Source organism: Uloborus diversus, chromosome 7 (assembly GCF_026930045.1).
Source record: "Uloborus diversus isolate 005 chromosome 7, Udiv.v.3.1, whole genome shotgun sequence".
Taxonomy (NCBI): Eukaryota; Metazoa; Arthropoda; class Arachnida; order Araneae; family Uloboridae; genus Uloborus; species Uloborus diversus.
In genome coordinates this window covers 169,503,659-169,575,747 of record NC_072737.1, presented here as the reverse complement: position 1 = coordinate 169,575,747, position 72,089 = coordinate 169,503,659, and the positions used below count along the sequence as shown (strand labels likewise).

Here is a 72,089-nt window from a genome sequence, read left to right as displayed (position 1 = left end):
ACAGCATGAAGCCATACATTTTAACCGCTATAAATCACTGAATTTGCAACGAGCGCGGATTGATCTGTACCATATGGACATTACAGATCATGCTTTGAGCAGCATATTTTAATTTTTTTCTCTGAAGTCATGAACTTGCAGTAAACAACCTAACGCAGCAAATTCCAAATACGCGTGGGCAATCTAATCGGATTTAGAAGTACGTTAGAGAATCGCTTATCCGAATTAGTTGGGAAATGGTACATGTTCAGAGTATACAAAAAAATTCGGTTACCCAAAATTCCAAGGAAAATAGATGTGTGCTAAAAAATGTAAGATAAAAACTAATTTATCTTGTCTTGAACATCTGCCTCCAGCTCGGTTATTGACCGTTCTAGACTGATGAGTCCATAACAAGGACGAAACTGTAGTCCCTTGGATGTCATAAACATGTACTTAATTTCTAACGAAGTAAGTGCATGAGCCCTGTTGTCAATATCCTAAATTTCATTTGAAAAGTTAACATTCTCATAAAATTGAAATGAGTGCGGGAGCTCAGGTTCCTTGAGCTCCCTTGCAAATTAAGCTTTTGAGGTGGGTCATGCGCATAAAATTCAGACACAAATAGTTGTTCTTCAACTTTTCCCAGCTCATTTCTGGAAATTGAAATCCCCAAAATACAGTTTTAGGCTATCTTTGGAAAAGTTAAGATCAGCCCTTAGATACGCATTTGGGTAAGTTGGACATAAAAAATTACTTTCTCAACTTTTTTCGATCCACCAAGACATAATTAGGTGAATGGATATGTTACAAAAATGGCGACATGGAAGTATTTTCGAAGAATCAATACCAAGCGCAATATCGAGACCGAAACCATTCTCGACTCCGCAAACTGAAAACAAAACAAGTAGAGCTCCAGTAGTTCCCGATCTGTGTGTCCTCGCCAATGGGAAACCATTTTAACAACAATCGCGTGTGAAAATACACGGCGAAACATTCTGGTAGAGGTACTATCGTTCAACCGGAAAGAATTATAGGCATAAAGCGATTCTCTTCAATAGCCTCTTTCCATTCTTGAAAAAAACAATTCTAGTAGAAACGACTGCAACGGGCGTTGCCTATGAAAATGATTCTCAAAACATAAGCGTACTGCAACGCATTGGACATATGTTTGATATGGCGCACCTTTGTATTTTATTATTTATTCATAGACATACATACATACATGTAGCACATCCTAAAACTCCATCACAAACGATAAACCACGCTGGGTGTTTTTTTTTTTCTTCCTTTTTTGGAAAGTCGATTAATACTGTCCTGCTCTTATTTATGATCCCCAAACTTTTTTTCAGGGTTTTTAAGCATTTCAAAATACATTTCACTGATTTAATAGGAAAATAATTTTATAATGGTTCTACGAAACATTTTTAATTTCGATTGCCAAACTATTTTATTCCCGACGCAAACATTTATTCCTCAAATGAAAGGAACAAGAATAGTGAAGACATCGGCTACACTTAACATTCAAGAATCAAACTGTGTTAGAATAACATCCTTTCCATTCATAAAATACGTTATGACCTATTTGTTTGTTTCGCTTTCAAAATTGGTAGGTACGTAAATTCACACTTTCATTTTACATAAATAACTCTTATTTGTATCAGAGCAAAAAGCAAACTAATCGTGTTAACACACTGAATGCGATTAATTGTTACTATTTTCAATTTACATATAATGGCGATACAATATAATCGTTTTCTTTCCAGGAATCGTTTGCAAAAGTTGCCGATTTAAAACTACGCAAATGTAAGTACTAAAAAAAATATAAACTATTTCCGCAATATGGATGTAACAAAACCCTATTGCCTTAGCAGAGAGACATATGATAAAGCTCTAGAAAGTTTACATGGAGGATTCGACACTACACTGATGAACAGGACAGAATTTTAGAAACAATGTAATTGTGCATTTTTGTATGTATGTTATTGATTTTTCCTTTTCAATGCATCGAATACAAACCCTTTGCTTTCCCTTTTCAATGCATTGGATACAAACCCTTTGCCCCCAATCCATCCACTGGCTATTTTTGAAATGACGAGCATGCCGCCGAAACTACGAAGCGAAGTACACAAGATACTACCCAAGTAACAGGACTACACCCAAACTTACTACAAATTCAAATGAATTTTGCAATACTTTCTTCGTTTTTGAGCTTGAATATTTTTTGTACTGCAAAAACATTTTCATCACATCCTGAACCACTAGCTTTTAGAAAATTACTTCTTTTACAAGCCCAGCTATTGCATTCAATCATAAGTATTTCTCATAAGCGGTAAAGGGGCAACAGGGAAGATAATAATAGGGCAGCCAAGTATAATTTAAATTTCTAACAAATAACGAAAAAGACGTCACTATAGAGAACATTTTATAGTTTCAGTGCTATAAAATAATGTTTTCTAGTATCGAACTAGTTCACTACTAGTTCACTTCTGGCTTCCTGGCTAAAAATTAAAATAATAATAATAATAAATAAATAAATAAAGAAAAATAAAGAAAAAAACACATCAATGAGATGAAAACTGCTTTAATCTTTGCCTTTTCGATTGCTAACTATTGATCAAACACTATTATGAAAAAAACAACAACATCCTGGTGATTTATTTATATATTACTTAATGGTCTAATAAATTGATGTATTCACTAGTCATCCAGGTAACTATACGTAAACATTTAATGACTTCCCCTTTAGACATAGAAAACTAGCATAATTAATCGAATAACTAATCCATTATTGTTGATCGAGGAAGAAAGTTAAATAAATTGAAAGTGTCATTTGTGTAACAGGCGTGAATTTTAGCTCAGAAATAAACTCATCGACTGCTGATCCATGAAACCACAAACAAATCGATTGCTTATTTCTTTTTTAGGTGTTTTAAAATACCTTTGTTGACGATAAATCAGCGGACAAAACTCAAGGAAGACAATCGATAATTTAAAGCTAAATTAAACAAAAAAATGAGTACTTTTGGTTTTAATCAAGCGTCTTTTGGGGGGGGGGGGGGGTAAATAGGCGGAATTTCTCGAAAATCAACACATCCGATGCATCGCTACTCTTGTGAGACAAATAAAAATAAATCGTATTAAGGAAGCGTAGTATGGTATTCTCGCGCTCATACGATTATTTGGCATTCCGCAAACTAAAAAAAAAAAAAAAACAATTATTTTATCAACACGTTTGCGTGCAAAATTGTAAACAAACATGATTCAGCAAGAAACCTTATTTTTCGACAACACTTTTTAGAAATCCTGATTTATCTTGTTATTTATTGATTTTAAAGAAAATTCTACTGAAGACCAATTGCAACAATCGTGAGGTGGACTATAACAGTAACAGTGTAAGTAAGAGGTTCAAAATTAGAAACTAACAATCCCAAAATAAATTTAAAAAATCCTACGATACTTTGTTTTATTACTGTGCAAAGTATAAACACGCATGAAACACTAGAATAAAATTTGTGTTTCAAATTACTTTGATATAATGTTGCACATAAGCTTTGGGGTTTAGTACACGCGTTACTGATGAAACCATGAAATTATTATGACAGTAATTTATAAACAAGCTTAATGTCTATCGACAAAAAATGGTAATTTTCTCGATAATCAAAAACGAGAGAGCTAACTATTCAAAAGATGTAAGAAATAAAGCGATGTTTCTAAAAAATACAGCAGATGAAAAAATACAATCGACAAGTTGTTCAAGTGCACAGTGAAAAGTTGTCCCAAAACATTAACATATCAAACTAGGGGGGTGATCGGATTCCACACCTTCAGGCAGCAAATTCCCAAATTCCTTTAAAGTCATACCTCCCCCCGTTCTCCCTCAAAAGGAGAGTTATCTCTTTCATCTAAGCACAAAATAGATAGGTGCGTTTCCGAGAAAAAGAGAAAACTTGTTTTGCTGTAGAAAGTAAAGCAAGACTCAGCAAGACTAGTCGAGGGCTGGGGAATCCAGTCTTCTTTGGTTTTTCGTTACCTTGCTAGTAATTTACAATTTACTTAGATGTGCCGGTCTATTAGTGTCATTATTAGATTTTGCGTAACTTATAACAATATTAACAGTCGACTTTTGAGTATTTATTAAAAAATTATGCAATAATTACACAACAATTATCCTTAAGATTCTGATGACAACTGTCAAATTTAATGTGGACTATCGATGCTAATTAAGTGTCTTTTTTCGAAAAACTAATATTCAAAAGCCAATACGAGAATCTAATTTATCTTTCTTACCATCCCTCAATTTCAAACAAATGAAGCGCGGGAGATTTAAGGCCAGCAGAACTGTTTTTCACACGGAAATAACCTGAATTTCGTCTAATATGTGATTAGTACTGTCAGATCCCATCGAAATTGAATCTTGTTTATTACCATAAACACCTACATCAGGTGTCTTCAGCGCCGATTAGGAAATCTCTACCGAGGTGATTTCCAAAAATTCCAAGATCTACGCAATATATGTAGCTCAGGGTTCGCAAATATACATATTGTGTGTACACACACACACTATATATATATATATATATATATATATATATATATATATATATATATATATAAAATATCGTGATATTCAGACATTTTAAATATTTAATTTTCGAACCATGATATTTGGAAATATAAAATTTTATGTTTAAATTATATTAATGTTATTAATAATAACATTAATATAATTTAACCAACAACCAAAAAAGTTATATCCTATATTTATATGAAATAATATTAAAACTATCATGCAAAATCTAAAGCTCCTTTTCATTTTATATTCACGAAATTATTTGTAATGTTGCAACTTTAACATAGATTTAAAATGGTTAGTTTAAAATTAAAAGTTGGTCAGAAAAAAAAAGAAAAATTTCTTACGGCTGTACACTGGCTAATGCATCTTTTTTATCTCAGAATTATATAAAAGTAGCTAACAAGAGAATAATGAGTAAAGCAGCTAATGCTTAAGTAGTTCAATTGAAATTAAAGTAAATATAATATAAATATTAAAGTTATCAATTAATAAAATTTTACAGAGCACATGTATATAATAGTAAATATTCAATATAACAGCCAGTATCAGTATACAATATATTATTTCCAAAACTTTAAATCAAAAAATTTCGCAAATAATTGTAAATATCATAGATATATAATACTATGTTAAGTACATACATTTGTACATATATATGTAAATAATGAAAGAAACGTTAATTTTAAGTCTATTAGTTATAACAGTATTGTAAGAAAACTAGGGATGTGTTGTTTATGAACGAACGAGTCAAAAAGAACGAATCCTTAAAATGAACGGATCCGTTCGTTCACCTAAAAAATGAACGATCGTTCTTTTGAACGGTGAGCCGTTTGGAACCTTGCATTGATGCACTTGTGATAAAATCGCATTTTCTTTCTTTCTTTCTTTTTTACTTCCTTTTACAAAAAAGGAAGTATTGTATTCGCGAAAAAATTTTCACTCAAAAATCGCCCTTAATTTCCATTTTGCTCACCCCCAAATGAATGTTGAGTTTTTTTTTCGATTCGACCACATGCGGAAAAGTGCCTAAGAATGTATAGACACGCGAAATATCCATTTTGACCATCACCGAGGTAATTACAACGACTTTTCTCGTGACGTCTGTATGTATGTGCGTATGTGTGTATGTGCGTATGTATCTCGCATAACTCAAAAATGGTATGTCCTAGAAAGTTGAAATTTGGTACATAGACTCGTAGTGGGGTCTAGTTGTGCACCTCCCCTTTTGGTTGCTTTCGGATGTTCCTAAGGGGGTCTTTTGCACCTTTTTGGGGGGAAATCATTGTTAATTTCGATGTAAACTCAAGTGGCGTTATAATTTGTCGGACACTTGGCGATATATCGCCAGTCTTTTGGTCGCCAAGTTTTGTCGCCAACTTGGCGACAAATTTGGCGGAGTTTTTTTTTTTTTTTTTTGGTTTCAATTTGGCCATTGTTGGTGATATTTAGAGAATAAATATTGAATCACATTAAAATAGCGAATAATGGGGAAATGACATTAAATTGGAGTAAAAGGAAGTCATGTGATGCACACATCAGCTCGTTTTTAACCGACTTCAAAAAGGAGGCGGTTATCAGTTCATACCGTATGTATGTTTTTTTTTTTTTTGTTTGTTTGTCCACTCATAGCGTCTCACCTAGTGAACCGATTTTGATGATTCTTTTTTTAATGGATAGAGGATGGCTCAACTTAGGTCCCATTACTTTGTTTGACCATATTTGTTCTTTAGAAAAAAGTTATGGGCAAAAAACAGTAAATTTCCCTATTAAATGATTAAAATGATATTGTAGCGAAGTTCGCACTTTTCATCCGTGGATAACGGTGGCTCAGTGGTAGAATTCTCGTCTCCCACACGAGCAACCCGGGTTCAATTCCCGACTAGGACAAAGTGAATTTTACTAAAATTTCGTTTCTACTGTTTCCCGTATTTTCTCGAATGTTCTATTAATTTCTGTATTTTTTCAAGTCTGGAAAGTTCCAGCAATTTTTCAAGTTGTATATAAGGAGATGTAACGTTCATTCGTGGTTCTGGGTAAAGATCTCGAGTTGAGACTAACGAGTATTCGCTTCATTTGGCTTTCACATTGTCTTCGCTATCTTCATCTACGCGACAATATGAAACTCATTGTTATAAAAGTTAGGTGCCATATAACTGTAACATTAATAGTAATTGTAATGATAATTTTGAATAAAGGCTTTTTCTAAAGCAATACAGTAATATAGAGCCGCACTTCTTACTAGGTAACTTCTTACTTTTACTGAAATATCTACATTTACACTAAAAAGAATGAAATAAAAAAAATTTTGAAAAAAAAATTGAACCGACTTCAAAATTGCTCTAAAAAGTGAAAAATAATTTTATTCTTTAAACACCATCGATAATACTTTTAAACATAATTTTTGAAGTTGGCGCAAAAACAAAAAGTAAAATCCATTGTAACCATGCTTCGTTCATATTTTTATCAAAAAATCATCCAAACTTAGGAACGAAACATTTATATCGTTACTCAAATATGCTGTCATCAATGCGTAATGCATGTGGTAGTGAAGAAACTGGACGTGGTTAAATTTATACTTGTAGTTGAGTTATGATGGCTGAGAATGATTTTATCGATCGTTTTTGCGCCAACTTCAAAAATTATGTTTAAAAGTATTATCGATGGTGTTTAAAGAATAAAATTATTTTTCACTTTTTAGAGCAATTTTGAAGTCGGTTCAATTTTTTTTTCAAAATTTTTTTTTTGAAATACATTCATCTTCAAATTTTTAACTCATTAATCAATCTCAAATCTCCCTTTTCTCAGTGCAGCACAATATATTCAGTTCGAACCTTTTTAATTTCTGCTTTATTCATCATTTTTCTTTAACCGTTGGAGTTCTTTAGTTGCAATTTTCCCATGTATCCATTAGTAATGTTTTGTGTAACTTGTTTGGTCCTTCTCACACTTTCTGTCGCCAAAATTATTTTCAAATGTACCTTTTATCACTCTTCTGCTGATCCTTTTGTCTTCTATAACATCCCTCCTAATCAACTACCACCTATATTGATTTGACTGAATTTTTAACTTGCTTGGCGCCAAGTCGCTTAATTTTACATTCCATTTTCACTATTCAGAGGTTTTAAATAAGGATTTTAACTGTCTAATTTTTCCCTCATTTAAAAAATTGTTGTGTGTGTGTGTGTGTGTGTTTTTTTTTTTTTTTTTTTCTGTTCTCATAGGTACTGTGGAAAAATTTTGAAGCTTCCTAATATTTAAGTGAGCTTTTTTTAAATTAAAGTATCCGGTACTCCGGCAGTGTTGTTACTTTTTTCGTTATACCTATTGGAGATCGCTTGTAACTTTTTAAATGAACGAAGTCTTTCAAATGAACGAGTTAAATGAACGGATCAAAAAAATGAACAGGCCTCTAATGAACGGATCATTAAAGAGAACGACATTGCCCACCTCTAAAAGAAAACAAACACTGATTTGAGGATGCAGTTACTACTTAGAAATTTAAGTTTTGGGCAAATTGAAAGTATCGGATACATATCTAAATATCCGATTGATATCAAAATATCGGATATTTTCGATTCTTTGGAAAATATATTTTCGAACACTGATGTAGCTAAACTGTTCATCCGCGTGCGGATTATCCGGTTATCGAATTACCCACGCAGTTAAAAATCACCAGCTTATTTGGTTTAAGCATGATTTCTGAGAATCAAAAACACTTATTAAAACAACCGAAGCATTATTCGTGCAATGCCAAGATAAAAATGGAAACTTATCTGTTGCGATCAATTGGTAGACAAAAAACGAGAGAAATTAAAAGTGTTTGGAGCACTGAGTATCGTGGCAATGCATTCGTTCCTCCGATTTGAGGAGGGGGGGGGGGGGGGGTAGGAAAGAGAGATATAGGAGCAAATCCTTCGTCCTGTCCAGGAAATGAACATTTTCAAGGTCAACTTTTTACGTCCGGGAAAACTAGGATTTTTGTTCCTTTTTCATCTTATTTACGGTTTCTAAGACCATTGTTTCGATTACCTGCGGTTTACGATTTTCCGTGAAAATTGCAATATTGATTAGTGGTAATGGATAACCGGAGAGTTGAGGGCACTTGGCTCATGTGCAGTCGAATAGTAAATTGAGTTTTATTTCACATGTTCTGGAAATGTGGACTTCGATCTCTTGCACTAAGCTGAAGTTGGAAAGACCCTATTCATTTTTGCAGGTATTTAGCCATGCATAATTGAGCATTCGTCCAAGCAAACAAGGTTTATCTTCAAAACTGCTTGTTTTATCTGGAATAGCTTATTTGCGATCGAAGGACAAACAGAAAGTTGACTCGTGATAAGATCAAATATCGTATTCACACATTACAGAAAATCTATTTACCGCACATACTTAGCTGTTGTGCAAAAAAAACATAAAATGTCAATATAACTTTGTATCAGATAAATTAAATTTTGTGATTATACCCGAAAACAATCTTCAATTTAAATAACATTTTTATAGTTAAACAGGTGGTTGGATCTGTGCAGTAATTTTTTTCTCGGTAGGATAGGGAGCACTCATGTAAAACTTATTACTAAATAAATAACCTGTATAAGAAGAAAACTGTATACCATGCGATACTATGCCTCATTACAACAACGCGAAATCAATTATACCACGGTTGTCGTCACGTCATCCGATATTTGATCACAGATTTAAAAATCACGTTTTGATTTCTTTCTTTATAGAGATGTAGTTTATTTTTTAATGGACAATATCTCCTCCTGCATTTTAAGCTCTTATGTTCCAGGAACAGGTACAACCTTTCCTCCAGTCTAATTTTCTATAGTAACATATTATAGTTAATATACAGTCGAACCTCCATATATCGAACTTCCACATATCAAAATTTTCTACATATCGAAATCCCAGGTAATTTCTAGGTTCATTACATAGAAAAATTGTTTCTATATATCGAAAAAATCTCTATATATCGAATTTTTCTTCGAGACATTCGTAGATTTTTTTCCACTTTAGACTGTTTGTCTCATGAAAAATAAAGGTTAGGGGAGAACATTATGTTCACTAAAGGTTGCTACGAAACTCATAAGGAATCTGGGGTTGAGGGGGTGTGTAGATAGGTCGTTGTTTCGTTCTGGAGTTCTTAAATTCCCTCAAGTTTATTTCAAATCTTAGTTGTAACCAGTAACATTGTAAAATCAGTTTCAAGTTCTCCCTTCTGTCTATTGATTATCGTTCCTAGTCGTTTTAGCAGCAGTAAAAATCATTCAAGTTAAGTAGATTAATTTTTTACTTTTCTCTCGATTTGTCAAAACGAAAATCCCCTCATGTTGCGGATCAAGTTGAATTGCCGAAGAATGAAGATGTTTGAAGGCGCAAAAATGTAATTTCTGTTATTTTTTTTAATTATTAACTTTTATTTAATACAATGCTCGTATAAATTAGAAATTAGGTTTCATGCACGAAAATTAGCTTTAATTATAATATTTTAGGAGATTTTTAGGATAAAATAAGATCGCTTCTATATATCGAAATTTCCATATATCGAATTTTTTTCCGGCAATTTGCTACTTCGATATATGGAGGTCCGACTGTATTAACTATGGTAACACTTTCTGTAATTCTTACGCGTTACTTACTCGATTGGATTAAAATCTGCATCAAAATCTTTCCAAAAAATGCTTTTCGTCTCTTTTTTTTAATGAAAAAAATTTGAATACTCTTTATTTTCGTTATTACTTTCAATTTTATTTGAAAAACGAATTTTTTATTATTGAAAAGTTGTAGAATTTCCTGCTGTATCTGTAGTAATAATTTCATTTTTTTGCAGTTATTGCGAACATCAGTTCATACAAAACACAGCGTTTTCCTTCAGATTTTGAAAACTGTTTATCTGTACTTAACAATAGCTTATATCTATAATAAAAATATGTTAAAGCATAGGCATCTAAAATATTTTTACATTTGTTAAATATCATTTAGCAAGTTTTAATTAGCATCAAAAAATATATATTAAAAAGTATTACTTCGAATGCGCATTTATGAGTATACGCATCTATTCTTTTGAGTTATGGGAAAGACATCAATTATTTAATAGGTGTGCAAGGAAATTGTGAAATGTGCACACTTTTTTTTCTTCATTAAAAAGATACGTCATCTTCATTTGCTTTAAATAACCGATTGTCACAAAACAATAGTACAATGTATGAATGAAATTCAATCGATGATTTAGATTTGACAAAAAATGTGTTAGAGCATATAAATATTGAGGGCTCGACCAAGTCCAAGCGCCAGATAGTCCGGGCGACTTAACCTTGACGACTAGTACTTTCAGAATAAGAATCTTCCAGAATCTATATTACACTGAATTTTCTATATAAACTGAGATATATTTTAAATTCTTTTACACTTAAAATTTTTCTTTTTCCAATGATAAGCATAATAACTGCACTTTTAATGACTAACTGAGAGACATCACAACTTCTGATTTCTTATCCTAAAAAACTAGATTAAAATAATCTGATAACAACAAAAGATTAGGAAAATTGTACTTTCTTGTTCGTAATCGATAGGACGAAACTTAAAATGACAAAACGAACACGTACAGCGAATGCGCGGTTCCCTTTTATTTCGCTTGGATATTACTATTGGATATTACTATTTAACCCAGATCAAAACATTTTTCACTCGACTAATCTAATGTGCAATGAAAATGTATGAATTATTTTCTAAAATGTGAAATATTTGTTTATTTCATTTAGACGATGATAACGTAACAGTAGATATCTTAATTATACTATTCCAATTACTTTCCAGTAATTAATGATACAAACAAAAAATTTTAAAAAGGGGGGGGGGGAATTCGATAATTTCTAATTAGAAGAATCAATATTGAAACTTTTAAAAAATAAGTTTCTTTCTACACAGAAAAAAAAATCTCTTCCACGCTTCTTGCATTTTTACAAAAGTCGGAACGGTACATATGGATTAAGGGGAAAGAAAGGGGGGGGGGGGGGGTTCTGATCCCTATGATGATACAGTTTAGGCATATGAACAACTAGCGACAAACAAACGGATCATTTCAATTAGAATTTTGGGCCTATTCCTTATCAGGAGCAAAAGGTAGTTCAGAGGAGTTATTGGTCACCTGCAGGTAGTAATGTAAGCGGGTACTATCGAAAAAACCTTACTCCCCCAGCAATAAACCAAATCAGTGAATTTTTACGTGCGATTAGGCATTCCCCTTAAATTCACATCTTGTTCTAAATGACACGTGTGTGAAATCAAACTACGGAGGTTAATTCAGCAAGAATAACAAGTATCAATGATTAAGGAGAAAAAACAACGTAAATAAAGCACAAATATTGGAGAAAATGCAGCATATAGCTATTTCAAGGCTACAATGGATAATTTTTCATTTAACAAGTATCTACACGAGTAAAGTGTTCATGTGCAAAGGAAATTGGGAACGCTTGTGAATATTGGGGCAAGATGGGGGGGGGGGGGAGCTGAGCTCGGAATTCACCAGGCAGTTTTTCGAAACGGAAGTTCCGAAAGCGCAAATTTTCGACGATCTTCCATGATGCCTAGAGAAAGAATTCAAATCCTTTCCGCAGAAATTCTTTGGAACTGTGGCTCTAAAAATCTAAAAATGCAACTATAGACGAACTTTCGAGATGTTCGGTGAAGGAGTCTCGAAACCCTTCTCGCGAAATTTTTCAAAATATAAGTTGCAAAAATATCATCGCTCGCAGGCCATTTCTGGTATCGATAGGAGAACGAGGAAACTCTCCCCGCACGTTTTCGAGAAACTGAACCCCCAAACGTGCAATTTGAGACTCTTTGTCGTTGTTAGGAAGTATTTCGAAATTGAACTCTTAAAAATGCGATTGGTTAACCTTAGAGAATGGGATAATTTTCCGGGCTCGCTCCAGCATTTTTTCTAAATCAAAGTTCCAAAAACGCGATTTTAGACAATGTTAAGGGAGGAAGAGATCGGGTTTCCCTACGATATTTTTTTGAAATTAAAGCCCTGAAAACACAATTTCAGGTTATTATTGATGACACTGGAGAAAGGGATGAGGTTTGAGACACTCCCCTGAAAAAATTTCGAAAATGAAGTTAATCGCAATTTCAGGCTACTTTTGTTAAGGACAGGATTACATCGGGGACCCTCTGCCTCCCTGTTCTTTGTCTCCCTTCCTATCTTTCTTTATCTATTTTAAATAAAAAATTTGTGGGAAGTCCCACAGCCAGTTTTTCTTTTCCAAAAACATTTCACTGTTTTGGTTTTCCGTAAGGAAATTATATTTTTCTACCCTTATATTTTTATTGTTTGAAATACAAACGCTTCCGAGAACAATAATAATAATAATAAAAACTTTTAACATTTTGGACTGAGGTGGTATTTTGCAATTATACATTAGACGACTTTGTTTTATAAAAGTTTCATGCCTTAATATTTGTCTTTCATTCGTTTTTTTAAACATCTAGAACAACTGCAGTGACTTTTCATTACAATATTTTAATTCTTTCCTTCTGTTATATTTTTCTTTTATCTGAAATATTCTCGGCAGTTCATTCATTTTTCTCCACTTAGCCGTGATTTACATGACTACATTTTGATTTAAACCAAGACTAATACGTCCGTGGTCTATAAAGTTCTCGTGTTTCTTTATCTATTACTTTCTATTAACTGAGGCTTTCCATTATTTTCTATGATATACAGTTTTTTTTTTTTTTTTTTGTCAAAAAAATGGTTGAAACGTAAAGTTTGGAGGACATGCAAGTTAATCTTAATTTTTTTAATTAAAAGATATTCCTAAATAATAAGATGTTTTTTTCTTTTTTTTTTCGTGGTTTTTACAGAAAAGAAATACTTCTTATCACTTTTTATTATTACTATTTTTCTTTTCGTTTCTAACTTTCAACACTTTGATTATATTCTTCTGTAAAACTCACATAACTAAAAATATAAAGTTGTCTACTCATTTTCCGAAAGACTGAAAGAAGGTATGTAGACCCTTCCCTCCCTCCCTTGGCGACTGCCCTGACTGGAAGCGAAATATTGCCTAAATGCAAGACTAAAATAATTTTCTCTCTCTTAATGCCTTTATACATAGATTTTACTTACGAAATGTTTCTCTTAACGTGTTTTCACTAACGGAGAAAAATATATTTTAATATTAACTTTTCAAAACACGTGTTTTTCATACATTAAAAAAAGGTATATTTAGAATGATTGTTGATGGGTTACTGATTTTAACAACAGCCTCCACAGCTACTGGTTATAACAATAATAAAAGCACCCTAATATGGCAGTTTATCAGGGTTGTAAGAGTTTCGGACAGTGGTGGTTTTTACCATAGATAAAACCGGTTTAAACCGGCCGGGATAAAATCAATCCAGTTTTGGCCACTTAGATAATTATCAAATTTTAAATGAAAACCAAACAATGATTTATTAAAAAGAAATGCAAAATAATCCATAATCAATCATCTTTCATAATTTATCTAAATAGTATGTTTTACAGTTTGTAGAAATTACAGCATGTTTAGAAGATAAGGTTTACATGAAAAATATGCATTAACATTAAAAAAATAATAGAGTGGAACATTGTAAGTTGAATAGATAGATTTTCATTCTCACACACAAATGTACAAAGTATTTGAAAGCATTTCAAGTAATTTTAAAATATAAATGAGAGAAAAAAAAACTTCTTTTAGAAACATATATAAGCATTTTTTTTAAAAAAACAAAACTAAAGGTACAGGGGGGGAAGCACTTTTGAAAATTAAAAAGCAACACTTCTGAAAAGTTACTATATTTATGTTACAGGCTGCTTTGTATTGATTACGTCTTTTGTTTTAGTTGTGAACAATTTCAGTTATTAATTTTGAAGAAAGTTGAAATTTGTTCACTACTATTGTTATAATAATGTAAATTACTTCACTAACATTATATTTAATTAACTAAAATTGCTGTGCTTAATTAAAAAACTTCCAACTAACAGATTTACTAGTTGCAAAACACACATCTCTCACATACATACAAATTAGAAGTGTATTTTCATGTTATTTAATTTTGGCCGGTTTTAGCCAGTGGCCTGGATAAAATCAGTTTTATCCGGCCAAAACTACAACCCTGCAGTTTATACTCAGGAAATGACTATAATGACTCCCCCCCCCCCCCCGTCTCCTCCAGAACATAAGTTCTGACTGCGCTAGAGCACGTGACTATTAAAAAAAATCTTTGCCACAAAAACAAAAAAAAAGGAAAAAGAAAGAAAAAAAAAGAAACAAACAAACATACCACAAAAGGAAGAGGCCATGAAGATATTTTTTTAGCAAACATAATTAAGCATAGATAAATAAATAAGTTTCCTCGGACAGTTGCATGTGAAAAAAGTGTGAATCATTTTGTTACTAATAAAATTTTTACTATCTTTCTACTTCGGAGATTTCGGTAGATGTAAAAACAGTCATCTGATAAAACGATCAAAAAAGAAAGAAAAAAAAAAAGGAAAAAAAAACTTATCACATGGTGATAACACTTCAAGTAAAATTATACACATAGAGATCGTTTGAAATGAGAAGAGCAGGGTTTCATATTGCAAAAGGCTTCAGATAAACTTCAATCGATGGGGACATCTGGCAACCGTGGAAAATTTGAAGCAAACAAACTCCAGTTTAAAATTAGCTAAAGTTCAAGATAAAATTCAGTTAATAACGATATCGCTGCCATGAAAAAGTAGATGCAGGGGTAGAAGTGATCGACTTGTCACATATAGGACATTTTCCACAAAAAATATAGGACAAATATAGGACGCATTACACGAATAATTTTGTTATGAAAAAAAAATACATATCCTACATTATTTAGTTATTTTCATCAATGATTTTATTTTTAAAAAAAAAACCCTCAAACAATATGATAACTTACATCTGAAATGACTTTCCTGTCGTTGAAAGAATAATTTTTGAAAAAGCAAAGTGTACTTTATAGACTAAATAACTAAACAAAATTTGAGCAAAGATAATTTTATTCTTTCTTCCTCACTCATGACCCAAGTACTAATTACACTGTTCTTTGATTTTATATCTAAACTGAGCCCTTGTATTAGGAACAAACAGAGCTTGAGAAGGATCCTTCTGACGTTTTTCAGAGTTTTCTTTATGCTTAAATGTTTCAGCATGTTGCCTCCATTGCGAAAATCCACTATTGCTTATGGGCACTCAACAGTTGCAAAAATGGCAAAAAGCAGTAAAATCATCTTTTCCTTTAGTGCACCATGCACCAAAATTTGTACTATTAATGTCCTCCTGGTCCAACCACTCCACACGAAGTTTTGTTAAGCGATGCGATTTCGCCATTATAATTCCACTAATTACAACAAACTACGTTTTAACATCATAAGGAACTAACATTCCACGATCCCGAAATTCCACAAAAAGAAAACATTGCAAAAATAATATTAGAACATTCCAATCAGAAAATGCACTGAACACAAAAATATACCAAGAACAACCATGATTGAAAAAGAAACAAACGGCTGTAGCGCCCCCCCCCCCCCCCCACCCAAACGCAAAATTCTAAAACCAACTTCAGACTTAGTTCTCGAAACTCCACCCACTATAGTGAAGTCACATTGCTGTAGCCAATGAGCGAAGATGCCTGTTGCAGAACTTAAGTCAGTTTCGTTTTTTTTAATTTGAAATTCGTTTGGGGATGTACTTTCAGCTATATTTCAGTGAAAAATCCAATGTCAAAAAGTTTATTTACTGTTTTTTTAAAAGATATATAGGGTAAAAAACTGGAATATAGGAAATATAAAACATTTTCGAAAAATATAGGAAATATACGACGGTTTTGATGCTTTTTTTGAAAATATAGGAAATATAGGATATATAGGACTACTTCGACCCCTGTAGATGTTTATTTCACAAAGCACGAGAAAAATATTTAAAAAAAAAAAGTTATAATGAAGAAAAAAACAAATTGAGCTATGTAATACTAAATGCACATACAAAAGTACATTAAATGACAAAAGCTCATTTTGTGTCCAAAACAAGATCCGATACATCAAGGAATAATTATATTTTTCTAATATTCACTTTATTATTATAGAAACTTTTGATTAACTTCCGTTTTAAGAGGTAGGATTAGAATTTGATGTAAGGAACTTTTATGAGTTTCAAAAAAGAAATCACAACTTTAAAAAAAATGAAATAAGTACAAATAATTTAATCGAAGATCCAATTGTATGTAACTCCAGTAAAACAACTGTTTGCGAAGAGAAGAAGGGACCAATAAGATGAGAAAACATTTCGTGTTTACAGGAAGGAAGAGAAAAAGTAAATATAGATTTGAATCCTAAATCGATCTAATTAAAATCCTTGTTCTAAATAACTTAAGCTGAGAACAAATTTCATCTGTGGAATAAAAATAAAAATAACGGAAGAATGCTCGTCCATTATTAGCTAATTAAAAAGGTGTGGGGGGGGGGTGTAATAAATGAATTGGTTAAAGGCATTTCTTCAAAACTCCAGTTGTTTATCAAAACGGTGAAATTCGATTTCATTTCATCTCATGCAGAAAAATCAACGCTTTCGTTCAACATGCAATATTTTTTTCATTTCCATTGCAAATTAAAAGCCTTTCAGGTACACTGCCGTGTGCAGGTAAACGGCAGTATCTGCAGAAATGAGTTTTCGAGAAATTTGAAGAAATGCGTGTTGGATTCAATGATAACAATAGGAAAATGTTGGAATAAAACGTCTTTTTCGCGCCTTTTTTTCAGCGGAAACCAAATAAGCGATTTTGTACAATAAAGATAACGTACAACAGATGACAAAAAATGCAGAAAAATGAAAAATTTGCTGTTACTGCTCTTTACTTGCACACGGCAGTACACACTAATGAGAACGCCAACAAATTTTGAGCAAATTTCATAGAATTCAACCGATGTTCATGGTCTTGTTGGTCTAAAACGACACGCGGTATACACGCTTTGATCGGCACGTTTTGATACTTTCGCTCATCAGTACTGCCACCTCCCCTTGGTAAGGAGATAATATTTCCACGAGCGAAATTAATCTGCTTTTGCATCTTTTTCTTTTGAAAATCTTCAGCAAAATCCTGCTAATGTGTGTTTTAACATTTTTTTTCTTCTCCCCCAGATCGGCCCGAAATGCTCCGTTACACAGGCAGAAAACAGTTTCAGAAGTAGCTGAATGGCCAAAATACAACACAGCTAGTAATTACAATACCGAAGAGACGTGCTCCACATTTCTCTCGCTTTTCGGAAAGAAACAAAAAGCACACCCCTTTCATTGCTCGTGACGTAACAGCGGAAGTTGTAGATAGGGCCGGGGGAGATGGATGCGGTTGAGCTCCAGCAGAAAAGATGGAAAAAAAAAAAGCTGATGAAAAGAGAAAGCAATCTGTGAGTAATCCACAACGTCGCGCTGGTATCTTGAGTAAGAAGACTGATTCTGTTCGAAGGTTGAAAGCATGAAAGATTTGGAGCGTTGTACAGGCGGAGGGCTTGGAAAATTTACATTCGGATTGATGGGGATACTGAAGACTCGTCATACAGTTGAGCCCGCTTTATAGAATAGTAATTTTGCCACGAAAAGTTATTGTAATAAGTGGTACATTCCAAACTTACTACATAAAGTGAGACATTCTTTTAACAGGTATTCAAAGAAGCCGACTCGACTGTAGTATAACTCACAAATTTTTTGTGTTTTTCTTTTATGAGGGCTTTTTGATTTCCCTAAAGGCGAAACAGTGGGATGCATTTGAAGCCCAAAAGTGAACTTTGTGTCCATCGTATTTTGCTTAAAACAACGATCTGCCTACAGAATGCATATCCATGCCCGACGAGAGGCCAGTCAGCCTAGTCGGAAACTAAGTTTCCGGGCTTTGGGGGGGCAGCAACACTTATGCAAAAAAAAAGAGACAGAGAGAAAAAAAAAAGGGAGGGGGAGGATTCCGAATAAGAGAAAACGTAAAGATTAAGTAAAACTTACTATTTTGGTATTTACTGTTGTGGTACTTAAATTAGAGGTTATTGTTTTCTAGTAAGCAGTTCGACTTTAGAAAACATGTAACTTTTTTTTTGCTTCAGGAATCGAATATTTCATCCAAATTTCGCAGAAATAATCTTTTTAAAAAAATGTTCATTTTCCGTAAAAATCATTCATTGCAAGTTCAGGGTGAAATGCAGAAACATTGAACGAATGTCAACTTGAAGGACCACAACACTGCAGACATAAATCAACCGGATAATCCAAAATATAATAGGACTTGGAAAAATTTAGCAGGGTAGCAGTAAATAGGATGACATCCCATCTAGGAAGCCGTGGTTTTGACATGCAGCGCTATTCATGAGGTGTGGAAAAGGCAGGAATTCGTACGGGAGTCCATTAAGAACTTCAACAGAACCATGTGAGACAAACCTGTTTTCAGTAGACTCCAAGCTCAGAAAGAAGCGAGGCGGAACTGAGATAATGTGATGAAAATAAAGAAAAAAAAAGGGAGGAAGAGAAACCTGTAAGCAAGTAAGGTTGAGCCCCTATGGAATAAGACACCTTTTGCAAAACTGGCCTTGGTGAGAAGCTTTAATGGGGACGTCTTAAAAACGCTACACACATAACTTTCCGGCGTTGTTCCTACAACAATGGCATTAGGAAAGTGCCTGGTTATTGACTTGTTTGAAGTATCGCTTTCTGTCCCAGCAGTTGAAGGTTTCACAAACGCAGAAACTGGTTTCGAGGGTTGCCACATTGAACATTTTATGCGCATACCTGTAACACAACGCGCGTTGGGCACTGGCGCTGTAGACTAGCATTCAACAAGTTTACGAGGAGCTTGGCTGCGATTTCGCCGATTGGGATTTGTATGGAACAATATATTTAAGTACATATATAGTCACTATTCGTTTACGCATCAGATTGAGTACGAAAACTTTTTTACACCAATTTTAGTCACGACCACGACTAATATTTGTCCCCACAAATACATTATTGGATTTCAAATAAAACTAAAATCTTCTACAGGGCGTTTACAAGGAGAGGGTCGTTACCCCCCCCCCCCCCCCAGAAAAAACAACCGAAAAAATTATCCGTACCACATTGTGTTCGAACACTTAATGAATAAAGTACAAACGATTTCAGTAATAATTTCAATGAATACTTGAAAGTAAATATTTGAAATATACTACTTTTTTCATTGTTTAATAAATTAATTAGTAACGTTGGACCTTATTCATGGTTATGAGCCTTATTCATGGTCAATTGGGTGCATTTTTTTGACACCCAAGCCGTTTCAGAAAATTTTAACTCACAAAACCGCAGGTTCGTTCATAGTGGAATGGGTCACTTTTCAGCATGACCGCCTCCCACCCAGACACACACACCTACACTCAAAGCCGATGTGAGCAAATGACAATGTGTTTGTGTTTTCTTCTCCCTCATTTTTCCTCTGTCGATTAATGTCAACGGTTTGTCGAGCAAGAAATTTTTATTTGGATTGATCTTGATTTGCAAAAGAATGCATAACTTTTAAAATGTTTTGTTTGCCTATTTTTCTCCATATTTTTGTAGTCTCAATTACCCCTTATAAGCCCTTCAAATAGATTTTTGTAACTATCTTTCAAAATTTTCCCCCGGACCCCTTGAAATTATGGGTGTTCTGCAAACCACTTAAAGAGACACTCTCCTGTTATACTTACCACTACAAGGTGGGAAAATAGTAAAAAAAAAAAAAAAAAAAAAAGAAATAATAATAATTACAACAGTGGCAATGTGGGAATCCGGGCCCCTCCCGAAAGAAATTTTTGGATACGGCCTGGCTTGCTAATAGCACCCATTTATCAGCAGTATTTGGTAAACAGCCAATTTATTGATTATTTCAAATCAGTCATTTTTTTATCTATTAACACGTGGAAATGTTAATTTTTAGATAAATTACTTAAGTATGCCCAGAACAAAAAAAAAAAAAAAAAAAAAGAAGAAGAATACGTGATTAAGAAAAAATATATAACATTTTTCTGCATCTGAAGATAATAAATGAATAATAAAACAAGAAATTACGAAAGTGTTTTAACAGTTGTGAATTTAAGTAGTGTATTTGCGTTTTCCATTTTCAATATTTATTGAATTAATGCAAGTAAAAAATAAGTAATTATGAGAATGGTTAGTATTGTGAGTGTGTTTCAGTAGACTTTTTCTCTCCTCTCCCACCCCGAAATGTTTATGGAAATTTTCAATTTTGTGTTGCTTTATATTGTTATTGTATTCGTTGCTTATATGTAAACTTTCACTGAATATAAATTACCCCCTACGCCAACCTTCGCTCATACACCATTTAAGGGGGTCCGGGACACAAAAATCCTCAAATTTTGCAATTTTTTTTTATAATTTGAAAAATTGCTCCGTTTTTTTCTGCTTAAGAGGACGTTTGAATCTTGTTTCTGCCTTAAATAGAACGAAAGTTATAGTTATTTTTGTTGCATGCATCTAACGAATATGTACATAACTTTAAAACTTTAAACGCGTTTTTCTCCATGATGCAATTTTTCCCGATTTCTTGCATTCAAACTCTTATAAGTCAGGAACCGATAGAGATAAAGTAATGAAACTTGGAGCATATCTTTTTCAAGCAATTTACTTTAATTTTTATTCGGCGAATTTGAAAAAAACGTTTACTGCAAAAATTATGATTTTTTTAAAAAAAAGTATCTTCGAATTTTTCGAAATTTTTCTTCAAATATTTTTTATTTTTTATTGAATCAATATTTTTAAAATCGCCGAATAAAAATTAAAGCTTAGATATTTGTGCATACTTTTTTGAAAAAAAATTGAAAATTGACCAACAATATTTTGAGTTATAGCAATTTAAAGCAACCCCATTTTTTTGAAAAAAACTAATTAAATTTAAATAAAAAAATAATTTTTTTTCATATTTATGTTATGATTTTGCTTATTAAATAAATGATGAATCAGTTCAGAAAACTTCAAAACTCTAAAGTACATAATAAAAAATTTTTCAAAATGTGTCCCGGACCCCCTTAAACAATATCGGTTGAAGAGGATGAATTGTTTTGTTTTCATACGATATCGCTTAACTGATAGTGAACGTTTTTAAATTTTTAATTTGCTTATCGGTGCACTCCAACTTAGTACTAACATTAAGAGATTTTTTGGTTCACTGAAATGTCATTACGTTCAATGCACATATAATAGCTCCCAAAAGTGTTCGTATACCTTGAAATTTTGTAGTAAAACCAAAAAAACGCAAAAATTCGAATATGAAATCCATTTTTTTTTCCACATCATTCCTATGCCATTCTAAATAAAACCCAGTAGTATTGTCAAAACAATGCCTGATTTTATTTTTAAAATTTATCAAAAAACGAACAGATAGAGAAATAATATGCCACAAAAGTCATCGACACTGCAATATTTTCGAATAAATTCATGGTCAAAAGTATCACATGTCTTTTTTTTTTTTGCATTGTGTTGACTCTGTAAAGTCATTTCGCTTTAATTTTTTGCTTATTTATTCCCTAATATTCTGCTAATTATTTCTAAATTGCTGGTGAAAAAACAATAAACACCATTCGAAATTTTATTTTTCCCCCCTCAAAGTAGCGGTAAATTGGTTTGAAATGTCTCTAAATTAGTTAATCTATATTATTCTACAGTAAAGTACTTGATAAAATGCTTTAAAGAAAAGAATCGGGTCGAAAACAAGGTAAGAAAAGGTCAACTGGCAAAGTTAACAAAGCGTGATCTGAGATTTACAGTAAAAAAAAAAAAAATATATGAAAAATACATTCTAGTGCTGTTAAAGTTTCTGTAGAATTTAATAAAAAATTTTACGTTTAATTTTCACCTAAAATTGTGCACAAAGTTCTCTGATTAGCTGGATTAGATGGGATCTCTTCCCGCAGAAATTTCTTGTTCGTGCGAAAAACAGAAAGCTTACGTTTTCCGTCGCAAAATCAAAGATAAATAAGCTCAAAACGTTTTGGAATAACGTCTTACTTAGAGATGAAAATTAATTCAACATTGTATAAATTGTTGTATAATTGTAAATAGAAGAAAAAATTAGGGGGGAATTTAATCTTAAGAACTTAATTGGATCAGTTAATCAAGACGGTGAAGTGTTCTTGCGTGAGGGTGCATATCAGCATTAGAACTTGGTAGTTTGGAATTTTTTGATGAAATAATAAATTATGCTGTTTATTTAAATATTTTTAAAAACAATTTTAAACTATTAGCCCAAAATTTGGTTCTTTGAATCAACTTCGTTTTTTATCAAGATAACGATAACAAGCAAAGTATTCAACGTTTGCTTCCGGTGCCTCGAAAAGTGTCATCAAGCTTTAGAAAGATACCCTCAGTCGCCAGATTTAAACTTAATGTAACACACAGGAAGAAATCTGGAGGATAGATTACGAAAATACAGCATTGAAACGAAAAGCGAACTAGAAACACATTAAGATTCGAAGTGCGGTTGGACTTACTCAGAAATTGCAGGGAAATAAAAGAAATACAAAACAACGAATTCTATTCCCAGACGTTTAAAATCTGTTGTTGATACTGCATGATACTCCACTAAATAATAACTTAGTAAAAAGTTAGATTATTTACTAATTTTTTGATATTTTTGCAAAGTGTACGAAGACTTTTGTGAGATAAAATTTCTACCATTTTTTGATGAGTTATTTCTTAAAAATCAAATTTTATTATGTTATTAACAATTTTCATTTAGTTTTGCAGAAAATAGATCATAAATCTTATAATTAAATACCCATTCCAAAATATTACTTTTAATCAATGGATGGGGGCGTATTTCATTGAAAATCGCAAGTGTACGAATACTTTTGGGAGCCACTGTAGTACATGTATAACAATAATTGCACACGGATAGGAAGCAACAGCTTTGTCATAAAACTTGCGCCCCGCTCGCCGAAATAATGACCCATGGGAATTTCAGTTTTACCGAAACGCGAAATACAGCGAGTTCGATTATTCAAATCAAAACAAGAGAACGCGTCACTGCTACACACACCCTCTACAAGATAAACTACAGACGGATCCGACAGAGGATCCAAAACAAATGCCTGAAAGCACGTGGTCGAACAGCTTACCAAAAACACCGACATGGACAGCGGCACCCTGGTGGCAGAAAGAGAAATCACGCAATACCCCTTTCTTTTCCCTACAGAAAAAATGAAGTGGCGCTCGCGTTCCCAAGTTCTCTATTCAGCTACGCCGGCCGTTCAATCGTATAACGGAGCAATCGGTAAATCGGTTTTTAGGCGAAATTCGCACAACCATCGGAACCGACAATACAATGAAGAAGGGAATTTTTAACAAGACATTGAGAGGCTTATAGAGCGGTTACTTATTGAATTGCCCATCTTGTTCAAGCTAAATCGCCCATATCGGATGCGTAATAGTAGTCAACTCTAGATAACTCGGAGGTCCCAAGGGACCGGTTAAACCGTTCGAGTTATTGGTTGCTCCGAGTTATGGGAAGTTTCCTCAATAGTCTGAAGAGTGGGACGCAATCAAAACTTCGAGATAAAAGACTATTTGAGTAATAAGCTTCGAGTTATCGAGATGCGACTGAATTTTTACTTTACATCTGTTGTCAACTCCTTTAAAAATACACTGAATTGAAATGAAGCCTTATAAATGTAGTCCCGGTCTGAAGCTTCTTCAGTACAACTCAACCACATCTTGAATCCGCCACGTTGTAATTTCGAGACAAAGGAGGCGTGCGATCACTAAAGTCTAAGAGCACAAAACTAATTTTGGTTGAGAAAGCAACTTATTGTGAAATTTTTCTTTGATATGAATAAAATTGATTAAGTTGCAATAGGAATCAACAAAGTGAGGCATCGTAAATTGCAGATAAAAAAGAAAATAAAAAAAAATTAAAGAAAGACAAAGAAAAAAAGAAAACACACAAGTAAGGAATCTTTTTCAATCTAAAATACAATATATTAAAAAAATTTAAAAAAAAAAAAATAGAACGGACTTTAATAGACTTTAATACAGGATTTGTGAAGTTGGAGCAAAAACAAAAAGTAAAATCCAGTGTAACCATGCTTCGTTCATATTTTCAGAAAATCCTCCAAAGTTACGAACGAAACATTTATATCGTTACTCAAATATGCTGTTATCAATGCATAATGTATGAGGTAGTGAAGAAACTGGGCCTCGTTAAATTTATAGTTCTAGTTAAGTTATGGCTGTGAATGATTTTATCTACCGTTTTTACGCCAACTTCAAAAATGAAGTTACCATCACGAAACTTCACCTTATTATTTTCATAAAAAATTTCCATACTATTAAAAAAAAAAAAGCAATGCCTTAAAACTTTAAGCGATTGGCACTAAAAATTTATCTTTGTTCCTCTCTGGAATTCGTTTGTGTGTTAATTTAATTATAACCATTTCAATATTATGTTTTCCCTAACTAATTTACATTTCACAGCATACAAGTTGCTTGTGATGCAATCCTGTATCTCCTAACTTAGCCCAGATCATCTGTTATTGGCATCAGTGGTGTTCCCATAGGGTTTACTCCATATACGCTGTATACTGCCAAACATTTTAGACATATAGCGTATACCCTCAAGCTTCAAAAATCAGGGCCCGACTAAATAATTCTTTAAGTAATTTGGGGCCCCTTAGGAAGAGGGGCCCCAGGCCCAGGCGGCCTGTGCGGTAATCAGGCCCTGTCAAAAATGTTCATATGATATGTATTTGACTGCATACACATATTGTGTGCAACGGATTACTGGGAGTAAACCCTCAGAAAAATTTATAGGGACATAACTGATTGGCATAGATGATAACGATAAAAATACTACTATAGTTGAGGCAAACCTAACCTGGTAGCATTGTGAAAGCTAAGCAGATCCTAATCACATTATCTCACTTTCAGGTTAGGTTACCCCCACTATAGAGCAATGACCCTGAAAAACTTGATGCTTGTTTCAGAGAAGCCTTCATTCAAAATTATCACTACAATTACTATTAATATTACTGTTGTACGGCACCAAACTTTTGTAACAATGGGTTTTACATTTAATAATTTAATAGGCAAATCCCATGAAATGTACTGTTTTTTGACCATAACAATGACTGGTATGACAGCTGCAGTGTCATGTGATCTTTTGAATTCTCCGAAAATTTATTTATAATCTTTTGAATTTAACTAGTCTAATTTCTAGATATATAGAGCAAGTTTTTTTTTTTTTTTTGAATCGAAGTTTTGACCTTGCGCAGTTTAAGCAAATATCAAGGTTGGTGTTGCTGGTTTTGGCGCACAATCTTAATTTTAGACGTCACTAAAATAATTTTACCCCTTTTCGTAAAACTAGTTTTTTAATGGTTTTAACCAATTGATTACACAAAGAATTTTTTTCTATGAGTAGCTTATTTAAGGGATGTAAGTCAACTTTTTAAAGTTTCGTGTAAAACACATTTAAAGTTCAGATCCAAGGTAGACGATTCATTGAATTTCTTTTGTAAATCATGCTGTATCGCAGCACCCACGAGAGCTACTAGTCATCTCTTTCCAAAAACCAGAGGAGAGGTTCTCCTATTATTTGTACTGATTATCTCCAAAATTTTCATTTTAGCTCTTACATCCCTTTGCTTCTCACTGCCTCATTTGAGATCCCTGTCCTATTGTATTTATACATAACACTACTTATAACTTTTTTGGATAAGATATTTTCAGGGTATAAAACTGGTCAGTAAAAGTAAGTATTCTTCATCTTGGTCAGTATTTGTCAGTTTTTTGAAAATTTAGTAAGTCAACTCAGTATTTTTTTGCAAATTTGCCGAAGAATTCAGTTTAAGAAAAATATCGGCAGTTGTATTTTGCAGTGGCTCCTAAAAGTATTCCTACACCTACGACTTTCAATGAAATGGGATCATATCATTTGGTTAGAATTAATATTTCGGAATAGGTATTTAATTATAAGATCTTTGATCAATTTTCAACAAAATTACATGAAAATTTTTTAAAAAATATTAAAACTTATTTTTTTAAAAATCAAAAACCAGAAAGTGGCGGAAATTTTATCTCGCAAAAGTCTTCGTACACTTTAAGAAATGTCTATATATTATTGAATAATCTAACTTTTTATTAAGTTATTATTTAGTAGAATATCATGCAGTATCAACAACACCTTTGAAACGTCTGGGAATAGATTTCACTCTTTTCTCTCTTTTTTTTGCGTAATTTAAAGTAAGTGTTCTACCACACTTTGAGTCTTACTGTTTCTAGCTCTATTTTCGTTTCAAAGCCGTATTTTCGTAATCTAGCCTCCAGATATCTCTAAATATGTTACATCAAGTTTAAATCTGGAGATTGAAGGGGTATTTTCTGAACTTTAGAACAATTTTTGAGGCACGAGACTCAAACGTTGAAAGGCGTGTGCTACTTATCGTTATCTTAATAAAAACAAAGTTGTTTCCGATAAGCATCTTTAAAGCATTTTAACCAGCACTTTACTATAGAATGGAATAAATTAACTAATTTAGAGACATTTCAAACCAATTTACTACTACCGTGAGGAAAAAAGTCAAATTTTTAATGGTATGTGGTTTTTTTACAAATACCAGCCATTTTAAAGTAACCACAAGGAGAGGTTTTGGGATTAAAACCCCTCCCAGAACTCTCGAAAAGCAAATACAAATTACTTTCCAATTAGACGTTCAAGTGATATTTTATGATTCAATTGGTATAACAGTAAGACTGAAATGGTCTTACTAAACTTAAAAATGGATCATGGTCACTCAGCCCTTCCAGTGCTGGACAAAGTATTTTTAGGGAAATCAAGAGAGAGGATGCCTACCACACTCCAGATTTTCTGTGGTTGCTTTCTAATTCTCATCGAGAGATTGAAACCATTAATAGCCTGCATTTTAAAACATGATCGTACTATAGTTTTGATTCCAGCATACATGCACTTAGCATAGTTGTAAGTAGCTATTTAAGTAAACCAAATGCTTCTCCTTCAGGCTTATGACATTCTTCCCTTGGATTTAGAACTTCTATATTGTGATTTTGGAAGAATGATTAAATGGGCTGACTCTCATGTACAATCATAAAGACATTGATGGACCTCTAGAAGAGGTTTTAAATAACTTTGAAAAACAAATCTCGCAAATGGATAAAAGCTAGGCATATTTGAGAGAATAGACTGCAATACTTCGATTTATTTTTTAAAAAGAAAAAATAAATAACAGGTTCATATTGTTTTAGAAAACTATCCACTTACCTTATATAAATCTGTCTCAAACTTAGTGCAAAATTTGCACAAGCTTTCGGTAACTTTAAAACTTCTGCTACAGAATCCCATTTCTGATGTTCTATTACCTATAAGAAAAAGGTAATTGCTTTAGCACAGAATAAATTTTTGAGAGAAGGGCTAACCCGTCATTAGAGCATTTGATAGGGGAGGGGGAAGGAGAGGGGTAATTTGCCCTCTTGGATTACATTAACATAATGTAATTATGTATTTTAACAAGTATATTGTGTTTTTCCTATAAAATACATTGAGTACAGTGACCTCTCACTTATACCTCACTTACGACCAAAGGAGACAACGAAATTTTCGCGCACAAGTCAGATTTGCGCTTATGTGAAAAACCCCAAAATAATCTTAAATGTTAACATCAGTTATAGTAATACTAATGGTACACTACTAATACTAATGAATAAATATGCAAATAACTTCTGTTTATGCATTGTAATTCAATAAAAATGCTAAATTTGAAGTTCTACGTTTTGTCATTTTTTATACACTGTACAGTATGTAAGCGAATTCCCGAAGACCTAAAAACTGTCTCGTAATCAGTGCTATAGTCCTCAAGGATTGAAAAGATCCTCGATAGGCCATGTCAATGCTTACCGCTTGATGTATGTAACCCATTCTCCCCTATCGATGTCACAAGCCTAATTCCACCCCCAATTGCACACATGTGCGAAAAAAGAACGGGTTCTTGGAAGGATTCCGAACAGTGGAACAAAGGAGTGTGAATGCATTCCAAGAGACAAAAAAAAAAGCACAAATCTTCCGTTAAGACTGAAAGGCATTTTAACTTAAACTTGAAATTTTTTTATCACACTTAAGTGAAAGTTCCATAAATGAATAAGAGTTAACATTGTTCTCCTATCTCTCTGGCCGAGCCCGTGAGAGAAACGAGGATAAGTGAAAAATACGTATAATAGCGTTCGCATATAAGCAAGAGATCACTGTAGGGTCAGGTGGGGTAAAATGGGTAGTGGGGTAAAATGGGTAGTCAAAATATATGGTTTTAAAAACAAATTATTTTAAATTAAATTTGCATTTTTTTGAGTGGGATATTATACTTGGCTGTTCTGAATTCTGTTTCACAAAATATATTTTTCCAATAGATTATTTTTTAATGAGAGGTAACTCTTTAAATTGAAGTAGATAAATTCAAGCTGCATGTTGTCTTGCTTAAACTTCTATCTCCAGCTCCTGATTTTTGAGATATTTTTATTACTGTGTCATAATATCTTTAGTTGGACATTTTTGTAGCTGCTTCAACTTACAGGGAAGAAAAAAAAGATTTTTTTCTATTTTTATTCTCATATTTTGAAAATGGGGTAAAATGGGTATATGGTTAGGCTTATCATTCCAGCAAGTTGTTTTAAAAGATTTTTCAGTCATATTTTCAAATGACTGTCATGAAAGTCATATTTTCCTTTAAATGAATATTATTTCATTTATGGTTAATTTAAAATTATTGAAACATAAAAGTATGCAATGCCATGACTTTATAAAATAAACTTCGCTCCATCATAACAAATAATAAATAAGAAGCCAGTGGTATACTTATTCTAGAGTTTTTGTGCACTTGCGCACAAAATAACAATTTTCTCAGAATATGCTGTGCCCAGCCAGTTGCTGGTCGTCACAGTTGTATTGTATTTGATTGCAATCAGATGCTACCAATTTCTCTAATGTACCTTTAAATTCTCAGAACATATCCTTATTTCAATCCGAAAATTATGCGTCACAAAGCACGATTTTGTCACCTTATAAAGATTTGAAAATGCAATATTGTCTGCAATTTCAACAAGAGCTTCAGATTTGACAATTACCTGCATGAGTTATTTAAAACAACCTAAATGTATGCTGGCAAATACAAAAGACATTATGACAAAGATGTTTCAGAAAGACTAAGAGTTGAAAGTGAAAAAAGTAATGAATTATAAAACAAGAAAATAAAAAATAGTGGGAAAAGAAAGTTTCCATTCAGAGGAAGTATCTGAATAGAAACTGCTAAAAATATGCTTATGAAGCAAAGTTTAACCACAGGTGCCTGGGTATAAATATTATACTTAGAGGAAACAAGCAAGAAAGAATTTATTGGCAAATATATGGCTGTTGAGGAAAATATTATGGATGAAATATTTTTAAAAAATCCGAGATGGGGGATTTTTCTTATTTTTTCTGATGTAGACGACATGGATTTCAGTGAAAAACATCAAATAATAGAAATAATTAATGAGCCACAATTTAACAATAGAGGCCATTACTTTTTTTAAAGAATGACAAGTATGGATATCACGCATTGAAAGAAACCTCATTAATATTTTGTCAAATTTACTGTTTGCACTATTTTTTTAAATTAAATTATAAAATTTTGTTAACTGACTCTTAAGTCTATATTATCACACTGCATTGAACAAATAGTATGCTTTTTTATCACTTCTTAGACTTCAATACCCATTTTGCCCCACAGGCTACCCATTTTCACCTGCATGGGGTAAAATGGGTATAGAAAACATATAGTCATAAACAGTCCTCTCAAAAATAAATTTGTTTCAAATTATGTGTGAAAATCATTTAATTCTAGTCTCAACATATGTAATGTATACATAAAACAAAAAAAATTTAGAAACAAAATATTTTGACAAAAATATTTGAGTCAAAATCCAAAAGTAGGCTATTTTATACCCATTTTACCCCACCTGACCCTATATACTTTTTTGCTGCTCCATAAGTACCATTAAAAATACAGAATGAAAAAAGGATACTGAAAAATATAACAAGGTGAAAAACTTATTATGGGAATTTCACCCTAATAGCCCTATCTTGTTAGTAGGTAGGCTGAATAAAGTAGATTTTTTAAAAAAATATACGTCCAAACCTCTGTTTTTATGCAGTGGATAGGGATTGCATAAAAAAAGTCTCACATGGAAAATATCCCAAAAACTTACAAAATTGTAACATTTACACGAAATCTAAATGAACCTAATGATAACTTTTGCCAAGTACTTGGACAAAATTTCCCGAATAAGGAAATTTTTGGGTGGTCACAGTGACTTCCCATCGGGGGCCTATGTTGCCACTTGAAGATTCTTCCTCGCACTCGTTTTAAAAAATAATTTCGTCAACCGAATCCCAATATGATTGAAATTTTAATATCCCGCACCAAAAAAAAGCATAAAAAGAGCATAAAAACAGGTTTGGGTGTAATTAAAATAAAACAGAAGTATAAACTTAGGTTTTGTTACTGGGAAACATTTTTAAAGGTCCAGTCAGTCAGGTTATGTATAATAAAAATGAATAAAATGAAACATTTAATTCTGAATAATTATTTAACTGTCAGTACTTAATGCGGTTTTTGAGTTAATAGCTTTTGCGCTAATTCTATTTTTGCCACTTTGGCAAAAACTTGCTAACTCTGTGAAAGACTATTTTTGAAAATGATAGGTAGAAGAGAGGTTCAACAGCTTTCGTCTGGATTTTTTAAACTGAAGTCTTAAAAACGCTATTGTAGACTATCTTTTCAGTTTTTTACTTTTTAGGAACCTTTTTATGTTGCATTATGATTCTTTCTTTACTTTTTTTCTACATTAGTATAAGAAATTAAGTGTAATCATTCAGTTCAATTAACTCAATTTGAATGTACCAAAAAAAGCAGCTTCTACTTACTAACTGAATAACATTATTTTGGGGGATAATTAAATCCCAAGTATCTCTCTTTTAAAAAATAAACTTGATACAAGTTGATAGTTCTACAATTGTAGTATTCTGCCAAATATACTAGTTATAGTCATAAGAAACTCCATAGTACTTTTCAAATGACATATTATTCTTCAGGGTTTACTGATTCATCGAATGAATAGTGTTTTACATCCCCAATTAAAATGTAGTATTGAAAAAAATTTCAAACATTTTTGCAGAGTGCATTTTAATTTCAGATGTCCCCGAAAATGTTTAAATTTTCTAAATGATCCATTCAATCATTTTCTGAAATTTGCTGCGGCAGCGCTTATTGTTACTGTATCATGTAACATCTTCAAATGTTTTCCCAACGAGCTGCCATTACTTCATTTTATAAAAAAAGTGGAGATATTTTCTAAAAAATAGAACCGTTCTCCTTTGTTAAGATTGTCTTTCTATTTTTTTAATTATTTAGCTTGGATTCTTGTGTTGAATCCATATTCAGCTGAGTACTTATCTTGCTTTCTCACCCTTTTTAAAAATAACTCTTCTTTAAATTGGAAGTACAGTAGACGCTGCTTTATGTGATCACGGTGAATGTTATCATTCGCTTAATGTTATCATAATAACATGCGTTAACCGAGTCGGATATTGTAATCAGTGTCTTCGTTTATTGTTATCACTTTTTCGTAAAGTTTAATTTTTTTTTGTTCTTCAATCAAAAGAAATAGAAAGGCAGACCCTGACAAGTAGCTTCCGGGAAAGCAAGTTCCCTTCTTAAGAATTTAAAGCAGAAGAATTTTTCTCTCTTCTCAGTTACACTAAAAACTTCACTCTAAACGGACTAACATTCTAGCCATGGAGAAAAAGCGCAATGATTTCCCTGTTCAGGGAAAAAAATAACATTTTAAAATGCTTTATTAATTTAACTTTGATGAGTCAAAGAAATGCTGCAGAACAAATAAACATTTCTCAGCCATTAGTTTGTAAGTTACTAAAAAATTGTGACGAGAAAGAAATCAAGTGAAGCTAAATAAAAACTTATTAAACATCCAGCGAAACTGTGCTGGAAAAGATGGTGAGTTGAACCTGCTTTGAAACTGGTTTAGGAATGTCAAGGAAGAGGATGAGCATAAAAAGTCCGTTAATGCCATAAGAAAAAGAAGATCTTGCTTTTAAAGTGGGGAAAAAAAATTTCTTGAATCGATCGGATGGTTTAATGTTCGATTAATGGAAAAAAGAGCTATTTCATTATGTTAATTTCTAATTTAAAACTGTGTTTATTTGAAACTTTGTAATTTCAATTTGCAGTTGTAAAAATAAATGCTTGAAGTAATTGAAAAAATAATCATTTTGTGTCTCCTGGATTCTTTTCGGTTATCGTTATCAAACTACATCTGTCCCAAAGTGATCATATTAAGCGGGACCTACTGTATTTCTCTTCAAAGAAGACTTTTAAAAAGCCTTTTTTTAAGTAGAAGGAAGGTCTACATTGTAATATTACTGGTATTTTTCACCCGAAATATTTTTAGTCAATGTAGAATGTCTACTTATTCAAAATTCTTCATGAAAATATACATTAAATTAAATAAGTTTTAAATATTAGCAGTGATTTTTAAAATGCTACGATAGTCGCATCTAAACTGTTACGTCAGTCACAGCTCAAATGTTACGTTAGTCACACTAATTATTTCGTAACTACTATATCTAAAATAAATTTTGCACTTATTGAGTAGATATGACACATATGTAAGAAAATAAAAAGTGCTGTTTGGCTCAATCATCTGGTTTAGTTTTTAAACAGAAAATAGTATTTTTGTGTGACTAACGTAACGCAACTATTTTCAGTAAAATAACCAAACTAATTAAAATACTAATCTTATAATATATGTAAAAAGAACATTTAATTTTATTGGGACAACATCTAATCTTTTAGAACATACATAGTTCTTATAAAAATTTGCAAAAATATTTACCTCACACAAGAAAACTTAGACGCATGTTTTTTTGCGTATGCTAAGCCTTTTCTACAACCTTGCACGTTTAATGCCAGAAGAAAAACACCAAATGAAATTTTTGAAAACGGTTACTGGATTTATGTACTAAATAGTATTCTGAATGTAATGATAGGTCACAATTAGGGCTTTGTGGAAAAAAAATTCTGAGGCTGAGGTTGACATTTCTATTTAATGACCCTTAAATACATTTTAAAACCTCTATATTTTAATGTATAGTGTATTCGAGTAGTGCAGCATATAAAAAGAAACTTATTATAAAATATGTAATATTTGTTTTGTTGGAGACAACCTTTAAACAAAAAAAATATTTCTATAAATACCCATAGTTTAAACTTATAAACCATTGTTAGTTAAGTTTTTGGAGCTTTTCTGTTTCATAGATCATTCAAATAAGATTTTATGTGAACAATACTTGTATTAAGGGTCATTCTATGAAAATGTCAACCTCAATCATGCAGGCCAAATTTCAAACTTAATGTTAATGTGTTATACATAATTTTAGAGATAACATTCTTAATTTTCGAATCTCGTAAAAGTTTTTTCAAGATGGATGCTGTGCATAGAATAATTATTGCTTGAAATCTTCAACAACATGTAAATTTTAACTATAAAGCATTCAAGCTACGCGACCTGTTATTTTTTAAGCATAAATTCGATGTAAATATTTGTTTTTTCAGTTTTTGCTTACATTTTGAGATTTCAGATTCTTTAATTTCTTTCATTGAATTTTAATTTTTTTCTCGTTGAGCCTAATTTGAATTTTGTGTTAAACAGCCTGTTATGTTTGTCACAAAATGTCGTATTTTCCTTTCCACAATCTTTATAGGACTATAAAAAGAAAAATTTTGCTTTATTCTCTTCCCAAAAGCTTCCTAGAATGCATTTAAAATGTTGAATTTTTATTAAATTATTTACACAATTAGCTTTCAGCATGACAAACGTAACGTATTGATTGTGACGAACGTAATCGCTTGAAAAAAACACTGCATTTTTCGAACGTTTAGTTCAATAAAAAAATGAATGAAATGTCTATTTTGAAATAGTTGTTTTTTTCAATGTTACTGTATAATATTTTCTAATTTTTGCAACAATTAACTCTATTTTCAACACATTTGTGGAATTTTCTTGGGTTCCAATTTATGGAAAAATCGGCAGCCCAAAAAAGAGAGAGAGAGAGAGATGAAGCAGGGCAAGAATGGCCGGTAAACAAAAAGAAAATGACAAGAAAAAAGCAGCAGCAGAGCGTATGCGAATATTACGGCAAAAAAAAAAACACACACAAATACACAACGATAAAAAAAAAAAAATCAAGAAGACTGAGGAATAAAAAATGAGAAGTCAGGAGACAAGAATCAATTGTAGGGAAGCTAGTAAGCTAGCTTTGTCTAGAGTTGTAAACCAATGCAACTTTGCCTTTCTCAACATGCTAAGTTTACAGAAAGATTCAAAAAGCACGCTCTTCCATATAGTCCCAGGAAAAAATAGGCTTTTATATGTTATCTTGCTCAGCATTAGAAATCAGTAAAAAATTCTACTGGTCGTTTAGACCAGTCAACATGAATATGTACTGATTCTTAAACAACATCACTGGTCCGCTTTAAATTAAACACTAAATATGTACCAAAAAATTGTTTACACTTTAGGATGATTACATTTTAATTAAATAACACTGCAAACACTTAATATTAAATAACAATGCAAAACAGATAAGCACATTTTTCTACTGATGAGGATTTTTTAATATTTTTGAATAATTAAAAATATGAAATTTTTGTTTGGCAATAAACATTTAAATTTGCCAAGTATACAGTCTGAAAACAAATTTCATTTAAACAACCCTTAAAATAGGCAACCAAAAATTTGAATTTAATTTATTCATTTATACTTAGTTTCAGGACGTTATTTTCCCCTCCAATTGTGATAAATATTGAGTAAAGTGTAAATGTGCGATTTGAAATTATATAAAACTTTTGAAAAAGAAAAAAATTAATTATAAAGAAAGTCAACCAACGGTTTGACTAATAGATAGCTAGACATAGGCTAGGCAAATGCTTTTGAATTTTTTCTAGCAGAATGTGATTAGAAATAGACAGCAGTTGGTGATCCAAGGGACCACCAATTATTTTTTTATTCTGGTCCATGGCAGGTTTCACTAATCTGGGAGCAGTGGACCAGCAGCAATTTCTAATGCTGCTGCTAAATAACAGAGGCTGCGAGTGAGGCTTATAAGTGTGGGGCAAATTTTTTTTGGAAGTTGAAGACTATTTTAGACTATCTTGAGCAACTGAGGGGGGGGGGGGGTGCTGACATTCTTGTAAATTTTTTGGAATTGTAGTTTTAAAAATGCTGTTTTAGTAGAGTTTTGTCAACGTTTGGGGAACAGAAAGGAGTTTCCAGGGTTCTCGCCGCAATGTTTTTGGAGCTTCAATTTCAAAAGATTGCCGACCCTAAAGTTATCTAATATGGTCTTACAAAATTGCCTTTAATTTCAGGAAATATTTGGGCAAGGACCTCCGAACGGCCTTTATTTAATATCATCAAAAATGAGGTTTTTTAAACATGACTTACGAAAACTTCAAGTGGAATAATCTTTGAACCTTTTCTTCTAATATCATAGAATATTGATTAAGTTTTTAGGACTTTTATTTCTCCCTCGAACGCCAGAGCATAAAGGCACTCAAAAAACATTTGCACGACGGCATCGATCAGGCTAGGCGCGACCCTGTATGCGATTCAGACTATACAAAATGCGATGCTTTTTTACAAGGTAAATCTTTTCCCGGACATGGGGCTCATAGGAGTGAGGCCTACACTCTGGTTTTGTGCCAAAAAAAGTGAAAAAATTAGAAAACAAACCCCTTGGAAACAAAGATCGTTTTTGATGATTTTTTTTAAAGAATTAAGGCAGGAATACACATCAGAGGCTTGCAACTGGCACCAAATGTCCAAGCTTTTCAGCTTTGCACCTCTCTGGCCCCTCAGAAGAGTATTAATGACTAACATAATGTTCCATTTCCCTCCAAATAAAAATAGTGAAGAATTTGTGGAAAACAGAAAAAAATAGGGTTAGGCATTTCTAAAAAGTGGGACCTGTAGGGGAAAACCGTGGTCATATTTGGATTCAGGAGGTCATTTTACATAAGAATCAGCTAGAATTATATCGGAAGCATTTTGAATGTATTTTCTTGCAGCGTAGCATAATCAACTTAAAATTTTACTTTAAATCAAAAAAATTCAGGTACACAGTTTTAAAAGATGTAAATTAACACCTAAAATATGAATTCCAAAAACATACAGGTACATAGTCTTAAGAGTCTAGTCATCAGACAGAAATTTTCTAGCTTTCGGAAGAGAGAGAGAAAGCTGTAGCGTTTTTCTTGCCCCTCTACATGGACTGGCTGAAAGGTTTTGGGGGGCATCTTCCCCTCTGAACGACTGTCAACGCTCAAAATTTATTGGCAGGGGAAGAGGGTCAGTGTGTAGTATTGGATGACCGCATGCAATTTTTTTACATTGAGTCTTTTTAACGCATTGTAGTCCAGACCCAGATCTAGAATATTAGTAGGAATTCTTCCCTTTTTTAAATTTTTTTTTATTCTAACACTCTCTCTTAACTCAACACAACTCTTTAAATCGTGGTTTAAATGCATTTAAAGCTTAAGTTTTGTGTTTATACAAAAATCAATTATTTATTAAAAATAAAGCAAAATTTAAATTATCTAAGCACGCCATTTTCGCCAGGATTTTTTCCTCGCAATTCTCAAATGAAGGAAAAAAAATGCTTTCCAGAAAGCTTTTTAGGACATTTAATCTGTGGACAGTAGGTGGAGAAGAACCCGCCCACAAGTGGGGAACTGGCGACCATTTCCCCCAAGAAAAGGCCATAAATCACTTACCACGCAGAGGCGAACTCATACCTTCGTAAAGGGGGAAGGAAATTTTTAGTTTGTGAATTGGAATAGGCTCACTTTTTAAATGATTACTGTTGTTCTAATAAAGTTATCAAAAATATTTCAACATCTTTAGAAAGCTGAGATTATACGCTATGATTTGCTCTTTTTAAAAATCCGAATACTATTCATAGTTTGTCAAAAATTCACCTTTTCTCAAAGTCAGGGGCCAATCCAGGATTTTTTCCTCACTACCTATTTTTGTGAAAGTATTGCATCATTCTATTTTTGTGAAAGTTTTTTTTATCAGCATTATTTTTGTGAAATTTTAGACGCATCCTAAATTTTGTAAAAGTAGTAGTGGAACAAGTGAAATTTTATTCAGTAAATTACCGCGCATTAGCCAGTGCTAAAGCAGAAATACGTGAAATACACCGCCAGCTCAGTCATTTCCAGCCGAGGACTGCAGTTTCGTGCTTATTAGCACTCATCAGCCCGGCATAGGAATGGGACTGAGCTGGAGATGGAAAACCTCTTAAGAAGCCAAGAGTGCGAAACAAACTGGTAGCTAATATAGAATTAGCAGACCAGACGAGCGACCGAAGCAATGGTTCGGATCAACTCTAAGATTGAAGCACGAAACTGCAGTCCTCGGCTGGAAATGACTGAGCTGGCGGTGTATTTCACGTATTTCTGCTTTAGCCCTGGCTAATGGGTGGTAATTTACTGAATATACCGTTGCCTCGCGTTCAATTTTCGAATTGAACCGAACCATTGCTTCGGCAGGGGCGGATCTAGAGGGGGGCCATGGGGGCCATGGCCCCTCCCAAAGCCTTGTGATTGTAGGATTAAAAAAAAGGGAAAAATATTGTGAGAAGATAATAAAATTTAGCACATGTGTTTTACTGAAAAAGAAGTATAGGCCTTAATTGGGAGATAAGTTATATCCCTATCCTCAAAACAAAACTTTTATTTCCAAAATTTTTCTCCATCTTTTACATCATTTCTTGATTGCAACTACAAACACTTGGACGATCTCTAAATGCTGATGTTCTCAGAGTTCACATATTGTTCACAAGACCAAAGAGAGCCTAAATTTTCGTTTTTATGGCTTTAATTTCAAAACTAGGGGGAGAACCCCTTTTTCCCCATGCGTTTTCACAAATGCCTTGACATGTAGCAAAAAAATTGCATTTTAAGTCTTTTATTTGGAAAAAATGTCAACGGAAACTAGTTTATCCATCCCTTATCACTTAACTTGCTTAAAAGCAACTTAAATGAAATTTTTTAGGACTTCAGTTACAAACGATTTTTGATAGGACCCCCTTGCTTCCTAGTTTATATCGTGATGATAGCTTTAAAGCTCACGAATCTTCCATCCCTTTCTAAAATATGCATAAATATAGTTAAAAACCGAATTTTTAGAGCATCAAAGGCAAAATATTTCCAGGAAGGAAGGATTCTAAGCACCTTCACACTTCCTTCAATGAAAGCAAACATTACCTAAAGGTGCATTTTTAGGCTGGACAGCTGAAGAGCTAGAAGAGCAACCCTCCTCCTCTAACTTCTCAATGTATAATGAAAGAATATTTTGGTTTATAAGCTTTATTTTCAGAAAGTATTTTGGGGCCAGCCTTCGAAACCTGACCTTTCTCCATACATCAAAAATAGACAAAATATGTTTTCAGTTCCCTAATTTTCAAAAATTACTCGGAAATTTAAATTTTGAAGCATTTTCGAGGGAGATTCCTAAATCCAACGCCTCATCTTAATGCCCCGATAACCCGAAAATTGAGTTTTTAAAACTTCATTTTAATAAAATTTCTGGGGCGTTCGGAGTTTGTTCAAAAATTTCAGATGGCCCCTCCCAAAACAATCGGCTGGATCCGCCACTGTGCTTCGGTCACTCGTCTGGTCTGCTAATTCTATATTAGCTACCAGCTTGTTTCACACTCTTGGCTCCTTAAGAGGTTTTCCATCTCAGTCACTTTCCTATGCCGGGCTGATGAGTGCTAATAAGCACGAAACTGCAGTCCTCGGCTGGAAATGACTGAGCTGGCGGTGTATTTCAAGTGAAATTTTAGTTCGGAAAGTGTAAATGTCATCTAGTATTATTTTTAACAGGGTTCGTTTTTTTTTTGGGGGGGGGGGGGAGCTGAAAACCTAAGGGTACTAAAAATACCATCGCAATTTCAGCTTAATGGTCTATGTACTGTGTACAATATAGGAAATTATGAGAAAAACGGTTCATCAAAACAGATGTTTAAAGATAGCGATAATATTGCATAAATACACTTTGGTGTGAAACAGCTAAAAATTAGTTAAAATACTACAAAAAGGTTTCTATTTAAGCGATGGTTCATATAAACCTGCTTATAATTTTATTTTATGAGTATATTTTGTTTTAAACAGAGAAACAAATTTTATATTTTAAAAAGCTAATTTTTGTGAAATTTTCGATGTTTTTGTGAAGCTACTGATTTTATTACTTGATTTTTGTGAAAGTACCGATTTCAAAATAAGATTTTTGTGAAGGTACCGAAAAACGGTAGCAAAATCAGCCTGTATTGGACCCTGAAAGTTCAACTTCAAGTTTGTATAAAAAAAATTTGAATTATTTTAATGAAAAACCGTAAAGACAGAAGCAGGCCATAATCGTCATAGAACAAAAAAGAAAAGTTAGAAAATCTCAATTTCCTGATGAGCTATCACTAGAATGAGAAGACATTCTGCCCCGTAGGTTAACATAGGGAGTGAAAACCGGGAATCTATCTATTGCCTCTTAAAAGATACAAATTAACATCTTAATATTTATTAAGAGTTACGCTGAACACTTGCTTTTAAAATAAACTAATCAACTCATGCTTAAATAATCAACTTGAAATTTAGCTTAATTTCCAAAAAAAATCAAGTACACTCTTAAAAGGTGCAAATTTACACCTTGAATAGAAATTCAAAAAAACTATGGTGCGGGGGAGGGGGCACATCTGAGCGATTTTTTTCACTTCTTTATCTTAAAAAAAATAATATCAATTTCTCAGTACAAAAAGGTACCCAAGATTGAATGTTCTTTTCTTTGTATCATGGAATTTTTGAAATTTTTTTGAAAATTCCTTTATTTTATGGTATTTTTTAAAAATATCTTCAGACGTGCACATGCGCCTCTATGGGGAGATTGGAGTATATATGAACACGATGAAAAAATGCAGGACAAGCATCATATTTGAAAAAAAAAAAACTTCAATATTAAACATATACAGTTAACTCTCTTAATACGATCACATTAAAAACAAAATCATGGCTAAAACGAACACTTCGTTCGTTAAGTTCTAATTACATTAAAAAGTTCACGTATACTACTTACATTAAAATTGAATGTCTCTGCTAAGACAAACAAAAATTTCTGACCTTTTTACTTAAAAAGTTTTGTGATTAAATACTGTAATTTTCTCATTTCGAAATTATTCATAATTTTGTTAAGTAGTAAAAGTCTGTATCAAGAAGAAAATATTTTGCGAAGAAAAAAAGCCATTACATTTATTTTCCTGTAGACATTTCAATTTACTCCAGAGATAAAACTGTTATCTTCCATTGTGGATTACAACCTATGCCGCAATTACACAGTAAAACCCTCCCAACGGACACCCCTCTTATGCGAGCAATTTTTAATTCCCCCCAATTTCGAGGCAAATAGCATCACTAAACCTGTCCTGCAGACACTCCTTTATTGTGGAAAAAAAATTGTCCCATTAGTGTCTGCATTAGAGGGGTTTTACTGTAGATTATTATAGAGTTTTTCAAATTTTTCGGCTTGAATTTATTTTAGTAAAACATACCATGTTCATGTGTACCCCCGTGTTCCAGTGGCTGATCTAGCTGATCAATTTGGGAGCGGCCATCCAAAATTTTTGAACTAACTCCACAGATGTTTTATTAAAATGAAGTTTTAAAAACTCAATTTTATGCCTATCTTTAGCAATGTTTGGTGAGAGGGATGGGTTTAGGAATCTACGTTTCGAAATTGAAATTTCTGAGTAATTTTTGAAAATTAGTGTCCTAGAAAAGCATTTTAGACTATTTTTGATGATGCAGCGAGGGTTCGGGTGCTGACCCCAAACACTTTTTGACAGGCCCGTGTCCAGGATTTCATAAAGGGAGGGGTTTTAATTATAATGTTTCAACATTATTACCTGCATTGTTAGTAGGCCTGGTGAGAGGTCATGTCAGCCGAGTTGGAAACTAGAGGCCCGGGTCTTGGGAGGGACCGGCGACACAGAGGGGAACCCCGAATTAGCGAAAATATGATAAAGTAATATTTATTCTTTTGCTATTTAATGTTGTGGCACTTAAAATAGTTTTTTCTTTCCTAGTAAACTGTTTTTGAATTCTTTTTCTTTTCTCTTATTTTCTTCCTTTCTGTCTTTTCTTTTGGGGGGGGGGGGCAGTGACATGACTGATAAGGAGCCCCCCGCCTTGGCTCTCTGCAGCCCTGATTGTTAGGACAACACAACATTAAGTCAAATAGTTCATTTCTGTTTGATGGTCAAAATGAAGGGCGTAGCGGGGGGGGGGGGGGAGAAGATTGTCCAAATTCCTAGAAGATCTGATTTTAAGTAATTTCTATTGTATTTTTTTCTGTAGAACCTTGTTTATTCGGACCAAATTTGTCGAGTTAAAAAATTTCTTTCAATAATAATTTTGAACTATGATTGCAATAAAGGAACCATAAATGCGCCAAACATTCGGTATTTGATTTGATTAAATGTACAACTCCTGCTTAGAATGTACCATAAAGTATAGTACTAATCTTCCAAACAACATGGCGTATTTTAAGTGTCAGTCTGACACCACTGCAGCTGAACTTTTAAACAACGAAGTATTTGCCAGAAACGGTACTATGTAAGAGTAGTTTTGCTACAAAGCATTGTTTTTTGCTGTAATAAAAAATAAGTCTGATCATTTAAGAATGCTTTTGCTTATTACAGGTATTATCCGGTTCCAGTTAACTGTACCTGTAAGGAAGGAGTAATGAACCCCATCTCCCAGAAAGGAAATTCTGGCTGCACAAGTAATTTCACTATTTATTTATTTTGCTGCTTGTTTAAGGGGATATCACACGAGAGAAATTACGGGACATCGTAACCGCAATAGGAACCGTCAACTCTATGTGGAACTGGTTTTTCGGACGGGAAGTTGCCTACAGGGTTACTGCCGGTTGCGCGGACGGTTGCTCGATTTGTTCACAACGGGGGCTACCATTTTTTAGCTTACATCCATGTGCTTGCGCTTGTTCATCGCTTTTCGTCAATTCCGCTTTAATTCGACACTTATGGATAAAATTGGTAATCAAACACTTAATGCAGCTCTTGCAGCTTTAATTGTATGTGGATTTGTGAAAAGATGGCTAGAGAATCAATTATTATTTCATGCAGTCACCAAAGCTCCTCCTGTTAAATTCATATTTGAGTTTTAACATTAATTTGTAGAACTTATGATGAAAATTTCAGAAAAACAGAAAACTTTTATTACTATTAATTAAATGTTTGATTTAAAGTGATACTCTTGTTACATTTAAAGGAGACATACAGAATATATGACTTCTCTAGGCTTATTTTTCCCCATAACTACTAAATTAAATCTTAATTTTAGATAGGAATTATTAGTCATTTATTGACAGTAAGAAGAAATTTTAATTCTAACAAATTATACCTAAACTCATTATAGCTAAAAACAAACATGAAAAATTTATATATAAAAAAAAGCCAGCAAACTCTGATCAATAGGCCTTTCATAATTATTTTTTAAAACTTCGAGTTCATAAATATATTGGAGATGTGCTAACACTTTAACTTACACAAATATAACGCCACTAAATACATATTGCACACAGGAAAATCTGTGGCCGAGTTTATTAAAATAGTTCCAGACATTTAAAAATAAAGTGACGCTTTAAAAAAATGTAATGAACCGATGATGCTTGTATATACAAGCTATACAAGCATTTATAATACAAATAAGCTTAATACTGAGCAAATTAACACTGTATTGAATATTAGTACGTCTCAATCAATATTTCAAATGTTAATAAAAATAACTTTATCATTTAATAATGCCAAACATAATTTTTTACATCTCAACAAAATATTACAATGTGCGTATCATTTTTAAAAAATTCTTTGTACTATCATATTCTTTGATTTTCAGAGGGATTATTTTTCTTGACTGGAATAGAGTACATGTGTTACTACACAGTCAAAATATTACTAAATAGGTGGAGCTAAAAGTAGAGTAAATATTTCACCATTTCACTTTGCTTCACATTCTCCTACATTTTAAGTATTTTCAAATGGTACATACTGTATGTACCCATCAGTTTGAATTAAAAAAGAAAAGCACAGCTTCAATGCTATGATTTTTAAAAAGGGATTTTCACTTAACTTTTTCAAGGAAAAAATTTACTGTAATTGTTCAAGTATCAGAATGGGGTGGTTTCCTCCAGTCAAAAGTAGTACTTTTATCACTGAAATTGATAGAATAGGCAAAAAAAAAAAAAAGGACCCAAAAATACTTTCATTTTCCCAACCGTTATTTTTTAATTAATTTTTTTAAATGTCCGATTTCTCAAACAAAGCGTGGTCTTGATGACGTCACAAATACACGTGAGTAAAGATGCGAATTAAATATTTTGCTCTAAAATGTCAACACGAATGGCATTTCATCATTCATGACGTCACACGACAGAAATGTAAACAATGAAAGCACCACGATTTAAGTAATTTTTTTTAAAAATATTAAACAAAAACAAATTATTTTAAAAATGGTCAGATTCTATGTTTTTAAACATGCTCTTTCAGAAAAAAATACGTTAAAAATTTTGGAAACGACCCCATTGTAACATTTGTGCAAAACGATTTTCAAACACCCAATGAAACGAAAAACACCAATATAAATTAAGAAATGCATAAAATTCGCACTGATGTTAACTAACATATAAGTAGCAATTAAAATTCAAAATCAGATGCAAAACCAAAGATTAAATGTCACTCATCCGTTTTTTAAAGTGTAACTGAAAATTTTTGAAACATAAAATAAATAGAACAATAAAAATGAATCCCCACATTTATGTCGCCACGATTGCAAATGTATTTTACAGTGTCGCTGCCTGACGTCACAAAATTTCAGCACCCTGATTGGTTCCTTTGTAACTTGCCCAGAATTAAAGGCAATTTTTTTCTAGCGGAGGAAAAAGTTTGCCCCTATACAAGCAACTGCGAATTTCCATAGCACACGAGAATTTTGGAGTAATCGTTTGTGGAAGTGAGTAGAAAAACCAGTTCCGGATATCGTTACGGTTGCTGTTGCGGTTGCAATGTCCTGTAATTTCTCTTGTGTGATATCCCCTTTAGGTTCGAACCTTATTATGTTTACTATGCGGTGTATTGCAACAAATAATAAACACTTTTCTCATTCCTTAAGGTGATACATGTTTTCAAGTTTTATATTCTAAGATAATGCTCTTAGCAGACTAAATAGGAAGGGGAAGGGGTTCGTTGCAAATGCAAATGACATTAAGAAAGACAACCATGCATCTTCATATCGGCAACACTCTTTCCTTTTTGCGAAACGCCCAAGTCATCATGACCTTCTTATCAGAAGCAATATTCAATGCAGTAAATGACTTTTATTGACAGCTTATCAAGCGATTCTTCCATCACCGTTTTTCCAAAATATAATTTTAGTTGAAAAAGAGAGGGTCTAAATTGCCGAGAAACTTCTCTTCTGCTGTCGAACCTAAAAATGCATCTTTAGGCAATGTTTGCCAACATTAAAGAGGAGTGAGGGTGCTTGGAATCTCCCCTTCCCACAAATATTTTGCCACAGAGACTGAAAAAAATCAACTATAAACCATTTAAGCCACTTTTAGGCAAGATAAGGGATAAAGGTTCTGTAAGTTAATCTCGGTTGAAAAATCTTCTAATTTGAAGTCTTAAAATGCAACTTTTTACTTTGGTTACCTTTTGTCACATTTGAGGAGGAGCATGGGCACCAGGTGCTCATCCCCCCCCCCACAAGCTCAATGGCGCAAATCTCTCCCCCCCCCCCAAATTTCTTTCGAATCGGGTTAAACACAAGTTTTTAGAGTATCTGAACAAAATCTGGGGGGGGGGGGGGAGTGCAAACAAATACCATTTGAACTGAAATATCGTTGTATTTTTGACTCGCCTTGTTTCCCAAAATTTACAACGTGGACTTTAAGTAAAAAAAGTTTTGAAGACCCCTGAGTTTTGCTACACCTTATTATTATTATTTTTTAACATATGAATTCAACTTTCTGGTATGGGATGGAGTCATTACTGTATACAATATGAACTTTGAAACAGAAATATAATATTCACTTAGCTAGGGGGTTCACGGATTTCTCCCCCAGAAAATTTTCGAAATTGTAGCTTTAAAACCAGTTGTAGACGATCTCTGGTGATGTTAAGGGGTTAAAAGGTTTGGTGGCTCCTCCCAGTAATTTTTCAATACTGAAACTTCAAAAATGCATATGTAGATACAGATAGACTACCGTTGTGTTAGGGAGAGGGGACGGGTTCGGGGGCTCTCCTCCAATAAAATCGATATCTAAAATTGATATAAAGTTACGCCATAAAAATTACAACTGGCACGCCAGTATAAAATCATAATTAGTCTATTCAAATATCAATAACCTGTCGAAGAAACATACTTGTAGTTTAAAAAAAATCATTTAAATTAATGTATTTTATAAAAGAAAAGTTGGTGTCACTAAACAATACCTGATGGAAAAAATTACACACACACTTAACCTGTAAAAAATGTTTAGGTCATGTTCCTAATTTTTTGACAGTTGATTTTTATCTACTTTTAGCTCTAAATCCGAAAATGAGATGAACATTTTCTCGTCATACAACAATGTTTCGTAAAACTGAAATTCAAAATTTGCCAGTAAAAAAAAAAGACAAAAATTGCAATTTTATAAGAGATTTAAAATAATAAAAAAATAACTACCATTGTGCTAAAAGAAACCCGCAAAGTTTCAAAAACTTGCTGACATCTATTTTGGTGTTATAGGCCTGTTTTTTATTGCAAAAAAAGGTGTAATCTCATTGATGTCAAGACCTTTTTTTTCATTAATTAGATTATTTTTTACGAAGTGTTCCAACATGAGGCCCTTATTCTTCACCAACTCTTAGAACGAGGTATGTAAAATTTTTTCGAGCCATAAGTAATTGCTTATTATCTGCACTTGACCAAAGTTGACGTTACTCTGACTTTTCAGATTGTCATGATGGATGAGAATGAGTTAACTCATTAAATCGATGGATTTTACTTTTAAACGAGGGAGGGGAGGGGGAGGTACCAAAATACTTGTTTTTTATTGGAAAAAACACTATACATAGATCATTTTAAACAGCAAAACTTCATTGAAATACAAGATTTCCAAATTACTCATCCCTATCATTTAGGATTGATAAGAAACAAAAAAAAAATAACGTTATACGCTGTAAATAATATTTATGATAAGAGTATTGGTGGATATCTATCATAAAATCTTTAGTTTACCGCACCCTCATCACCATTTCTTTTTTTATGAATGTGCCTTGTATTATCTATTCTAGAAAATCCCCAGTAATAATGTAACGGGTGCAAATTCAGGGCCCAATACAGGCTGATTTTGCTACCGTTTTTTGGTACCTTCACAAAAATCTTGTTTTGAAATCGGTACTTTCACAAAAATCAAGTAATAAAATCAGTAGCTTCACAAAACAAAAATTAGCATTTTAAAATATTATATTTGTTTCTCTGTTTAAAACAAAATTTACTCATAAAATAAAATTCTAAGCAGGTTTATATGAACAATCGCTTAAATAGAAACCTTTTTATAATATAAAATAAAATTCTAAGCAGGTTTATATGAACAATCGCTTAAATAGAAACCTTTTTATAATATTTTAACTAATTTTTAGCTGTTTCTCGCCTAAGTGTATTTATGCAATATTATCGAAATCTTTCAACATCTGTTTTGGGAAACCGTTTTTCTCATAATTTCCTATATTGTACACAGTACATAGCCTATCAAGCTGAAATTCCGATGGTATTTTTCATACTTCTTGGGTTTTTAGCTCCCCCTCCACTCCCCAAAAAACGAAATCTGTTAAAAATAATACTAGCTGACATTTACACTTTTCAAACTAAAAATTCACTTGTTCTACTTCTCTTTTACAAAAATTTGGATACCTCTAAAATTTCTCAAAAACAATGCTGATAAAAATAAAAAAAACGTTCACAAAAATAGGTAGCGAGAAAAAAATCCTGGATTGGCCCCTGAAATTTATGGGTCATTTTCATTCCATTCTACTTGTAGAAGCGAGAAACTCAATGAGTAGGAACCGATCGCAATTTGTGATGTGAGTTGTGACAGCATCAGGACTTGGAAAATTGGAATTTTTCGATGAAATAATGAGTCATGCTGTTCATTTAAATATTTCAAAAAACAATTTTAAACTATTAGCTCAAAATTTGGCAATTGGAAACAACTTTGTTTTTTATCAAAATAACGATAAAAAGTACAGTCAACTCCCGCTACAAAGCGATTCGACTTACGCGAAAGGGTATATAACGCGAATTTTTCACGAGCAACGAATTTTAGAGCTAACGCGAATTCCTCCTCGACAACATGAATTTTTTTGGAAGAAAGTATCGACTTTGTTATTGTCTACTAAATATTGATTTCGTGAATGTCATTACATCCCTTTAGCATCACCGACAGCGTAAGTTCTCGAACCAAACTAGTCTTACGCATTGCGTTGTTAGTGCATCAAATAACCACTCAGCATCTTTCATTTATTTATTTTTTATATTCTACTTATTAAAGTTGATGAAATATACTGACACCTTAGTGAGCTGTTTCATCCAAAGTTTGAAGATGGAAAGAAAAAGGAAGTTACTGACAAAAAATGAAAAAGAGGGTTAAGACTCTCGATATGCTTGAACAACTACAAAACGTCGACGGTAGCACTACAACAAATATGAGTGAATCTTCCATACTTACAATTAAAAGTCAAAACAAAAAGATATCTTTTTCAGAACTTTGTTTCAATATTGAAGCTTGCAGGGTAATATAAGCAAAGTAAATATGTATTATAGAACTGGAAGCTGCACTTGTATTGTGGGTTAAAGAGATCAGGACTGTTGCCATAAATGGAAACGTTATAAAAGAAAAGGTGAAGCGATCGTATTTAAAAAATGTATTAAAAAAGAATAACGATCTGATCATGGAGAATAAATCATCACCATCTTTATTTTTCAACTCATGAATCTTATTACTACATTTATTGTACATTACTATTATTTCACAGAATTTTATTTTCTACACACTGTGCGTGCCGTGTTGTTATGTCTTCCCCTCCCATTGATCATTCATTTTGGATCCTTAAAGATTTAAAAAAAAAACGGCTTTTTTTTAAAAGTAAAAGTTCAGTTCCTTATGTAAGAAACTGTAATGTATAATTTGTTGGCAAAAGCCATTATTTTCGTTCTTGGAGAGATTCGTAAAAAGCTTGAATGTATTTTCAAATTGTTTAAAACTTACCTGCAAATTCAAACCTATCTGAGAAAAAAAGATTCCCGGTTTTAAAAGGTTTAAATACTGGCGGGCGTATGAAATTCCCTAGTGACTTAACACCCAACAAGTCAATCATGTGTTTCGCCCATCGGCGGACATGATGTCAGGCCTCAAGAGTTGAGGATCCTTCTGCTGAAAGCAGTGAAGAAGATAATTTGAAATAGCAACAGTTAAAATAGTAACTGTGTTGAGTTGCTTTGGGATGCAACAGATGTAAATTTTGATGACGTTTGTCATTGCGCCTGGGTAACAGAGATGGTTTAAATAGAAAGTCAATCAATCAATCGACCTCTTATGATTTGCTTCCGTTCTGCAGTCGGTTTGTTTTGATGTGAGCATGTGAGCTCTGGTTGATTTGTCCACGCAGGGGACGTGGAAGTTTATTAAAGAAATGTAAAATTAAAGTTCATTTTGCATGCTAGTAGCGCAGGATGAGTTCTAAAACAGTACCCTATATTTGGAAGGCGGTTTTGTAAAAATTAAAAATTAGAAATAAAGAGTTGAAGTAGTAAGAATTAGGCTTAACAAGACCGGAGGACCGAAGCTGCTCATCCTAGGTACCAAGCTGGTCGGATCGTACGGGTTCAGTGTGGGGTGAGGGGTGAGGCATCTCTTCGACTGCGTGTCCCCTATTAGGGCGAGGTGACCTCTAATCGACTGTGTGTCCTCTACTACTGAATGTTCTCCTGTTTGGCATAGAAACCAGGTAAATAATTTCCTGTACTGCATATGGTGAGGAGTCCTCTGCTGTGGTACGGGTGTGCCTGGAATGCAGTGTCCATTGACAGAGGATGGTCTGTCGTCCACGTGTGGACGTGGTTTTTTTCAACTCAAAAGTTCATCCTATTGATGGATGTGGCCTTCATGTTTTGTGTGCCAAGTGCTTATGTGTGGACTTCCAAGGGTATGAAATTTCTAAATAGTTTTCTTGGACAGTACCAACAATGTGGCATTGTGTTTAGGGTTGTTTATTGAGGACATTTTAGAACTGAAATTTAGAGAAAACGAATAATGTGATATTTCTTGTTGATGTATGTTGGGGGGGGAAATATTTACTTTGTTTATGGGGATTTGATTTTGTAAATGTTGAATGCTTCTTTTTCCTATTTATACTTATACATATGTTTTAAATAAAATGTTATTTAAATTGAAATTCAGTTTCCATTGCTTCATTTCTCCCGAACTTACCATTCTACATCTGTTGGTCCTTTTCCGAGGGCCAACATAGTTGAAGGATGCTTTAAAGCAGTTTAAGGGGTGTTTAACAGTGCCTAGAAAAAGTTAGTACGTTTCTAAAAAAATTGTATGCATACATTTTTCTACAACACAAAATTTCGACTTACTCCAGGAGTCTTGGAACGCTTTCCTCGCGTAAGTCGGGACTCGACTGTACACATTTGCGTTTGGTGCCCCAAAAATTGTCCTTAAACTTAGAAATATCTCCTCAATTGCCAGATTTAAACTTAATGGAACATATTTGGAGATATCTGGTGGCTAGATTACGAAAATACACCATTGAAACAAAAAGCGAACTAGAAACAGTAAGACTTGAAGTGCGGCTGAACACTTATTCAGAAATTGCATTTAAAAAAAAAAAAGAAAAAACAATGAAATTTTTCCCCAGACGTTTAAAAGCTGTTGTTGATATTCTACTAAATAATAATTTTGTAAAAAGTTAGATTATTTACTAAGTTTTTGACATTTTTTCAAAGTGTACAAAGACTTTTATGAGATAAAATTTCCGGCACTTTTTGGTTTTTAATTTTTAAAAAATTAAGTTTTAATGTTTTATTAAAAATTTTCATGTAGTTTGGTTAAAAATAAATCATAGACCTTATAATTAAATACCTGTTCCGAAATATTAATTCTAACCAATGCACAGGGGCCTATTTCATTGAAAGTCATAGGTGTACGAACACATTTGGGAGCCACTGTATATATGTATTACTTTAAATGCATACAAACACAACCCAGAACTTTTTCAAGTACAAATTCTAACAACAGAAACTAGATTCTAATTGTTCGTTCAAGCACGAATTCCCATGTTGATTCTTCTAGAATAGTGTTGAGGTTTTCTTTTGAAAGGGGTTTCTTCGCTCTTGCTTTTAATGGGTGCAATTCCTGACTGATAAGGTGTATACTGGTTGCGCATGCGTACTTCACAAATGAGGAGCTCCATTATCTGCACGCGAATGACGTTATTCTTTGTTGAAAATTTGCATTTTCGTCTTAGAGAATATTTATATGCTTCATAATGTCAGGCACAGATTATTCGAGCAAGGAGGAGCAAGGAGCAACGACAGCTCTGTTTACAATATTTATTCTGATGTTCCCGCTAACTTTTTTTTTATAATGATCCACGAGTCAAAAGTTTATTATTATTATTATTTTTTTTTTTGAGAAAAAAACAAAAAGATGAAGAAAGGGCCGGGGGGGAGGGGGGGGGGACTTCTCCAGTTTGAATGTTTCTTTAACGAATTTTTCAGGCTCTGTGAGTCTATTTTTTTAAGGTTAAAAAAATACTAATAAATAACAGAAAAAAAAAATACCTGACCCGTTCGGGATTTTTTCCCAAAAGACTTTGCAGGTTTGCGGGTTAAGAAAGGTTGAGAAACGCTGGTGTAGGAGAAAAATCAATTTGGTGCTTATGTATATAGCAGTTGCTGGCGTTAGCTGACATAGGAATAGGAGGAAAATCTTTACTTTGGGTTAGAAATTGGCTTACTGGTAAGAAGCAAAGAGTAGTTGTGAGAGGAAATCATTCTAATTGGTGCGATGTTTTAAGTGGGGTTCCTCAGGGATCAGTGTTAGGGCCTCTTTTGTTTATTATATTTATGAATGACATCAATGAAAATATTTCTGAAAGCATGAATTGTTTTGCTGACGATGTAAAAGTTATGGGGATTGTCGAAAATGAAGTACAAGTAAAACAGCTGCAAGAGGATTTAGATCATATTACTAAGTGGGCAGATAAATGGGGTATGGCAGTTAATGTAGGGAAATGTCAAGTGCTACACTTAGGTCATGGAAATAAGCGTATGAGATATCGTTTACAGGGTTCAGTCATAAATCAGGCAGAAAATGTTATGGAACTGGGTATCTTTATTAATCAGGACTTCAAGTTCAGTCAACAGTGCAGTATTGCTAGTAACAAAGCCAACAAAATGCTTGGGTTTATCAATAGATCTATTTCAAACAAATCTAAGAAAGTTCTTCTGCCTTTATATAGGAGTTTAGTAAGACCTCATTTGGAGTATGCTGTTCAGTTTTGGTCGCCTTATCTGAAGAAAGATATTTTTGTATTGGAAAGGGTTCAAAGAAGGGTTACTAAATTAGTAAGGGGACTCTCAGATTTAGATTATGATACCAGACTTAATAGGCTTAACATGTATAGCCTGGAGCAAAGGAGAGTCAGAGGGGACATGATTCAGTTATTTAAATTTATCAAAATGAAAGATGTAAGTGGATTAAATTTTTGCGGGGAAAGCAGGACAAGGGGTCATTGTTTTAAGCTATTTAAATCTCAGGCTAACTTGGAAATCAGGAAAAACTACTACTTTAGCAGGGTCGTGGGCACTTGGAATAGCTTACCGGAAGAGGCGGTCATGAGCAAGGGAGTGGATAGCTTTAAGAGGGTCATTGATCTTCATTGGGGACTAATTAATTGACTAGGACCAGCCTAGCTGGGCCCAGAGCCTGTTGCTGGTCGTCACATTTGTATTTGTAGTCAGAATTATGTACTTTCTGGGAACTGGCCCGTAGCCTACGGCTCCTGCTTTTGAAATGCTTGGGTTGTGCAAGAGGTATGAGGGCGCACGCTCTGAAAAATATGGCACTATGCTGAAATTTCAAAAAAATCTTGGGGGGGGGGGCAACAAAGTTTGCCTATGCCTCCCACCCCCCATATTTTAGTCAGATAATGCATACGCTTTTGATTTAAGTTATTGTTGAGCTAAACCTAACCTGGAAGCTCCATGATGTTGTCATTAGGATCTGCATAGAACTTCAAAATGCTGCCAGGTTAGGTTTGCCCCATCTATAGTTACATTTTGCAAACACTTTTCAATTATGAGTTTGTAGACGTTGGTTTCTAATGACAGTACATATAACATATACCATACATTCCAAGTTTTTTTTTAAATATACAATTGCTAATAAATTTTTTGCCGGCTTCAAATCTATACATATAATGAAATAAGATGTTTGTGTGTGTGTTTGTGGCGCGCATCCCAGGAAAATGGTTAGGCCTAGAAAGATGAAATTTGGTATACTGGTGCAGCTTTTGCTGAAAGATGTGCACCTCGGGTTTCGATTTTTGATATTTTAATTAGAAAAAAGTTATTTAATGTCTTATGTTATTTATAGCACTTTTTAGTACTTTTAACCTCACGGACCCCGAACCAATCCCGCCAGACAAATATTTTTTGTATTATTGTGTAGGAAATTTAATTTTAAATATGATGAATGAAAAAATTTTGAAGATAGAGCAATTTTTTTATTTTTTACAGATTTTTGAAAAAACCTTTATTTTACAATTTTTTCTGGGTTTAGTTTTTTTTTGACACCCATCCTGCGAAAATTTTTGAACCCTCAATTCTAAAATTTTAGTTGGTAATAGTAAAAACATTCCGCCCTCTTCAGAAGAAAAAAGTTTTTAAAAATACGCAATAGTTTTTTTTTACAATTTTTTTAATGCAGAACACAAAGCAAGCTGTTCGCTTGCCGGCTGAGTTCCAAACTTACCTCATCACGTGATCCCACTGAAATCGTTTGCCTTCTCTTCACTTTTTTTGTTTTTAGTTTTTTATCTTTTTGCAAGAGCTACTTTTTGCACACTACGGGGAACATAAAGCTTTTTTTTTTTTTTTTGCAGGCTACTTTAATTAAATAAAGCCCGAGAATTTTTGCATGATCTTCGTTTCTGTTACGGATTGGCGGATAGGTTAGGTAGATACAGAAATAGAGATTAAGTGGACAAAAAATGTTTTTTTCGAATTAATACTTATATAAATTAAAAAAGATTGTCAATTTCTGTCAGAGGTAGATATGCATAGATCGTATAGATAGATAGACAAATACAGAGGTCGATATAGTAGATGGACAGCAAGAAAGAGACATGCCCCTCATTTAAGGAACTTCAACGGGGTGTCAATGCCCCCCCCCCCCCGCACACACCATGACTTTGAAAAAACAATGCTTTCACGTAAAAGTGAAAGTGTTTTTTGTTACTTTTGGACAAAATTTGTATGAAGAGCAAGCCGTTTGTGTCTTCCCTCCCCCTCCTTTAAAAATATTCCAAACGACGGAACTGGAGATAGATCTAGAAAATATTTTATTCAAATTAATAATGATATAGATTGATTGATACTGCCACAAAATTTATTTAAGCAGCCGCCGAAGGCAGCAACATTGGCGTAAAAAGGCGAATGATAATATTGATATATAGAGAAAACCATTGATTAATACCGACGCTGAACTGTCTAAGCAGCCGCCGAAGGCGGCAACCCTGGCGTAAAAAGGCGAATCGCGTAAAAAGGCGGACCAGCTGGTTACCGCAGGCGGCTAGTTATTAATATAAGACAGGATAAGTTATAAATGTCTCAGTTTGAATTTTATTGTTTGAAAACCTAGGTTTTAAGTTGGTTGGAACATAGGAAACAGTAGCACACCAAACTATTTGATCAGTTTGCCACAAGCCACATGTGATGCAAGTTAATTCCAGCCTTTGGGTACCATATAAAAATTCATGCAGCAAAACTATAAACCATTTAATAACTACGACTGCGTTATTATAGTAATATTTGAGACATTATCTAGATTTTACGCATGCATTTGTAAAAAAATAAAAATAACTTTGCTTATCACATTAAAATCATTTCGCAAATACTTAAATAAGCTTCGCAGTTTCAGTAAGCAATTCAATTATGCATAGAACATAAATAATTTAATGTTGCTCTTTTGTGGTAAAGTAATTTCAACTTCAATCAATTTTTATTTCTTTAAAAAAAAAATTTTTTTAATTTAATTAATTGGACTACTGCAGTTTCAAAAGTTGAATAGCGAATTTCAGTAACTAAACTTGGTAACTAGCACTTACAAAATGTACCATGTCTGAACAAATGTAAAAATCATACTCGAAATTTCGTAGTAAAATGCTTAGAGAACAGCTTTTAAAGCTGGCAGAATTTGAAAAAGGTTCCCAGAACAACCCTAATAAGAGAGAAAGCCAAGTGAATATCAGTGAATACATTAATACTGTCATCGTCAACCTACCCCTTAGGGAAAGCGTACCCTCCCACTCTTTAGTAAACTATCGAGAGCTGGTTTACCATAATAGCTTGACTGATCAAGCAGAAGCTCCTTTGTAAATCAAAGGGAGTAGCAACACGGAGGTCCCGGAACCACAGTATTGCTGGGAAAATAACATAGCTCTTCGAAATGTTTACGCATAAAATGACCCCTTTTGGCGAAGAAGTTCTCACAGTAAAGAGGTTAAGAAAAGAGTTTTCGGAAGCTCTCCCGGAATTTCCCGAAATTAAAGCCTTGAAAACCAAATTTAAGACGATCTTTAATAATGTTGACGAGAGTGAGGGAAGGGAGAAGGGCGCTCCACTTAAATTTTCGAACTTATAGCTTTAAAAATGCAGTTTTGATAGATCTTGATAATGTTAGTGGAAGGTGAATTTCGGTGCCAATCCCCCGGCAATGTTTTGAAATTGATACTACAAAAACGCAATTCTAGGATTGTCTTTGATTGGGTTAAGGAGAGAGGGGGGAATCAGGAGCTCACTCTCCTATAAATTTTTTTTAATTGCAGTTCTAGAAACGCAGTTTTAGATGACTCTTGATTATAAAGAGGGTGTTGATCAAGCATTACAGTGGGGGCGCTCTCCTAGAAGTTTTCGATAATTGAAGTTGCATAGCCAAAAAAGATGGATTACACACAGATACTCTGTGACAGATATTTTTCGGAAATCCCCAAAAGTGGATTCAGCAATTCAGCACACATCCAAAACCTGAACTCGAGAATTTTCGAGTGCAAATGAGTCAATGAAAGACTAGAGCATAGTGGTCAGAATTATTTCACACAATAAATAAAGAAACGGGGGAAAACTTTTTATTTTAGTCACTTTTGATCTCTCTCCCTCTCATCACAGTTACACGTATTCATCATGCAGAATTGTGCAACTTCAAGAAAATTTACAATAAATCAAAAAGAATTGAAACAAACACCAACTTTATCCCGTCTCTGATGTTCCCTTTATTGAAAAAGAGACACGGTCATTAAATTGCGGAAAGAGTATGTGAAAAGTATTTATGCATCTATTTCTTAATTTTTTTTTCTTCCAAAAATCCAAAATTTTATGTTATAAAGGGAAAAAAACTTCTAGGACCCCCCCCCCCAATTTTGATGACACAACTTGTGCCATAATCCCCTGCCCCTCCTGTGGGAACCTCTGAGCATGGGAATAGGGGCCTCTACCCCAGAAAAAATTTAAAATTACTGGCACAGAAACCAGGGTTGGTATTTTGTCTACTTTTTTGTAAAAAGTCCGGGACGCCGGAAGAAACGGGAAAAAATTGGACGAAATAAAGTTATTGTTATGGTGTAATAAAATTAGTATATAATTCTAATACATTATATATTATGAATTAATCATTTAATTTAAATGAGTCATTCTACAAAAAACGCGCTTTTTTAGGTCCAGGGTGGTTAGTTTCAAAAATATTTATTTTTAAGCACTTTTTATGAGATTTAGAAATAACAAATTTAGAAAATGATCAATACAAATTAATGATGTTATAAAAATTTTTAAATTTTTTTTTCACTGAACGTAGGGATACTTGTATGCCTCCATTACATGTCCCAACACATTTCTTCCTATGTACTTTTTCATTTATTTACTCAATACAAAAAAATATATCAGATTTAATAGTGAAATTTAAATCATTTGATGTTTTTTTAATAGATTAAAAGAATTATGTTGTAAAATAAAAAAATATATAGCATTCATAATCTTTTGAATCACTGTCACAGTATCTTGTAACCTCCGTTCAGGATTTAATTAAGTAATAGAATTTTCTATAGACGGCAGTACTGGCAGCTCGTTACAGAGGTTTAGAATCACAAGTTAGCCCTTTTCAACTCTGGGTCCTCATAGTGAAGCTAAAGAACTTAGTGTGAAAGAATTTCAGCATTATTACTCTTTGAAGTCAAATAGGTCCTTAACTTTATGTATCCTCCGTTCTTGAGTTGAAAAGGAAAGAATTGTTTGTGTACAAAAAAAATTTTTATAGTTAAAATTGAATCACTTTTTACTCATTTTTACAAAAAAAGGAAGTGTTGTATTCGCGAAAAACATTTCACTAAAAATCCGCCTTAATTTCCATTTTCTCAACCCCAAATTAATGCTGATTTTTTTTTCAACCCGACCACACGCGGATAAGTGCCTAAGAACGTATAAACACATGAAATATCCATTTTGGCGTTCTCCGAGTTGATTACAACGACTTTTCTCGTTACGTCCATATGCACGGATGTATCTTGCATAACTCAAGAACGGTATGTCCAAGAAAGTTGAAATTTGGTATGTAGACTCCTAGTGGGGTCTAGGTCTGCACCTCTCCTTTTGGTTGCATTCTGTTTTTCTAAAGGGGTCTTTTGCCCCTTTTTTGGGGGGGAAATCATTGTTAATTTCGATGGACTCTCAAGTGGTGTTATAATTTGGCGGACACTTGGCGATATATCACCAGTCTTTTGGTGGCCAACTTGGCAACAAATTTAAAATGAATGCAGTATTGTAAAAAACCCTTTGTAAGTTGACCACTTGGTTTATTTTTTAAAATTTTATTTAGCAAATTATTTTTTTATTTTTTTTAAAGCTTTCCAAGAATATTTCTGATCCCAGACCAGCATTTTACCAACTAAATGAAACAGCAGCATAACTAAACCTCTTTTTGAGTTTAACCACATGGGAAAACTACTAAGAACCCTTTTATTCTCCAAACTTGTTTTTCTTCTGTTTTTAAGCGAAAAATTGGTAATTTTTGATTAGCTATAAATTTTTAGGAACTATTAACATAAAATAAGTAACTTTTCATAAACAATAAGGCTTTTTTTTTTTTTGATCAATTTATTGAAATTTTAAATTTGCACGACACATTATACGTCATTCTGGGAAAATAATCTCTAAAAACATTTGAATAACATCTTAAATTATTGTTTCAAAGTAATGCTAAACAATGAAGGTGAGTTAAACAGAAAGAGTAGGTGTCAATTGCAAGAATTACAGAAGTGTCATGGTGCAAGAATTTCAAAAAAAAAAAATCATTACCCCCTTTATAAGTTGACCACCTGTCTAAGTTGACCACCAAAGTACTGCACCGCAAGTGGTCAACTTACACAGGTTGCACTGTATTTTAAAAAATTAACTGCATTTAATTTAAATATGTTCATTTTAAACTAATTTTTACAAATATTCAACATTATGTAGGGAACTATGCAAGTTTCTTCTCGGGTGCCAAAATGACCCTCACCGTATTTCTAGATATAAAAAGATCACCATAATTCTAGTGTTAATCATTTATAGAATTTAATAGCTAATCTTTCTTAGGGTTAAATTGTGCAAATTTTAGAAATTACTATAAACCTAGTCTAACAAGACAGTAATCTAAATCTATGACAGCCAGTTATGTTTCATATTAAATATATTTACATACTGTGTTCATTAGTGGTCAAGATAGAGAGGTGGTCAAGTTACAGAGGTTTTCCTTCATTATATAAGATAGGACTAATTCCGTTCCTGACAAAAGCGGTCAACATAGACAGGTGGTCAACTTACAAAGGTGGTCAACTTTACAGGTTTTACTGTACTGAGATTTTCAGGGTACATAACAAAACATTAAAAAAAAGTTTAAAATGCTCTTCCAAAAACTAGCGCGGTTTCAGTTGCATTTCAGAAGCTAGCAGCTAATGTTTCCTTTTCTGTACAAAAACATTGTAAATGCTTCAAGTTCTTAAAATGGTATGTTCTAAGAGACATTTTTGAGTTTCTGCCCTTTTCAGCTTCAGCAAATGTATTTGCAGTTCTTTTTTTCTCAAAAGGGTCAAAATGACACCTGCCTGCACTATTAGTTGAAACCTTTAGTTTGGTTTTAAAAGAATTACAATTTTCTTGAAAACTTTTTATTATTACACAGTACAATGATTTAGGAAACGTCAAGGTAGGATTGAGCACTTTATGAAAATATTGAGGATTAGTTAGCAAAAAAAGTTTGATTGGGATCAAAATGACCCCTGCCATAATTGTAGTGTTAAGATGAACTGTCCAGTTATTGACCCCACCTGCCAGTATTTCACCATTTGAATTTGGTATGAGTGATTTCATTCAGTATTCAATAAATAGGTTAGAGTAGAATAGTGTGCTTTTGCTTTGTTGATTTTATAGTTTTTTTTTTCTTTTAAATGTCTAATTGTTTGCTTTTGTGGACTGGTGTATATTTAAGCCAAACGTTTAAAAAATATTTCTCTTTTTTGAAAATCTAAGTAATAATTCTTATTTATTATTAACACATTGTCAATGATAATATTGAATTTTACCATTGAATTTTAAAGCAATAATATTGAATTTCAAAAGCAATTAAAATATTAATTATTAAAAAAATAAATAAAAAATAAAAGTAAGTGTAATGAAATTGATAAAAATTTTTTGCTTATATTTTTATTTATTCATGAGAATTTTTGAAAAGATTAAAATTCTGCATGTTTTCATTGAATTCATTTAGTGGCCCATTCAATTATCTTCAATGGCTCATTTAGCCCCATGGGTGAGGATGAATTGGCCAAATTTCCATGTTTTTTTATTCTATTATCATTCATTATAGACATATTTTAATCCAAGTTTTATGACTTTTTCATGTAACCGAATAAGTAAAGTAACTAAGGAGCAATTTTGAGCTAAAAAAATATTAGAAAAAAATTACTAAAATTAAAAACCAAAAATTGGACCATTCATTACCACTCTCCCTTATCTGGTTTGTTATTCTGATATATTATAATGTTTGGGCATTAAGAATTTTGCACTTTTGGTAAAATTTTCTCTTTCCCATTTGTTTATCTTTTTAAACTCAGATTAATAACTATATTTAACATTTGATTTTTTTTTCAAGAAATTACTTTATAAAATCATAAAATATACTTTGAATGACATGCTACATATTAGTTTTATTTGTAAGAGTACACATCAAACCCTTTATAACATTTAAGTAATTACTTAAATTCTTTTAAGTATGAAAAAAATATATATATTATTATTAAGAACGCTTTGTACTTTATATTTAAAAAATAATTTTGTCTGTAAATATATAAAAAAACTAAAAAGGTCGTTATTTGAAAACTTAAAAGCTTTCTTATATGAATGCTCTAAGATTTACTCTATTTTGAGTTAATTAAGAGTTAAAATTCCCTATTCGAAATTTAGCACTTCATATTCGAAAGTTCAACTATGTTATGTGAATAAAAATTACACAGAAAATGAACAGTTTGGTCAACTGAAAAATGTTAATTGAAGATATTTGAGAATTGTTTGCAGAAGAATAATACAACAACAACAAAAAAAAAAAACGTCAAATTTTCAATAAATGTAACAAAATAATTTCAATGAAAATAGATTCCCATAGAAAATATCTCAGAGCACATTTATTACGCAAAATTTATTTCATACACGGTCTTCCAAAATATAATAAGCTAGGATAGAACTTGCGATTATTTTCGCGTCTCATTTTTTTAGGTGTAAATATTTTAAGCGGGGTTACATTTTAACGTCACCTCATTATTTTTTTTAAATTCTATTAAAAATGTATGCACTCGAGTTTATGTCTCCATGTTCGCACAACGTACTTATTATTTAATAAATACAATAAGCTAGGATAGAACTTTCGATTATTTTCGCGTCTCATTTTTTTTAGGTGTAAATATTTTAAGCGGGGTTACATTTTAACGTCACCTCATTATTTTTTTTAAAATTCTATTAAAAATGCATGCACTCGAGTTTATGTCTCCATGTTCGCACAACGTACTTATTATTTAATAAATATAATAAGCTAGGATAGAACTTTCGATTATTTTCGCGTGTCATTTTTTTTAGGTGTAAATATTTTAAGCGGGGTTACATTTTAACGTCACCTCATTATTTTTTTTAAAATTCTATTAAAAATGCATGCACTCGAGTTTATGTCTCCATGTTCGCACAACGTACTTATTATTTAATATATATAACCCTCTACATTAGGCTTAGCATCCTTTGTTGACTTAACATAAGCAGCCCAAATAATTCAGCCCAGAGCGGCATTTCGACTGCCCTAAACAATGTGCGAGGGAGAAGGGCAAGCGGCCCAGGTGTAAACAGTCACAAGGTAACAACAAAATCCAATATTGTGAGCACAGCGATCGCTGGCTTTTGTCGTTCAATGTAATGTACCTATCGAGGCCTTCAGATCCGAAGGTGGAATTAGTGCGATGGCAACCCCGCAGACAGCAAAAGAAGTACTTAGCAGCAATTTGAAAAGCAGCGTTTTTTTTTTTATCCCGCGAAATTGGATACATATTTCGAAAAAAAAAAAATGATTAGCTTACCTTTTGCAGGCCTCCTAGGGCCGTAACTTGGTTGTAGAGTTTCTGTAAGTCAATTTCCCGGCCATTGATCTTAGGAAGATGACGAAAAGGTGTTCTGAAATATACAAGATCACGTTATATTTCAGATTTTTGACGACATTCCGTTTGCAGCAAATTTTGGATATTTTTTTTATTTAAAGAGCTTACCCTCTGTTTTGATGGAAGAGTTTCAACTCGTTAACAAACGCATAATAATCTTGCCTACTAACATCCGGTTCCTTGTGCAGTTTCTCCATGATAAAAACTTTCAGTAAATGCAAAACTGATTCTTAAATCACACAACATAAAGATATTCGGAAAGAATCGAACGCAGTATTAGAGAAAATACCCATCTCTCTCACAGCCACAAATATAGAATTATAAATTCGTTACTACGATATCATCACAAGCTCAGCACACCCAAGAACACTCCAGCTACACTCTAACATAGTCATGGAGCGGACACGCAAGCGGCTAGTCTCTGGGAAGGCGTGTCCTACATTTGGCGATTAATCCTCGTCGAAAGCTAAAATGAAGTGATGTATCGCCAAAATTGATCCAATATGACGCAAAACAGAGCAGAAGAAGCTCATGCGCGAAAGCATTTATTATAACGCCGAAAAGCTTAATCTTTTACTTACGGTTTTTTTTTAAAAATAAATATTATTATTTTGTTAATAAAAAGTGAAGCTTCGTTTTCCCGGGTTTCCTTCGCTTCTGAGTCATGAAATAAATGCATTACTAATTTCAAATAAAAGCAACATATTTAGCTTTCTGGGCGATCGATATCGCTTTATTCACAAAATATGAACATTTTAAATACAATGAATAATTCTTCAAAATCTAATTGCGTATTCTTCATTTAATTATTTTTAGGTTGTGATCCTTGAACCCGAACACGCAGAAAAATGAATAGTAGCAAGAAATTCAGAAAATTAATAATGTTTTACTTGTCTTTTTTAAAAGCTTTTTTGTTATTCAAATTTTTTATAAAAAAAAAGTTGTTTGATCATTTTTTTGAATTCGCTTACTATATTCAAGATAATAAGTTAATAGCTATTATTTAATTAGTTTTACAGATTTTTTTTCTTTATATGATTGAATTGTTTAATGCATCAGTGGAGAGCTTATTTTATGCATTAAAATATGTTTTTCGTTATGAATATATGAATGAAAATTCTTGCTCCCTCCTCCATCAATATCAGTACTTCGAGGATGGGAGGGGGAGGGGCTGCATTCGAAAAATATTCTATTCTCTATCGGGCGGTGTGGTGTTAACGGGGGCTTTCATCCTCATTCCCCGAATCCACGTGGTTTGTTCCACATCTGAGTTTTTATGCTAGCGCCGTCTTCTCGACGAAGTTCTTCGCCGGTGCTTGTCTCTATCAGGCGCCGGGAACTCACGGGCGAGCTTTAGGCGGGAAATCAGTTGTCATTTTGACACATGCCCTCTGATAGGTCGATTTGGGAGGCCGGTTTTAAAGGGAGTGCAGCAGCCTTGGGCAAATAGCCTGCCTGCTTGAGAGACATGCTTGGAGGCACTTTGAAGGGAAAGGGGCCAGCTTATTTGATGTTCACAAGCAAAGAAAAAGCAAGAGCTTATTCATTCCTAGAAAAGAAAATAAAAAATCTGGGGAAAATTCTATTTTTTTCCCTTTGGAAATAGCGCATGTACATTGATTATGGAACACGAACATGAAATATCGTCCCATTAGTATTTTAGATCGTGTCCGCAAATTGATTCGGGACCTTAGCATAGCAAAAGGGGAAAGAGGTGGAGGGATAGGTGCTATAATCCATACGAAGCACTAAAACTAGATGCATACACGATTTTAGTTCGCCAGGAAAAATTTCTGCCCACGCCACTGTTCAGAACCATTGTTTTTAGATGGGTAGAATTTTTGGGTGGGATTTCTTAGACATTTTTTTTTTTTTTTTTTTTTTGAGGGGAGGGGGGACTCCGTTCCGAACAATTTGAGGAGGCGCGCCATCGCTCTTGGGAGGGATGGGCACACTTGTCTGAAATAGTCCATGTGTTTAATTTTCCCCTCTAGAACATTTAGGTGCTCGACAGTGACCAGACCCGGATCTGTAAATTTTGGTCTCCCTTGTAAAAAAAAACCTGTAGGACCCTTCCCAAGAGGCCAGTAATACATATTTGCAACGTTATTAAGTCTTAGTGTGTGCTAGTCCCCCCCCCCTCAATTTCCTGGGCCGTTGGGGCGCTTTAGGACGTGGACCCCCTGCACTGCGGGGTCTGCAGGCAGTGCCGGATCTACGATTTTTCCAAATCAGGGCAAAAACTTGAAAATGCTGCCCTTACCGATCTTCATTGAAGATTTTCTAACTAATTTCATTAAAAAAAAAAACAAGCAAATAGGTTGAATTCGCCGCCCCCTAGAATTTGCCGCCCGGGGCAAGTGCCCCGGCTTGCTCCCCCCTTGATCCGGCCCTGTCTGCAGGTACGAAGATTCGGGCCTGACAGCGACAGTTCAGAGATGCGTCATAACCAGAGACCGATAAAAATTGTAAAATCGTAGGCGATAGACAAATTATTTTTCAGATTTTATCCGAGATTTCAGTGCAACATGACTTCTGAAAAAAACCAGTCGCTAAGGTTTTTTTTTTTTTTTTGCTCGAAATTTCTCAGCCCCTGATCATAACCTTCTCAAAATTTCAATAAAAGTCCTCTATGTGAGTGCTTCAAATAATGAAAATTCATGTATTTGAAATTAGTGTTCATTGCTACATTTCCTCTTTTTGACTTGAGGAAAGGGAATTTCTGATGAAAGAGGATAATCTCCTCTCTTTCAACGTTTTAATTAAGCTTTTAGTTTAAAAAAAAAAATGAGTTAGTTAAAATCTTTGCTGAGAACGACGAAAGAAATGCATTTTTCCGTCAAAATGCGCAAACAAAGAAGCATGCATAAGATACCCTGGGTTCACGTAATCCCGGCAACCTTTTGGAATTCATAGGATTATCCAGTCTGGATCAAATGGAATGTCATAACTGAGATTGGAAACACCAGAAGGCGGAACCACAGATTCTGATTGGTTTGGAAAATATTCAGCACCGATTGCTTTCTTTTTGCTTATTATGAATAACATAATTACCCGAGAATTTTTTGCGTTACTCCACAGAAAGTGATACATTTTAAATGTTTAAATTTTTCTTTAGTTGCAACATAGCAAATTTGATTGGAAGTCAGTCTGAATATTGACCTTTGCTAAATGTCGATAATGATGACTATTGATGTTTTCAGTTTGCTGTTTGGATAAACTTTTGAAACTCTTATTTTCTGGAATTCCTCAGGAAACAATACTTAAGAAAATGTCATTTTAAAAGTCAATTTTCATAAGCTTTTGTGGGTGTGTCATGGCCGTATTTAAGGGGTGGATTTGTAGGGTTTAAATCCCTCCGAAATTTTTTTAACTCTTTCAAAATATGCTTTCCATTATACTTTTTTTGTTGAAAAACTTATTATTACTGGTTTATTTTTTATTTATTTATTGATTTGTTTATTTTTTCCATTTCATTTAAAAAATGAAATTGTATTGACGAATTGTACGAACTCAGTGCTTTATCGGCAGTATTTATTTTTATTGTAGTTATTGGCAGTGGCGTGCACAGGGGTGGAGAAGGGACACCTATTGTTCCGGGACCAAGTCTGAAGGGGGACCGATAATTTTAAAATGAGTGAAATATATGTAGGGACATAAGGCTAAACAATATGGACGGGCCCCACAATTTCTGTGCAAGCCCCCTGGTTATTGTGTACATCATTTCTTACAAAACCATATTTTCATTTAGCTTTTGTCTGTCTGACGCTAACAAAAACATCAAAATTCTTTAAATTTAAATGTGCCACAAACTATATTTTTATACGTTTTTTCACTGTCAATAAACAATAATTTGAGAAATATTACTTCGAATGCGCTTAAGTACATGCATCTGCTTTTTTTTTAATTTATTTGAAATGACATTAAATATTTAGCAGGGGTGAAGGTATGTGATGGACACACATTTTTTTCTTCATATAATAGGTGCGTCCCCTTTTTTACTTGCTCATATTAATGCCCTTAAAGTAACATCTCATTAAAAAAACTTTCTGTAGCAAAAACCAAAAGAATATACGAGTAAAATCGAATTTTACTGATCATGTACAGATTTCACGAGAATTGTGTAGTTAAAATTCTCTCAGAAACAAAAGTGGTTTCTGCGCTGAGGTGTGGGAATTGGAGACACTCTTGCTAGGTATAAATTTTACATATTCATGTAGGTAATGTATCCCGTCAAAAATATTTGGGAGAAACGCGCAAGTTTAAAGCGAAGTCGCATGTAGTGAATTTATGACTGTAACGTAAAAGCGTAACAGCTTCAATTCCCTTTCACGTTTTACAGTGTATTTTTAACATTTATAACGAAATTACGGCTATAACGAAGTTTTTATTTGGTCCCTTCGACTTCACTATAAACGGGCGCGAATATATTAACTTCTAAAATCTGTTGGGATATACACATATGAGAGTCCGCAGCTCTTCACAATATATTTTTGGGGACACCTTTGCTCAAACCTGGCATTTTGGGGGGGGGGGGGGGTCAATTGCGCTCCCCTACCCGCTTTGTTAAATCAAAATTTTTACTCGTAAGTGAGTGCGGTTTTTGTTGTTTTCCGATAAAATTTGCATTGAGTATGATGTACTCTTTGCGTCTTTTGTATGCGCCTTACATTCCCTCTATGAAATAATTTTTCAAACAAAAAAAAGAGGGGGGGGGAGGATTCTGGGTTGGTAGAGTCGGACTGATTTTTGGGAAATGGAGTCGGCGACGGGGCTTTAAAATCCCAAAAATCACTCTCTCCGAGTTCGCATCTTTACGGAGTCATAATTGAACTGATTTTCAGCTAAAGGAGTCGAAGACTGTCATTTTTCGTCTGAGTTCACAGGCGTTAAAAAATATAACTGTGTGATCTATTGTCAACAACTATGAGATCATACTAAAATCTTAAGGGCACAAAATGCTTCATTAGCAATTTTCATCGCCTTAAAACAGCGATTCCCAACATTCCCCCCCGGGGCCGCACCGATGTATCTCGTGAGCCAAAACATGTTCGTAATTTTTTTAATTTATTTGAATATATTTTTAGATGACGTGGTAAAACGCAGAAAGGGAAAAAAATTACAAACCAAGAATTGTTACTGTCATTCTTACACACTTATTTCATTGATACGAAAGATTCCTTCTGTTTTTAGAAACCAATTTCTGGCTATTTAGCTTCAAACTTACAACAATCATTCGTAACACCGAATGAACATGATCGGTTATTTTGAAAGATCCCGGAATATACTTCTCGATTCGTAACATAGAACATAATAACGGGTCACATGGATCAGCTTTGCGGGCCACATATGACTCGCGTGCCGTAGGTTGGACACCATTGCCTTGAAGCAATACAATTTTTTTCCCTTTAACGTATTTGATAAAGCCTTTACAAAACCTGCAAAGATTTTCAGTGTTTTTATCTATTATTATTATTGCTATTACTTTCGTGTTCTGTTTGAACCAACGGCCGGATCCAGCTTCCGTTTTTTTTTGGGGGGGGGGGGTGATTTTTGGAAGGGGGATCACAAGTGTCATTTTGAGGTATAGATAGAGGGTCGAGGAAGGTCCGTCATTTCGAAATTTTCCCGGGAGGAGGGGGGGGGGGCAAAGAGTACACTCAATGCAAATTTTATCAGAAAACAGCATAAACCATGCCCCCATATAAATGTAAAAGATAATTTTTTAAATCATGGGGGGGTGGGGAGTCGGGTTCAAATGACGGGCTTGGGTCTGAGGCAAATTTTGGTCAGTTGATGGGGGGTCATTCTCTCCCACCCCTCCTCTGATTCCGCGCCTGATCTGAACTGATCATTGGCTACTCGACCATTTTTTCATCTTAATGCATGACAGTGAGATATGACATCTGTAGAAAAGGGGTAAATTTGATGTCTGCCCTGATCTGAGGGTCGAAGGCCAATTGCCCCTTTGACTTTGAAAAATTGATGCTTTTACAAATAAATGGGCTTGACTTTTGTTATTTTCCAGTATATTTGCATTGAATAATCAGCCCCCCCCCCCCCATCCTCTCCGGAAAAATTCGAAAAGACTGGCTTGTTAAACAAGGTTGTTCCTAGAATGGGACGGGCGCTCCTAAACTTGTCCCAGCAAGGATGTACGGTGCCTACGATCGTCGACTCCCCGCATTTGTGTCGGCCAGTCTCCGGCGACCGTTTTCCGATTATTCCGGGCCCAGTATCCGCCGTGAGAAACACCTCAACTCCGACCTCATGCGAGTCACGACTTCGACGACCTAACTCCAGTGAGCCTAACTCTGAATAACGGGAAAAGGCAAATACCGAAACTTTCCTGGGATACGAGAGACGCACTCTAGTGGCCTGGCGCTGTACTAACCCTGGGATCTGAGGAATGCCACCACTCTCACTTCCTTACGAACCCAGATAACCCAGAAAGTTCGGATTGTCTCTTAAAGTCAGATCCCGCGCAAAAGATGCCGAGCAGCGCTCTTCGCAAACGCAAATCAATGAATCGGAAAAATCTCACTTAAATCAGATGTTCGTCATTTCAAAGTTTTCCTTGGGCAAAGGGTATATGCTCGATACATAGTAATAAGCACTAATAACCATTTTCCAATGTGGTCCACATGGAGCATGGAGCACCAGGGGTCCACTCCGTTCTGCAAGGGGTCCTTGTCTGCGAAAAAAAAAAAAAAAAAAGAAAAATAGGGGTTCGTGAGACGCAGATGTAGGTTTATGAGCCTGAAATTCATGAAAGTAATCACTAAAACCCAGGCATTCTGTAAGTGCTGTAGAGCCCCAAACACAAATTTTACCTATTTGCTAACATAAAACTTCCAGAATAATAATACAAGATCTTACATGGCAGAAAAATGAACTCTACCGAAATGAGTCTTGAAGTTTTGAATTGAAGTTGGGGGAAAATAAGCTTTCTCTCTCTCTCTCTCTCTCTGTTTGTCGGAAAAGAAACTTTCATTTTGGTTATCTTTTTTTTTTTTGCATTCAGTGTCCATTGGTGTTATTGTGTGGAAATATGTGCAAAAACTTTTTTAAAAAAATGTCAGGATTAAAAGTTTAACGACAAGGACAGTCGGAGAAGCAAAGGTTTTGATTTTCAGTGTGATTGAAAAGGAGTCATTTACTTCCAGGGCTGCAGAGTCGGAAGAAAATTGGCCGACTCAGACTCCAGGATTTTGAAACTTCCGACTCCGACTCCGGCTTTTTTATTTATTTATTTTTTCATATCACCCTCCCCCCTCATGGGGAGGAGAAAAAACTCCTAAACAGAGATTGAAATATTAATCCTTTTTTATGAAATTTCCGCGTTGTATTTTACTGTAAACTTAAGATGCATACAACGTTAGAAATTCAATTTGAAAATAAACTAGAGACGTACCGAGTAGCACTTTGGCCGAGTAGCCGAGTACCGAGTACTCGGCCTTTCACTACTCGGCCGAGTACCGAGTTACCGAGTACTCGGCCGTTCACTACTCGTCTGAGTTACCAAGTATCAATTATGCTTTAAGAAGAACCACCGACACACATGTGATGAATTTTGAACTTATTGGAATAGTAGTATAGACCTCCTTTTCCATATAATAGTTTTTAAAACTAAATTCCTGCTGAAATTTAATTATGCATTATATATACAATTTTGTTTGTGTCGAAAATTTTACAAAGAAAAATATTTTTTAAATTAAAAATAAATAAATAAAAGGTATGATTAATCAAGTTGGAATTAAAACAAATTACAGTAAAATCCCTCTAATGCGGACACTAACGGGGCAAATTTTTTTGTCCACAATATAGAGGTGTCCGCAGGACAGAGGTTTAATAATGTTATTTGCATTGGAACTGTGGAATTAAAAATTGTCCGCATAAGAGGGGTGTCCGTTAGGAGGGGTTTCACTGTATACCAATCAATTATAGTTCTAGTCTGTCAAACATAAATAATTTTTAAAAGCAGATAAAACATATGTGCAGGAACACTGCAGACACGTGTTTCTGCACCCCCCCCCCCCACCCACCCCTCGTTACAAGGAATGTCTTTTTCAGTGCATAACATATGAGTTAAAGAACGTAAAGACATTCAACAAAAAAATCCGACTTTTGTCGGATGCCTTTAAATCTACGAGCTCCCATTTTGTGCATTGAAAAAGGAATTCCTTGCAATGCCAAAACACGTGTCTGCAGTGTTCCTGCACTGTGCTTTTAACGTTGTTTTATTTCCTTTTATTTTTTAAGCAAAGGTATTTTTACATTTTTTATAACTAATTTTCATTTGTAGCAAAAATCCATTTTTAATATAAAAATTCCATATTTTCTACACTTACCTTTTTTGCGTAATTTTTAATAAATAAGTTTTATTAACTTTGGGGACATTAAAATAAAGATTTATTCCATTGAAGCATTACAAACTTCATTATTCTCAAAATTTAAATTTGACTTATAAATTTTAATTGTAAATGATTGCAGAATATAATGCTTGCTCCTTTTTTTTAAATAAATTTTAGTATCTGTCTTGGACAATATTCAATTTTTTGCAACTACTCGGTATTGGCCGAGTATCTGATCAGAATTTGGCCGAGTACCGAGTACTCGGCAAATTGGCCGAGTAGGCCGAGTACCGAGTAGTTACCGAGTACTCGGTACGTCTCTAAAATAAACTTATTACATAGTTGCGATTTCTAAAGTGAGATTACATACTTAAAAATCCCATTAAAAAAAAAATCACAAGAAATAATTTGCTCCCCTTTAATGCTTAACAAATACACCCCTGTTTGTGAAAATTGAAACACACCATGAAGGAAGCATCATAGTTGAATAAAATTTAATACGCAGTTGAGTGGTAATGGTACAAAAAAAATGATTACTTTTTCAAACCAAACAAACAATAAAATGAGATAGAAGTTAGTATTTTGTGTGGTCACCAGGCGCCGCAATAAGAGCTGCTACACGACTCGGCAAGGAGTGAAACAAAGTTTGAATATCTGCCTGCGGAAGAGTATTCCTTATTGTTTGTATGCGCAACCAAAGTTCATCTGTCGAAGCAACAGGACGAGGATCACGAGCGAGACGCCGCCCAACGAAGTCTCACACATGTTCAATCGGAGACATTTTCGGGGAATATGCAGGCCAAGGAAGAAGCTGTACCCGCTGCGAATCAAAGTAGGATTTGACAGTCCTGGCGACATCTGGACGGGCATTATCCTGCTGGAATACAGCCCCTGACAATCCTTGCAGGAAAGGAATAGCTTGGGGCTGTAAAACTTCGTTTATGTATCGGGTACTGTTCAAATTGCCCACAATTCGTAGCAATTGTGATCGTCCATGATATGCTATGGCACCCTAGACCATAACTCCGGGTGTTCGTCCACTGTGGCGTTCGATAATGCACTCCGGAATGTGCCGTTCATCGGCATAGCGCCTGACACGAATTCGGCCATCATGATTCCACAAATTGAAGCGGGATTCGTCAGAAAAGACGACCTGCTGCCAATCAGCACGCCAGCTCCTATGCACATTGGCCCATTGTAGCCGCAGGCGGCGATGGTTTTGAGTGAGAGGAATCCTATATAAAGGAATCCTTGCGCGCAGCCCACGCTGCAGCAGACGTCTCCGAATTGATGAATCACACAATGAAACACCTATAGCTGTTGACCACTGTGATGCCAATTGTCTAGAAGAAGCTGTGCGGTCCGTCAGTGCTATACGCACCAGGTGTCAGTCATCGCGAACTGACGTCACATTTCGGGGTCCACTCCCGGATTTCCGTGCTGTCCGACCCTCGTCCGTCCACTGCTTCCAGACACGCATGATTGTGCTGCTGTTACGCTGAACACGGGCGGCTACTGCACGATAAGACAATCCAGCTTCACGAAGGCCGACGATTCTGCCCCGTTCAAGCTCCGAAATTTGCTCAAATTTCGCTTTCTTTCATCGAGGAGGCATAGTAAAGATTTAGTTAACGTTTACTCCAGCATATGACCACCGATAATCATGCACGCCTCGCTACAGCCGTCTATTTATATTCGGTTTGATCCGCCGTTCAGAGGGCGCTGCTCAGCATACGCTTGCGCAACCGGTCTGCAATTCTAATCATTTGCATATTATGCCCTACTTTATATTTCCTGCAATTTTCAGCTGACTCGCGTAAGTCCTTCGTAGTGTTGCAATTTTCACAAACAGGAGTGTAGATGTTGATCAAATCCTGTGCTTTCAATTT

The 72,089-nt window shown here is 33.8% G+C and overlaps 1 protein-coding gene across 1 annotated transcript; it reads right to left on the bottom strand.

The window, feature by feature from the left end:
* Positions 1-27,870: 27,870 nt before the first annotated feature.
* Positions 27,871-62,205, bottom strand: LOC129226995 (AT-rich interactive domain-containing protein 2-like). The gene is made up of 3 exons (XM_054861624.1): positions 61,955-62,205; positions 61,769-61,862; positions 27,871-27,972 (listed from the first exon to the last, which is right to left on the bottom strand). Exons 1-3 carry the CDS (start codon positions 62,041-62,043, stop codon positions 27,871-27,873), a joined length of 285 nt encoding a protein of 94 aa, XP_054717599.1. The 5' UTR covers positions 62,044-62,205.
* Between the last annotated feature and the right edge of the window lie 9,884 nt (positions 62,206-72,089).

Excerpts from the sequence above, each read along its gene's own strand:
- LOC129226995 (XM_054861624.1), bottom strand. The coding sequence starts at position 62,043 with ATGGAGAAACTGCACAAGGAACCGGATGTTAGTAGGCAAGATTATTAT. Across the intron at positions 61,863-61,954 it reads CTCTTCCATCAAAACAGAGG|AACACCTTTTCGTCATCTTC; the intron begins GTAAGCTCTTTA and ends TGTATATTTCAG. Across the intron at positions 27,973-61,768 it reads CCCTAGGAGGCCTGCAAAAG|GTAATAGAACATCAGAAATG; the intron begins GTAAGCTAATCA and ends TTTTTCTTATAG.